Source organism: Myotis yumanensis, unplaced genomic scaffold (assembly GCF_028538775.1).
Source record: "Myotis yumanensis isolate MYYU_CA2020_CCGP unplaced genomic scaffold, mMyoYum1.0.hap1 SCAF_10, whole genome shotgun sequence".
Classification (NCBI taxonomy): Eukaryota; Metazoa; Chordata; class Mammalia; order Chiroptera; family Vespertilionidae; genus Myotis; species Myotis yumanensis.
In genome coordinates, this window is record NW_027223761.1 from 41,950,377 (window position 1) to 42,002,592 (window position 52,216).

General features: G+C 47.6%; 1 protein-coding gene across 2 annotated transcripts; it reads left to right on the forward strand.

The window, feature by feature from the left end:
- The first annotated feature begins 11,196 nt into the window (after positions 1-11,196).
- LOC139017283 (zinc finger protein 814-like) lies at positions 11,197-29,184 on the forward strand. 2 transcript variants are annotated; one of them, XM_070425471.1, is made up of 3 exons: positions 11,197-11,371; positions 21,630-21,685; positions 26,078-29,184. In XM_070425471.1, the coding sequence occupies exons 2-3, from the start codon at positions 21,670-21,672 to the stop codon at positions 28,477-28,479; spliced, it is 2,418 nt and encodes an 805-aa protein (XP_070281572.1). In that variant the 5' UTR covers positions 11,197-11,371; positions 21,630-21,669; the 3' UTR covers positions 28,480-29,184. The 2 variants fall into 2 exon arrangements, with proteins under 2 accessions (XP_070281572.1, XP_070281573.1); XM_070425472.1 differs by having other exon boundaries at positions 26,405-29,184.
- The last annotated feature ends 23,032 nt before the right edge of the window (positions 29,185-52,216 follow it).

The following is a 52,216-nucleotide window of genomic DNA, read 5'->3' on the forward strand; positions in this document are numbered from 1 at the left end:
AGCTCCTTTCACCATGAGATATAGTTTCTGAGAAGGAAAGTTTGTTGAGACTTTAAATATAGTAAGACAGTGGCTTACACAGTTCTCAGTTCCCGCAACATTGCCATGATGTACTAGTGTTGTTAGCCCATTTTATAGAACAGGAAGATAAGGCTTAGCAGAGTGAGCTAAACTGTCCCAAATCACAGGGCTAATAGTGACACAACCACAGACTGTGCTGCTCCTGGGGGCTTCTGGTTAAAGACTCTTCCTCAGTTCTGCTGCCTCATTGTCAGCCACGTCCTGCTCTGCCTGTGTCTCTGGACCTGTCCCCCTGTCTCTATGCTGTGTGAATTGTGTCCTTGTCCATTTCTCATAGGACACCTTCTCAGCTTCTTCTTGTAGTTAACAGTTTTCTGCCTCTAGAACGACTTCCCATTCTTCACTGTGTATAATGAGAGCAAGTTCTTTTCTTCTGTGGCTATTTTTTATTGCACTGTCCCCACATGGCATAAACATGAGAGCCCTCCCTCTCCCTGTCCTGGGGCCTCTGTGTGAGGTATGGAACAGTAGGAGAGGACGGCAATGGTAAGGCCCCATCTTCTCACAGACTGGCCCCCCTACAGCACAGAAACCATCTCTCTAGAAAACAGCATCACGAATCCAGCTGGACATACAAAAAGAAAGTTAACCTTTACCAGTAACCCCAGAATTTCTAGTGAGCTATTAATATGACACCATTTTCACTTGGCCGACCTCCTGATCCAGCAAAGATGGAAAGGCATGCTAATTCACAGTGTGGGCCTCGGTGTGAACCAGGTGACACACGGGTTATTCTTGGGATCATAAACTAATAAAAATCTCACTGGCTGACGGTTCAGCTTTTTAATTTTTTTAAAACAAACACACACGTTTGCATTTTACCCATCAATCCAAATTCAGCTATTCTCAAGAAATAACCAAATTGTAAAATGTACATTAAAGGATAATGATTATATCATAGTTCAGAATACAAAAGAATTGGGAAGAGCACATCAATACAAAAATATTTTCAATGGTGGATAAATTAGTTTGGGTACATCCATGTAATGGAATGCTTTCTTGCATTAGCAAACACTTGTACCTTGAACAACATAGGGGTTAGGGCACCAACCCCCATTTTGCCATAGTGGAAAATTTGAGTGTAACGTTTGATTCTCCAAAAGCTTAACTACAATCATACCTTGGTGTCCACGGGGGATTGGTTCCAGGACCACCCAGTGGATACCAAAATTCATGGTTGTTCAATCCATGGATGTGCATGATATTCATGCACTGGGGGCTGGAGTTGGTTGTCCTCAGCCTGGCCTGTGCCCTCTCTCAGTCTGGGACCCCTTGCAGTGATTCTCAACCTGTGGGTCACAAACAATGAAAATACATCCTGCATATCAGATTTACATTATGATTCACAACAGTAGTAACATTACAGCTATGAAGTAGCAACAAAAATAATTTTATGGTTGGGAGTCACCACAACATGAGGAACTGGATTAAAGGGTCACAGCATTAGGAATGTTGAGAATCACTGCTATGGGATGTCTGCCTGCCGGCTTAGGCCCTCTCCCAATTGGATATCCCTCTCACAGTCCAGGGCTCTCATAGTCTCAGGCTCTCGCAGTCCAGGACCCCTCGATCCTTCCTTCCCACCTGCAGCGGAGGCAGTAGAGGCTCACACCACTGTCATTTCGCTCACAAGCCGTGAGTCCAGCTTCTGGCTGAGCGACGCTCCCCCTGTGGGAGCACACTGACCAACAGAGGCAGCTCCTGTGTTAGGCATCTGTCCCCGGTTTTCAGTGCACATCATAGCGACCACTCATTCTGCTGTTCGGTCAATTTGCATATTGGGGTTTTATTATATAGGATGACATCGAACAGTGCCTACAGTCAGCCCTCCACATCTGCAGATCCCCAACCACAGAGAGAAAACACTGTTTTTGCTCCTCGCTTGAATCCATGAATTTTAAACATGGGGTATAGAATTGACTATGTATTTACTGAAAAAAATCCACATATGAGTGGACCCACACAATTCAAACCCAATTTTCTGTGAGAAGCTTAAAGGTATATTCAAGTCTGTGATAGCATAACCTGTTTGGCACTTTTTACTTTTTCTCTTCAGGCATGAACCATCCACAAACAAACAAAGGATATCCAAAGGAGTATCTAAAAGGTCCACTAGGAGCATGAATAGTTTTATCACAGGTAAAGCAACCATGGGGTTCTCCGTCAGTAGGTGAAGGAGGGAGGATGGCCAGGCTTAGAGTATTGCAGTAATGCAATTTGTGGAATAAATGCTTTTCATATTGGTGTGTGAGGGGGATGGCAACAGTGTATCACAGAGGTGACTTGAAACCGAATTTCATTATGGAGCTGGGGACAATGAGAATCTACACTAATAAAAGAGAAACATGGTAGTTAGCGTATGACCGCTACCCTTCCCAATTGGTAATCAGCATATCCTTATGCAGATTAACTGTCAGCCAAGTTGGCTGCCGGCGCAGCCATGCACTGAAGCGAACAGGGAGGCTTGCTTGCTCCAGTGATGGCAAACTCCAACTTTCCCCGCCTGACTTGCCGGCCTCTCAGCTGCAACTCTAAGCAACTATATTGCAAATATAGAAGCTAAACAAAACCCTAGAAACCAGCTTTCAATCAGCCGGGCTTCAGCCAGCCGGACCGCAACATTGTATCAAATACAGAAGGTAAAGGCCAGAAACCTGCTTTCAGCAGCGAGGCCTCAGAGCTAAAGCTGGCCCAGAATAGAAAAAAAGAAAAAGAAAAAAGGAGAAGTTGGGAGCTTTAGTCACCCACCAGCCTGAAAACGGCCCTCAGCCCCTCACCCAGGCTGGCCAGGCACCCCAGTGGGGACCCCCACGCTGATCCAGGACACCCTTCAGGGTAAACCAGCCGGTCCCCACCCATGCACCAGGCCTCTATTCTATATAGTAAAAGGGTAATATGCCTCCCGGCACCGGGATCAGCGGAGCAGCGAGGCTCCTGGCACCGGGATCAGCGTGACAGGGCAGCGCCCAAACCCCCTGATCGCCTTGTGGCTCTGTGAGTGACCGGGGGTGGGGCCACAACATCCCTAGCCACCCTGCTCTGTTTGTGACTGGGGAAGGCACCCCAACCCCTTGATCAGTCCTGGTCTGTGCCTGATAGGGGGGAGCTCCCCAATCCCCTGATCGCCCTGTGGCTCTCTGTGTGATAGGGGGGAGCTTCCCAATCCCCTGATCGCCCTGTGGCTCTCTGTGTGACAGGGGGGAGCTCCCCAACCCCCTGATCGCCCTGTGGCTCTGTGTGTGATGGGGCGGGGCCACAACCTCCCTATCTGCCCTGCTCTGTTCGTGACAGGGAAAGGCGCCCCAACCCCCTGATCAGTCCAGCTCTGTGCCTGATAGGGGGGAGCTCCCCAATCCCCTGATCGACTTCTGGCTCTGTGATTTGACAGGGTGCGGCCCACCAACCACCTGAGCGGCCCTGCTCTGTGTGTGACAATGGCAGCACCCCAACCCCCTGATCGGCCTTGCTCTGTGTGTGACAGGGTGTGGCGCCCCAACCTCCCCCACACGGACCCTGCTCTGTGTGTGGCAGGGTAGAGCCATAACCTCTCCATCGGCTCTGTCCTGAGTGTGACAGTGGCAGTGCCCCAACCCCCTGATTGGCCCAGCTCTGTGGGTGATAGAGGCTGGCACCCCAACCCCCCTCCACAGGCCTTGCTCTGTGTGTGACAGGGTAGAGCCATAACCTCCCCATGGGCCCTGCCCTGAGTGTGACAGGGTGCAGCGCCCCAATGCCCTGATCCGCCCTGCTCTGTGTGTGACAGGAGGCAGTGCCCCAACTCCCCTATCGGCCCTACTCTGTGAGTGACAGGGGGGAGCTCCTCAACCCCCTGGTCAGCCCTGCTCTGTGCGTGACAGGAGGGAGCACCTCAACCCCTTGATCGGCCCTGCTCTGTGCGTGACAGGGGGTGGTGCCGCAACCTCCCCATCGACCCTGCCTTGAGTATGACAGGGGTGGTGCCCCAACCCCCCAATCGGCCCTACCCTGAGCGTGACTGGGGGTGGCATAGCAACCTCCTGATCCGCCCTGCTCTGTGCATGATGGGGCGGTGCCCCAACTCCCCAATCAGCCCTGCTCTGAGCCCGACCAGGGACTGCACCTAGGGATTGGGCGTGCCCTCTGCCACTCGGGAGCAGGCCTAAGCCAGCAGGTCATTATCTCCTGAGGGGTCCCAGACTGTGAGAGGGCACAGGCCGGGCTGGTGGGCCCTGCCCCCCCGCAGAGCACAAATTTTTGTGCACCGGGCCTCTAGTGTTCTGTCTATAAAAGTCTGTACAGCACAGGGAAGGGTAATGGAGACCTTCCTCCAGGTTTGCTGCTGTTGCTGCTGCTGCCATAGTTCTTGAGCAGCAGACAAGCCTTGTTACTGCTGCTAAGGGTTATGGGCCTCTGACCAGTGCCCTGCTGAGCCAAATTGGAGCCTGTGCCCTTAGATTTGTTTTTATTTACTTCTTAAATGATTGCTTTTTTCCAGAACATTTTTTTAAGTGAAAAATTATTTGAAAATGGAAAGTAGGTTACTATAATTCACATTATTTTAAGCTCAAATATTTCATTTATAGCAAAAAGAGTTTATTATAATTGAACATTCCTGGGTTTAATAAAAAGCAAATTCATCCAGGAGCAATAAAAGAGTAATAAATTTCTTTATATGAAAATACAATTATTTTATTATAATAAAACAAGGAAAGTCTAAAATAAATGACAAGCTGGGAGAAACTATAACATGTAACATACCTGAATGTATAACATCTCTAACATACAAGAATTTTTAAAAATTGAGGGGGGAAAGTTGCAGAAACATGATGCATAAGTCAAAGACATGAACAGATGCTTCACACACACAAAAAAAGAATAAAAAATGTTCCTTAGCCGTAACCAGTTTGGTTCAGTGGGTAGAGCATGGGCCTGCGGACTCAAGGGTCCCAGGTTCAATTCCGGTGAAAGGCACGGAGTGTGCAGGAGGCAGCTGATTGATGTTTCTCTTTCATGGATGTTTCTAACTCTCTATCCTCCTTTCGTCTCTGTAAAAAATCAATAAAATATATATTTTTTAAAAAGAACAATTTCTATAAACTGATATGGAATGGCTTCCAAAATATACAGTTAAATGTAAAAGCAAAATCTGAGAAATTATGCCACCTTTTGCGAAAGAAAGGAGAAATAAGAAAATATATATCATCTATACGATTATACAAAAAGAAACTTGGGAAAGGTAACCCAGGAACTGCCGGAAGCCGGTCCATCCTTGCTGCTTGACACAGTCGCTGCAGGAAAGAAACATCTGCATAGCATATGTTTCAAGGGACCTGGCATATATAGCATACTGTTCTTAATATGTTTGCTCTCCTTAGCACCATGTGTTTTAACCAAGGTCACCTCTCCGAGAAAGGTTGTTTCCCCAGGTGGGGATTTTTCCCTGAGGTTAGGGAGGGGATACAACCCCTTAATTAAGTGCCAGGCGGGTAGTTAAACTATATAATCTTTACTCCCTGGAATGGAGATAAGAAACGCCCTAACCTTTGTAATAGAAATTGACAGGATTAAAATCCGCTGGTATAAATATAGATGTAACAGGACAGTGATCATCAGATCCTTATCACATCCTCATCAGATCCTCATCAGATCCTAACCAGAACCTAGCCAGAGAACATGGCAAAAGATCCTGGACAGAACCTGGCTACAGAACTTCACTGGAGAACCTAGACAGAACATGGCAAAAGAACCTGGATAGAACCTGGTGACTGAACCTGGAGAACCTGGCTGGAGAACCTAGCGAGAGAACATGGCACCAGAACTTGGTTGGAGATCCTGACCAGAACTTCGCTGGAGTTCCTAACCAGAACTTCGCTGGAGATCCTGACCAGAACTTCGCTGGAGATCCTGGAGTCTGATGCAAAAGCAAAGAGCCTTTATTCAAGCTCGAGCCCAGTCACTCTGCCTCTATCGACGCAGCAGCAGGATGCCAGTGAGCCCCAACTCTCAAAAGAACAAAGATTTTATACAGCTTGGGGTTTGGAGGTGGGGGCATTCTTCTAATTGGTTGGGTGAGGGCTAGGGGCTAGTGAAGCAAAGGCAAGGTGTGACTAGGTTCTGGTTACACAAAGACGTGGTGGTCAGCATACTTTTGGCCTTGGGTTAGTTCCCCTTGCATTCCCATTGGCTGACTTAAGGGAGGGCTGGGTAAGTGGCACATTCTGTGGTTTTTTTGTAGGAAGAGGGGTCAGGGACACAGCTATCAGTCCCATTCTGTCCTTTCAGTATTTGTTCCCGTTTTGTTTTGTTTTTTTTTTGTTTTGTTTTGTTTTTTTTTTTTTTTTTTTTTGCCCCACCACCCCCCCGTTTTGTTTTCTTACTTCAAAATAAGATATGTGTAGTGTGCATAGGAATTGGTTCATAGTTTTTTTTTGGGGGGGGGGGACTATAGTCCGGCCCTCCAATGGTCTGAGGGACAGTGAAATGGCCCCCTGTTTAATAAGTTTGAGGACCCCTGCCCAACCTTTTTAATGAATAAAATCAAGAATAAAAGGGGAAAACTCTAACACAGAAAACAATTGGGAGAAAATGAACCTGAAATGAATGTCAGACACAGTGAAAAGGGGAGTATGTATTGAACCAGTATTTTCCCTTTATACTCTCAGGTTCTAACGAATATTGAACTCTATGTAGTAGATTTCTTTTCCATAGCATAGTTAGCAATTATGCAAGTATATTCCATGTATTCTAGGATTAAGTAAATATATTGTAGATAATTGAAGGCTGGTTTTTCACTTTTGGAGAAGGAAATTACATATGGAAAGGGAGGGCGTGGACCTGCAGACTGAAGGGTTCTGGCTTTGATTCTGGTCAAGGGCACATGCCCAGGTTGTGGACTCCATCCCAAGGTGGGGGGCATGCAGGAGGCGGCCAATCAATGATTCTCTCTTATCATTGATGTTTCTATCTCTTTCTCCTCTCCCTCTCCAAAACGAATGAAAAAAAAAATGATTTTTTTAAGGAAAAGGAATAAAGGGAAGTGGTTGAAATGAACCTTAGCTGTTTGACTGAACCTGGAGGTATCATATGACCTTTTAATTTTTAAGATGGACACACTGAGAGTGTGGACGAAAGGGGCCCCATGCTGACCTGACAAGTTTGCATGGTGGTCTTGCAAACTCAGAGAACTATAGTAATCACAAAGGATGGAATGAAATTAAACTTTTAACTAAAAGCAGTTATGGTGGGTAGTTACATCCTAGGCAAGTATCTTCACTGACAAGGTCAACCATAACTGAGCCTGTCTGTCTTTTTGCATCTACAATAACAAATCCTTGAAATGTCTGGGTAATTTATAACTTCCCTGTGGTTGAACCCCTTGGGGCACAACCTAATGTGCCTTAGCCCCTGGACAGATACACAAATTCCTTCATTGTTATTTTTATCAAGTTAATTGTTGAGTGTTAACTATCCTACACCCATCTAAGGATCCTGCCATCCTCAGGAGCACTATCCCAATCCATTGAGATACTGCTTCCTGGCAATTGCGAATAGTTTGTCTCAAATAAAATCACAAAAATTCTTTACAGGCTTGAATGTTTTTACACTAACAGGGGATACATAGGAAAAAGAATACGAAGATGATAGATGTGTGTGACTGTGTTTCTGTGTATATAGTTATGCTAGATACATACAGTTGTGTGTGTATGTAAATATATACACACATATGTACATAATATAAATGTGTAAATATATCTAAATATACACTCATATGTATTATAACCGCATGTATACATACTGTATACATACATGCCGGGGTTCTTGTCCCAGCATTACAAAGGGTTCAGCAATCTGGAGAAAGGCTGTGTGTAGATTAAGTAGGAGTCCAAAGATGAAAGATAATTTTGAAAGGCATTGGGGTTCAGAGGAACTTCAGCTAAAGGACCTAAAGACTCCAAGTTCTTAGTTCTTTTTCCTTCTTGTCTCAGGACCCAGTGCTTTTTATTAACACAAATTGTCCTAAGGCAAGGTGGAGACATACACTTCAAAGGGTAGGGTTTACAGAAGCATTGTCAGATTGGGGAATAGCCTACAGCTGTTCAGGTGTTTGGCCAACAGGGGGCAATAACTCGTAGATTAAGATGTCCTGAGCTGGCCTCACAGGTTTGGCTCAGTGGATAGAGCTTCGGAGGACTCAAGGGTCTCGGGTTGGATTCCAGTCAAGGGCATGAACCTTGGTTGGGGGCACATCCCCAGTAGGGGGCGTGCAGGAGGCAGCTAATCAATCTCTCTCATTGATGTTTCTAACTGTCTATCCCTCTCCCTTCTTTTTTGTAAAAAATCAATAAAATCTATTTTAAAAACAATTGTTTACTGTCTGGCAGTAAACAATAATCCTATTCAGGTTTGGGTGAAGTGCCTATTAGCCATTCCAACAAATGTGATTACATATGTGACTCAGCCCTTGTTGAGCCCCCCAGTTTCATCAACCTTTTGATAAAACTCTTGTAATTATGACATTCCTGGCACATACATACGTGTATATATTTAAAGCATATGGTAAAGGCAGTGCATACACATCAGGTCCTGGGAAGGCAGAGTTTTAATTACACCCCTCTTTCCAGCTACAATAGGGCATATATTTGGCAGCACAGAAATCACCAGCACTACCAGGGTTGCCTCTCACCTTCCTACTGAGGCCTTAGATCCAGAGCAGCCAAGACTCCATGGTGCCAAGACCACAGCATGGTGTCCCCATGTCACAATTCAGGTCCGACACCTCCCTGTCTCCTCAATGACCTGCCCAACCACTCCAACTTAAAGATCTCACCTCTCCTAGAAGGTTTCTGGCTTTCCATACAAACAGAAACACTGGCAAGACCAGAGTGAACCCAACTACCTCATGGATCCTACAGCCATGGGGTGCAGGCCTACCGCAAAGCTACACACACACACACACACACACACACACACACACGCACGCTCCAGGAAGAACTGGTGCTGAGGGACAACCAGTGGCTGTGGGACTGCAGCAGCTACAAAGTGAGGACAACTCTGACAGGAATCGGCCAAGCAAAGGCAGATTCAGGCTTCCTCACCAGGAAGAGAGAAGCCACCAGAGGTCAGAAAGGTGGGTCCTCAGGCGACCTCTTTGTGGGGGAAGGGCTGGATTCTGCCCAAGAAGAGCACCACCTGCATGGAAAGGAAGTGTCTTCAAGCAAAGAACTGCACCTGACAATCCATCTTCCTCCCTGAGCTGCCACCCACCGCACTGCTGCCATCACCCTCCTAGGGGTCCTCTGGACGTGGGCATCGTCCTCCCAGCCTGGACACCAGCATGTGCCAAGCCACACCACTTGGCCTCTTGGAAGCTAATCGTAGACCAGTGATGGCGAACCTATGACACGTGTGTCAGAGGTGACACGCGAACTCATTTTTTGGTTGATTTTTCTTTGTTAAATGGCATTTAAATATATAAAATAAATATCAAAAATATAAATCTTTGTTTTACTATGGTTGCAGATATCAAAAAATTTCTATATGTGACACGGCACCAGAGTTAAGTTAGGGTTTTTCAAAATGCTGACACGCCCAGCTCAAAAGGTTCCCATCACTGCGACAATAGGACGCTGTTACCCTCTCATAGAGAAGAACGTCAGTGTGCCCAGGAAAAATTCTTCCCGGCCCTGAGTAGGAGCAGGGGTGATGGGAGGAAGGCAGGCCACCTCCCAGAAATACACCTCTCAGATTCCACAAGTCACCATTGTGGGGAGGCCCAGGGCAGCACAAGGGCACCCCCTCGTCCCCTTCAGGGGAGAACTCCCACACTGCAAAGCCCTCCTCAGCCCGAGGCCAAGCAGACCCACTGAAGGAGCAGAGGCAAGCTCAGAGTTGTCACAGAGCCTGGTTAACGTGGCCTGGGCAGCAGACTGTGGACCAAAGGGGCCACATGCTGACCTGACAAGCTCAGGGGAGGCCTGCATGGCAGTCTTCCAAACTCAGAGACCTAAAGTAACCACATTGGATGGAATGTAATTAAACTTTAAAAGCAGTTATGGTGGGCAGTTACGTCCTAGGCCTGTATCTTCACTGACAAGGTCAACCTTTACCTTAACTGAGCCTGTCTTTTTCCATCTATGATAACATACCCTTGAAATGTCTGGGTAACTTATAACTTCCCTTTTTCTGGAGCCCCTTGTGTACAACCAAATGTGCTGGGCGCCAGGACAGATACCCCAATTCCTTCATTATCATGTGAATTGTCGTGCACCCATCTAAGTATGTGTCCATCATTTTACTTTTTATCCAATCCCAGGGGTTTCCCCTGCTTTGCTTTATCCCTCCTGCTTCATCAATCAGCAATGAATTCCATGTAACCCACCTACGTCCCTCCTTTGATTGCAAATGTATAAATAAAAAGTTAACCCCTCCATTCTCGGGAGCAGTATCAATTCATTGAGGTTCTGCTTCCCGGCATGTGTGGACAGTTTGGCTCAAACTCACAAAAATTCTCTCAATGTTTTTTTCCGTTAACATTACTAACTTCACTTGCTTCTTATAGAGCCTTACATCAACTTTGTTGCTATTGTTCCACGTCCTTGTACTAAGTTAAGCCCCATTTCCTGGTACTCCATTGGACCTGGAATCGCCATTCGAGTCAGATTGGGAAGCCACGCCCTTAAGCCAATCAGAGGGGGAGGGGGTGAACCATGAGTCAGCGACATGGAGGACTGGCTTCCCCTTCGGTGTGCTCGGCTCGGCACATTTTCCTGTTGGCCTTGCACGCTTTCGGAGAAGTACCTTGGCCTTACCGAGCGATTCTCAAGTTCCCGTGGCGCCTTTTAGGAGCATTTCTAACAACAACACCCCAGACCACCAGCACTCACTGCACAGACCAGGGCTCCCTGCTCGGCCTCTGACCAGGCAGGACGGGGTAGCACCGCCCCCAGGACGTGATCCCACAACCAGGGCTTCCTTTCCGGTCCCCAGAGCCCCAGGGTCCGGCCGAGCGCCTACAGCAGCCTGGACCGCGGGGTCGGGCTTTGTCTGTAACGCGGCGGGACGAGGTAGCCCCGCCCACGAGGGCGGGCCTCCAGGACGGAGCTTCCGGTGATGGAGGCGCGCGCCCGGCTGGTGGAGTTGGTGCGCGCTGGACGCGTCCGAGCGCTGTTCACCGTCTGCGAGGCGGCCGCGGGCCCCTCAGAAGTTCAGGGCTAGACCCGTCCTCCCGGAGCCGGTCCGGAGGGAGCCCGAGGAGCGCCGGCGGCCTTTCCTTGCGGGACACAAAGGGAAACGCGAAGTGGAAGTGTGGCAGGTGAGTCTGGCGGGCCCGGGAGGCAGCTCCCCAGGCGGGCACTGGGCAACGAGGGCCGGGGAGGAAGAGAAGCAGAGAGGGAAGGGAAGGGAAGGGCCGGAGAAACAGTGTTCTGAAGACCAAGGGAAGCAAGTCTCCGCCCGAGCGGAGTGCCCCCTGGATTAAATGCCACTGCGATGCCTTGTGGAACACGAAGAACCAAATGAGGGCACTGTTATGGGTTAAAATCCGCGAGATAGACCACCGACTCAGAATTTAAATTAAAGAGCCTTTATTAAGCTGGGCAGCTTTCTAACAGCGCGTCCGTCCCCCCTGAAAGATCAGACGGAGGCCTAAAACCAGGACTACAGGCTTTATTAGAGGAGAAGCACCTGCCCCGGCTGTCTCGCAAGGGGAGAGCAGCAACATGTGCAGGGGTGGGCACGCCTTTTGAGGGGCGGAATGGGAAGGGGTGGGGGGCTTAGTGTACTCGGCGCACACTGATTGGTGGCTTACTGCATTGTCCATATAGGACAAGGGCTTAGGGTATTTGGCAGGTGTGGATTGGTGGTCCAATGTATAGTCCATATAAGGTACCTGGTTAGTCACTCAGGTATTTCTGGGCTGCAGGTTACGTCATAACCCGCCCACCGCTTGGGGGAAGGGAGGATCTATCATTCCAGCCTTTTGGTAATATTAAAAAAAATTGAGAGTCCGGGCAAGGTCAGGAGGCGAATGTCTGTCTTCTGTAGCTACTTCCTGTTCAGAGGGGACGTCGTCAGGGGCATCTACCTGGGATCTCAAAGATTCCGGCGACATAGGTGTCTCTAGGTTCTGAATTCAAGGCCAGATAGATTTCTCCCACCTTCTGGTTGGCGAAAGCCTGCATTCTGTTCTGCAAAAAACTAGTAAAACAGCACATGAGACAGGGGCAAAAGAGCAAAATTAAAAGAATAAATACCAGTGGGCCTAATAGTGGGAGGAGCCATGGAGTAAGTGAGCCAAAGATGGCATATCCCTCTTCTAGCTGGTTACGTTGTCTTTGGTCAATCCTGTCCCGGAGGGATTTAATGTGATGTTTGACAATTCCTGATTCATTTACAAAGTAGCAGCATTCTTCCCCAAGAAAGACACAGTTACCTACTTATTCAGCTGTCAAGAGATCTAAAGCAAGCCAGTTCTGTAGGGCTACTGCTGCTAAGGAGTCTACCTGCCTTTGAAGGGATTCAAGGGAATTGCTAATGATGGAGATATCTTCTGAAAATTCAGCAGACAATCTGTGGTGGAAATGAGAAGAGGAGGAAATGCCTCCTATGCCTGTCACTACTGCAGTGAGGACTCCCGTACCCACTAAGAGGGGAACAAGAGCCACCGTTTTGTGGTGAGACCTGAGAAGACCAAGAGAGGATTCGAGTTCTCCCTCTGTTCTGATAGAAAGATTGGGGGTTAGGAAGACATAAAGGCAGAGCGAGTGTGACAGGTCCTGTGGGACACAGGTGTAGTCTGTAGTCCCACAAAGGAGAAAAATACCAGGTGGAGGCCAGGCTAAGGGAGAGGGTAAATTTATAGATTGTGCACAGTAGTAAGGTGCAGGAGTAGTTGAGGTAGTGATTTGAGAGGTATTTGTTAAACAGGTAGTGTTTTCCATATTAAAGAGAGATGTTGTATAGGGTGCGTTGAGGTCTCATATAAGTGAGAGTTATGTTAGTGGTCCAATAGGTTGGGATTGGAGTGGCTATGATAAGGGTTCGAGCCAGTGACAGACAAATCCAGCAAGATGTAGAGAAGGAGGGATTGATGTTAGAGAGTAGATGGAAAGTTGTGTTGGTGAGAATGGGCAAAGAAGTAGGTTCAAGGTTTGCAGGGCGAGAGAGAATGTCCTTTAGTGAGGGAGGGATAGGTCAGGATTAACAAAGACAATTATAGTAGAATTGATGACTCCCTCAACATCCCAAGTTCGTTTCACCTGAAAACGTCAAAAACTTTCATTGGTGAACTCATTGTTAGCTGCCTGTAGGAGGATTATGGTGAGGAGACTTATAAAAGGAATTCGAAAACCTGAGCTTCTTCCAGAGTAAAAAGTCGGAGGGTTCCTTGCCAGGTAAGAGCCTGTGAGGAATGATGGGTCATCGGGTCCTGAATGGTGCCGCTGAGTCTTCTTCGGGGATGGTGGGGAACATTTGGTGAGCCTGAGAGAGGTAGGTATTGCAGTGAAAGTGGGAGGGAATGATAGCATGGGCTGTTATCCAAGGGAAAAGAAAATAGGAAGGAAAGGAGCAGTGGAAGCCGGGGACCTGGATGGTCGGATAAGAAGTAAGACACTGTGTCTCTTTTCCTTCTCATCACATACACAACCTTCATAAATTTCACACTTTCAAATTAGCCTTCACACCTTCTTTCTATGTCCTTCAAAAATGCATAACCATGCCTCAGACCGTCCATTAAATATTTCTCTTACTTTCAAGAAAGTATACATCAATGTTTCAGTATTGTTTAACCCACAATGCTCCAAAGTCTTTAAGTTAATAAAGACTTTGGAAAATTATGTATAGGTATATGAGGCCGGAGAAAATGGAGGAGGAGGAGGGAACAGGCCGCGCAGCCTGTTCCAGACCTCTAGCCGCTTGGATTTTAAAACCGCCGCATTTTTCCTAGAGATAACGATCTCAGTTTCTGATAGTAGCCGGACTGTTGAGTAAACCTGCCCAGTCAAGGAAGTTGTCTTTTGGGAAGAGTGGAGTGGGCGAGGGGAGCAGGGTAAGAAGATGCTGAGGTCAGAGTAGTTTTCAGAGCATTAAAAGGGTGAGAATGTTGGCCTTGGGATCTATGGGCTCAGTAAGGGGGTCCCTTCGCCATGTCACGTCATAGAGGAGCTTTGCAAGAAGACTACAGTTGTGAACCCGGAGGCGAGAGTACCCAGTGAGCCTGAGAAAGAAGAAAATTTCTTGTTCAGAGGAGAGGACAGTCTTAGATGAAATAAGGAGATAAGGCGTTTACAAGTCCCGGGAATGGCACAGCCTTGTGGGGTGAGACCGTGAAACTGAGGTAGGCGACTGTGGTTTGGGACAACTGGGCTTTATGAGGGAATACATGGTAGCCCTGGCCGGGCACCAAGGTAGAATGAAAAAAGAGTGAATGGGGGAATTTATTAAGATGCAGTGTAGACGTGAGGTGGCTAATGGCTGTGAGACTAATCTGTCAACCCCCATAATGCAGACTGAGGAGTGGACAAGGGTCCCAGCGAATTCGGAGAGGGCAGAATAAGTGGCCCACTGTCAATTAAAAAGGAGATCGGCTTACCTGTCGCCACAGTCCTTACCCAAGGCTCTGTCCTGGTGGTGTAAGTCTGTGGGGCCCTGTCAGGGCCTGGGCAGCTTCTTTGGTGGCCAGTCCCAGGAGGTCTGGGAGCTCCAAACTGGATTCAGAGGGTGGCTTCGCTGGACTGGCTGAGGCCTGGACCGGAGGGCCAGACTACAGTCTGATTTCCAGTGGCCGTTCCTTCCGCACCTTGGGCAGGGCCCAGGCGGGAGTCTCAGGTTTGAGCAGGACTTGGCTCACTGTCTTTCCTTGCTGCTTTTGAGGCATGGGCCCGGAGAAGGCTTAGCCCCTGACTTACCCGCAGTTGGAGGACTGGCACGTCCTTTGGGGTTCGTGAGAGCGGTGGCTAGGAGCTAGAAGCCCTCCTAATGGGCCTCAGCCTTGGCCTGATCTCGTCTTTGATTTTGGATATGGGTTTCCTCGTCTCTATTATTAAAGACCTTAAAGGTTAACGAGGTCTTCTTGAGGGTTTTGTGGAAGTTTGCTACGCATGTCGGGGAGAGTAAAGGTGGTCAGGTCAGTGGAAAAAGAAACCTGAGATGCCTCTCAATCTGTGTGAGGCTTGACATAGAGAATGGGACATTTACTCAGATTATGCCCTCAGTTCCTGCTGCCTTCCTCGGGTAGAATGAACGCGGGAATAGAAGAGGCTGTTGAGGAAGGCAGTCTTTGGGTGGCCTGAGAATGAGTGTTAGTGGGAAAAGCTGTTTTAGAGCTCACGTTCTCAGGATTTGGGCTCTCAGAGACTGGGGAGAAGATGGCTGCTGGTTAAAGGGTCTGAAGAGAAAGAGCCAAGATATTTTGAGAAATATCAATTTGAGAAAGATCAGAGAGTGAGAAGGTAATGACTACCCAGATAATAATACCCTCCCCCCTGCGACTTTCGAGCAAAGGGAACTGGCCAGCCACCTGAATTTGGGGCGGGGGGGGGGGGGGGGGGAATTGGGCAGAGAGCGCACAGGAGCAGGCAGGCAGTTAGAGGTCTCAGAGAGCGTGGGATGCAGGTTTCTACGGCAGGGCTGTAAGGGTCAGAAGACAGAGAAAGGAGCTGAGAATCAGTTTGAGAGGGCAAAGAGGACTTTGCGAGGAGGATCTGATGAGTGGAACATGAGGAGTAAAGCGAGGGATGAGAGTGGAGGGAAAAGGAAGCCTGTTCGTAGGGATTTCAAAAGCCTTCCCTGTCCGGTGGCAAAAATCTAGATCTCGGAGGATATTGGAATCAAAAGTGCTGTTTTTGGGCCACTTCGAGAGTTTATATTGTGGCCAGGTAGAGCTTCTTTGGTTTGATGTAGCCAGAAAGACCAAGGGTCGAGAGAGATTGGTGAGGAGACACCTTAAGGGTGTGTTTCAAGGGGGTTTGGACCAAGAGGTCCCTATGACCGGAGGGAAGGGCAAGTGGAAGTTGGGAAGGGAGAAAGGAGAGTCCTCCTTTTCCCTCAGCCAACCTGTAGCGAGAGAGAGAGAGAGAGAGAGAGAGAGAGAGAGAGAGAGAGAGAGAGACAAGAAAAGGTTCCAGGGTCGTCACCCTGAGACCTTTCCCGCGGAGTTGAAGAGAATTCCCGGCCAGGTACCTGGGCTTTCGTAGAACGCACGAGACGTGTAGCCGAGTAGACGGGAAACTCTGTAGGCCCTAATGCCCCTCCAGGTCACAGGGAGCTAGCAAAAAAAGGTAGGGGGGTGCGGTTTGGTAAAGTCCCTGAAGACTACCGGTAAAGGGAAGCGACGAGATCCCCATGTGTCCTGGTGCGGCAGGGTTCGAGAGGTGTCCGGAGCGGGCCAATCAACAGAACCGTACCACCGAGCAGAGCCAGAGCAGGAATCAGAAGTTTGGGCCTAGGTTTGAGGATCGTCCACGCTCCTGTTCACCTCTCCCGGGTCTTCGGCACCAAAATGAAAGATCAGACGGACGCCTAAAACCAGGACTACAGGCTTTATTAGAGGAGAAGTGCTGGAGTCCAATCCCAGCGGGTCCAGGGGTCCCCAAAGGTGTGGACGGAGTCGGCGAAGAAGGAATGACACAAAGACAGCCTTCAGTTGATCAGCAGCCTAGTCAGGACCTCTAGCCAGGATCTCCAGCCAAAGTTCTGGTCGGAGTTCTGGTTAGGAACTGATGAGGATCTGAAGAGGATCTGATGTTTATTGTCTTGTTACATTCGTATTTATACCAGCCGATTTTAATCCTGTCAATTTCTATTACAAAGGTTAGGGCGTTTCTTATCTCCATTCCAGGGAGTAAAGATTATGTAGCTTAACTACCCGCCTGGCACTTAATTAAGGGGTTGTATCCCCTCCCTAACCTCAGGGAAAGATCCCCACCTGGGGAAACAACCTTTCTCAGAGAGGTGACCTTGGTTAAAACACATGGCGCTAAGGAGAGCAAACATATTAAGAACAGTATGCTATATATGCCAGGTCCATTGAAACATATGCTGTGCAGATGTTTCTTTCCTGCAGCGACTGTGTCAAGCAGCAAGGATGGACCGGCTTCCTCAGAGAAGCACCTGCCAGGCTGTCTCGCAAGGGGAGAAGAGCAACACGTGCAGGGGTGGGCACGCCTTTTGAGGGGCAGAATGGGAAGGGGTGGGGGGGCTTATTGTACTCGGAGCACACTGATTGGTGGCTTACTGCATTGTCCATATAGGACAAGGGCTTAAGGTATTTGGCAGGTGTGGATTGGTGGTCCAATGTATAGTCCATATAAGGTACCTGGTTAGTCACTCAGGTATTTCTGGGCTGCAGGTTAAGTCATAACCCGCCCACCGGTTGGGGGAAGGGAGGATCTATCACCCCCTAGGAACCTCGCAGCTGCAGCACTGTCTAAGAGTGCAGCCAAGCTATTTTTGGCAAAAACTACAAAGCGTTAACTGGCAGGGTAAAAGTTAAGGTGGAAAACCGGGTCACACCTGGATGGAGCATATCATACCACTTTCTTTCTTTAAAACGATCAGTAATTTTTCTGTCACAGCCCCTTCCCCCAACACATTCAGTAATCTTTCCATGCCATGGTCCCTCCCCCAGCACAGGCACTGGATTTGGCTGAGAGCGGGTGTAGGTACATCGTGTCCCACTTACACTGAAGCCCGGAAAGCTTTAGATGTGGCCGTGGAAACACAGGTGATAGAGAAGAGGTACGCTTAGTGTCCTCCCCTTACCTGCTTCCAAAATCATGAATGAGTCCCTTGGAATTTCCAAAGGTTAAGTGATTAAACCAAAACAAACTCTTGGCTTTTGTATGTTACATTAGTTTAGATCCTTGGGAAGACATGTGTTTACACTGTCCTCTAGGCAAGAGCATCCAGGGATTAAGCGTAAAGATTCCAGTAAACACCCAGGGGGTCCGCATGTACACAGACTTGCTTGCAAAGACCAGGGAATAATTAGGGGCACCACCTTCGACACTCCCCTCGGTCTCCCCTAAGTCGGCATTGTGGTAAACAGGGCAGTAGGCCTCCCACACACTTCCCTTTTTTTTAAATTAAATCTTTATTGTTCAGATTACATTTGTTCCTCTTCCCCCCCCCCATAACTCCCCTCCTCCCAGTTCCCACCCCACCCTCTGCCCTCACTCCCCACCCACTGTCCTCATCCATAGGTGCACGATTTTTGTCCAGTCTCTTCCCCCATCTCCCATTCCCCTTTCCCCCCCAAGAATAGTCAGTCCATTCCCTTTCTATGTCCCTGATTCATTATAATCACCAGTTCATTCTGTACATCAGATTATTTATTCACTTGATTCTTTTTTTTTTAAATATATTTTATTGATTTTTTACAGAGAGGAAGGGAGAGAGATAGAGAGTTAGAAACATTGATGAGAGAGAAACATCGATCAGCTGCCTCCTGCACACTCCCCACTGGGGATGTGCCCGCAACCCAGGTACATGCCCTTGACCGGAATCGAACCTGGGACCTTTCAGTCCGCAGGCTGACGCTCTATCCACTGAGCCAAACCGGTTTCGGCTATTCACTTGATTCTTAGATTCACTTGTTGATAGATGCATGTTTGTTGTTCACAATTTGTATCTTTACCTTTTTCTTCTTCCTCTTCTTAAAGGATACCTTTCAGCATTTTGTATAATACTGGTTTAGTGGTGATGAACTCCTTTAGCTTTTCCTTATCTGTGAAGCTCTTTATCTGACCTTCAATTCTGAATGATAGCTTTGCTGGATAAAGTAATCTTGGTTGTAGGTTCTTGGTATTCATCACTCTGAATATTTCTTGCCACTCCCTTCTGGCCTGCATAGTTTCTGTTGAGAAATTAGCTGACAGTCATGTGGGTACTCCCTTGTAGGTAACTAACTGTTTTTTTCTTGCTGCTTTTAAGATTCTCTCTTTGTCTTTTGCTCTTGGCCATCAGCCCGCTTTGCGCACGCACCTCCACACCTTTAAATTTTCCACACTGCGCCTCCTCTGAGCCTCGGTATGCTGTTGTCTTTCCTTCTAGTTGAAGAGTCTCTCCTCAGCCAGCCTTCCTGTGGTTCCGGGTGATGTCTATTCCGTCTTTTAGTTGTATTTTTGAAATGGTTGTTTGCGGCAGCAGTCTCCAGTGTTTACCTATGCCACCATCTTGGTGGTCCTTATTCACACACACTTCCCTTTTATCACAATGTCCTCCTTACAAACTTTCCGAACAAGTCTCTTGTGCTCCCCAACATGTAAGGAAGGGGTAAGAAAACAGTCAGAAATCTGGAGTGAATGAAACCTAAACCAGTCAGTACCTTGGAGCTTTAGGACATTTGTGGATGAGCATAAAGTGCATCCAACCTCCACATCTGCGAGTGACGGTGTAGCTTATATCGTAGAGAAGCTGAATAAAATACTGAAAGCACCTGAAGGTATTAGAGAAAAATCAAGTCAGACAGAACCTGAAGGAAATTGCTGGAGAGAGTGGGAGCACCTAGGCAAGCCCCACATTTACCTGTGCTTCCCCCCAGGGCATTTACTAGCTCATAGAGCAAGGAAAAGAGACTGAGATGAAAGAGGTTGCCAGGGCTTGTGGCATTTCAGTTGGCTGGGAAGAAGGAAGTTGGAGTTCAGAGATGCCATGTGCTGGGGTCCATTCCCAGGGGTCCAGAGATTCCCAAAGGTGTGGGCGGAGTCGGTGAAGAATGTTTTACACGGAGACAGCGTTCAGAACACCCAAGCTCCCTTTAGTCTCTGTGTATCTTCCTATGCCTGGCTGAGGCCACAGGGAAAGATCCTGAGGCAAACTGAGCCTTTATTTTTATAGTCAGAGGTAAACAAGGTGGTGGTTACCAAAGTTACACTATTCTTGTGAGTTTCACTTGTTTTTGTTCTTGTTGCACTACCCTCAGCCATTAGCTTCCCAGGTAACATCTAGGGAGCCCTATAAGGTCAAGCCTAATTATGCTAAGAGGACTGTGCCCTCTAAGCTGGGACTTGTTTGTGACTTTGCCAACAGGTCAGTCAGAGGCTTTTAATCCTATATTGGCTCCCCACAGCCATGGAGTGTGAGATTTGAAATGGAAGCAGAAACCTTAGAGAAATGAGCCCAAGATTCAATGTGCAGTTTCCACTTGAGGTGTTTATCAGTTCCTAAGCCCTGCATGGTCAGGGCAACATTCCCAGCTCCTAAGTTGAAAGCAACAGTTGGTAAGCTAATCAGTTGTGCAGCCCAACCAGCTTGGCTCTGTAGTTGAGCATCGACCTGTGAACCAGGAGGTCACAGTTTGATTCTTAGTCAGGGCACATTCCTGGGTTGCGGGCTCAATCCCCAGTGTGGGGCGTGCAAAAGGCAGCTGATCAATGATTCTCTCTCATCATTGATATTTCTATCTCTCCCTCCCCTCCTTTCCTCTCTGAAATCAATACAAATATCTTATTTAATGAAGAGGGAATATGCAAAATGAACATCACAAATATTGCGGCGCCCATAATAGTGGCAGGTGTTTCTGTAACAAACTGTCTGCACCCAAGCAGAGGCTAAGCTCCCGTAATGAGAGTTAACCAGCAATCAGCAGGGACCTGAGGCTGCATCCCCCTCCTGGCGGGACTTGAAGGGGAATCTCAGGCCCTGTCTCCAACCTGGTGGGGATTGACAGGGGACCTCAAGGAGCTCCCCTCCACCCTGGCATTGGGCCAGGGAACCTCTGGCTGCACCCCCACCTGGCAGGGCTTAATGGGAGACCTCGGGCCACTCCCTCCAGCACTGGCACCATGCCAGGGAACCTCAGACCAAGCCCCCCTACCCAGCGGGGCTTGAGGGGGGACCTCAAGGCACACCCCTGGGCCAGGCCTGGGGACCTAAGGCTCCACCCCCATTTGGCATGCACTGGGAAATCTGAGACTGCCCACCCCTCCTGGCAAGGCTGGACAGGGGTGGGGCCGGCTGATCTGGGTCTTGTGCAATTTCAAGGAGCAAGCGGTGGGCTGGGATTTGACTCTGTGTCCCACAGCACACCCCATGCTGAAAAGAGGAAGATTTTCATATACATTTTACTAATTTTCTTTTATCACTGACGCTTCTATTATATAGAAAGCGCAAATAGGAATATTAAAATATTTCTACTAATTAATTCCCTTTTTAAAAAAATATATTTTATTGATTTTTTACATAGAAGAAGGGAGAGGGATAGAGAGTTAGAAACATCGATGAGAGAGATCGATCAGCTGCCTCCTGCACGCCCCCCACTGGGGATGTGCCCGCAACCAGGGCACATGCCCTTGACCGAAATTGAACCCAGGACCCTTGAGTCCGCAGGCCGACGCTCCATCCACTGAGCCAAACCTGCTCGGCTTAATACCCTATTAATGTGCTCGAATTTCCTGCACCAGGCCACTAGTATTAAAATTTAAAAAAAGATGTCACAGAGTATACAGTTGAAATCACTGCAGTGAGTAAGAGGACAAAGAAATTGACCTTTTCATGCAATAAATACATTTCCTTTGTTCTAATTTGGAAGAAGTATTCAGGTTAATATTTTTCTCTGTGCTTCTTTCAAGGTAACTGAGCTCCAGCTGCTCTTCTTCCCCAAGAAGATCCATGAGACACTCCTCAGGTGAGTTCTAGTCCATACTTCAGATTTTAGCCTCAAAAATATGTCCAGGGCCGAGTAGAGGAGTATGTAACAGTGGCCTCTGCTCCCTCCCACCTGTCAAATGACATCCCACCTAAGAAAATCACATCCTGGGCATGAAGATGTCTCAATTTCCCTGCCTGAAGCTTGCATCTCTCCAGCTGGGCTCTCCTCATCATTCTCAGATTTCTATGTTGTCACCACTTAGTTTAATGGAAATTACCATCCCCTGGAGCCGGGAGAACCGAGTTACTGCCTGAACCTACTTTTTTTTTCATCTGCAGTTTATCCAGTTACTTTCCCTGGTCCTCACAGAACTGTGCAGCTCCAGTGGCAGTTTTCCAAGATTTCCCAGGACTGAGAGGTTTCCCAGGAGGCATACTAGCATTCCAGAGCAGCCCCAGGAAAACTGGGTAGAGTCGGACCCACTCTTAATGGTGGAGTTTGTAGTCTCAGTTAGTGCACATGTGAAGTTCTTTCTTTTTTTTGTTTCCATTATATATATATTTTTTAATCTTCATTGTTCAGATTATTACAGTTGTTCCTCTTTTTTCCCCCATAGCTCCCCTCCACCCGGTTCCCACCGCACCCTCTGCCCTTACCCTCGCCACCCACTGTTCTCATCCATAGGTACATGATTTTTGTCCACTCTCTTTCTGCAATCCCCACACCCCTTCCCTCCCGCCTCCCCCAGAATAGTCAGCCCACTCCCTTTCTATGCCCCTGATTCTACTATATTCACCAGTTTATTCTGTTCATCAGATTATTTATTCACTTGATTTTTAGATTCACTTATTGATAGATGTGTATTTGTTGTTCATAATTTGTATCTTTACTTTTTTCTTCTTCCTCTTCTTAAAGGATACCTTTCAGCATTTCATATAATACTGGTTTGGTGGTGATGAACTCCTTTAGCTTTTTCTTATCTGTGAAGCTCTTTATCTGACCTTCAATTCTGAATGATAGCTTTGCTGGGTAAAGTAATCTAGGTTTTAGGTTCTTGCTATTCATCACTTTGAATATTTCTTGCCACTCCCTTCTGGCCTGCATAGTTTCTGTTGAGAAATCAGCTGATAGTCGTATGGGTATTCCCTTGTAGGTAATTGAGTCTCTTTCTCTTGCTGCTTTTAAGATTCTCTTTGACTTTTGCTCTTGGCATTTTAATTATGATGTGTCTTGGTGTGGTCCTCTTTGGGTTCCTTTTCTTTGGGGTTCTCTGCACTTCCTGGACTTGTAAATCTATTTCTTTCACCAGGTAGGGGAAGTTTTCTGTCGTTATTTCTTCCAATAGGTTTTCAATATCTTGCTTTCTCTCTTCTTCTGGCACCCCTATAATTTGGATGTTGGTACATTTGAAGATGTCCCAGAGGCTCCTTACACTGTCTTCATATTTTTGGATTCTTTTTTCTTTTTGTTTTTCCGGTTGGGTGATTTTTGCTTCTTTGTATTTCAAATCTTTGACTTGATTCTTGGGATCCTCTAGTCTGCTGTTGGAACTTTACATAATATCCTTTATTTCAGTCAGTGTATGCTTAATTTCTAGTTGATCCTTTTTCATAACCTAGAGGGTCTCACTAGATTTCCTTAGGGTCTCACTAAATTTATCGGGGTCTCACTAGATTTCTTGAGGGTCTCAATAAATTTATGGACGGTTTCTAGAAAATTCCTTGGAAACCTTAAAAGTGTGGTTTTGAACTCTATATCCTATAGTTTGCTTTCCTCCATTTCTGTCATTTGTGACCTGATTCTCTGTCTCCACATTTTTATGCTTCCCTGTGTTGACCGAGTTGCTTTCTAAGTTAGGTGTCCTAAAGGGCCCAGTGACTCAGCCTCCACAAATACCTGATGTGGACACTCTTGGTGCACCCCTTTGTGGGCTTTGTGCACAGTCTTGTTGTAGTCAAGCCTTGACTGTTGCAGGCATGGCTGGGAGAATCAGCCCTGTCTGCAGTGGGAGAACCCCCAAGCTGGAGCTACACCTCTGGGGCAGGACCCACCTCAGCGGGGCCCTGGTGCTCACTGAGTCCACCCCCTGAGTGTGTCCCCCATGGATCTGAGGAGCTGCAATCTGGATGCTCCCACGTTGACCACTGGGAACACTGGTTCTTGGATCGCTAAGGAGGTGCTAATTTATCCTCTGCCTGAGGCTACCCAGTAGGACCTATGGAGAGATTCCTCTTCTTTGTTTGGGTTTGGAGGTGCCCCGGTGAGGTCCAGCTGTGAAGCAATGAAAGCTGCTGTGGGGCTTTGGGCCTTTTTTGGATGTTCTGGGTTGCTCTGATTCAGCTGCAGTTTGTTAGGTAATTTTCAGGTTGCAAAGGGCCAGGCCTTTCATATGCAGCCTCTGCAACAGCTTGGGTGGCTTTGGGTCTCGGGATCAACAGGGCGGAGCAAGCAGCTATGGCTACTCCCCAGTCCTATCCTAAGTGGCCCCATGTCTCAGTGTCCAGGTAATCACTGCAAGCACCTCTGAGAGGAAGTCGCCCTCGAGTTCTGCCCGATGCCAGACTGTCCAGTTTCTCCACGTATGAGTCTGGGTCCCCAGAGACTCACCCAGAACTGCAGTCCAGAGCAGTCAGGAGCTTGGGACTCCCTCCCAATTGAAAAGACAACTGTGTCCTCAGCTGCCAGCCCTTTCTGCATGTGCCTCAGTATCTCTGCACTTTACTTCCACACCTCCTCTGAGTCTCAATGTGCTTTTCTCTTTCCTTCCAGTTGTAGAATTTCCAGTCAGCCAGCCTTCCTGTGCTTCTGGATGATATCCGCTTTATCTTTTAGTTGTATTTTTGAAGTGGCTATGTGAGGCCGCAATATCCAGTGTTTACATATGCTGCCATCTTGGTTTCTCCTCCCGAATTTCTTGGTGGTGATGGAACTAGCGTGCTTCCTGATGGTGGGAATGATCACCTCTGGGGAAACTGGATAAACGCCCAGGGAACTCTCTCTACTCTTTTTCTAATGTCTTGTATACGTTGAACTATTTCAAAGTAAAAAGTGTTTTGTTTTTTTAACATTATAGTGTAGGCCCTGGCCAGGTGGCTCAATTGGTTAGAGCAGCAGTTGCCAACCAGTGGTCCATGGACTACTGGTGGTCCATGAGGTCTGAAAGGTTGGCGACTGCTGGGTTAAAATGTCATCCTGTGCCCCAAAAGTAGTCTGTGGGTTCAATCCCCATATGGGGTGTGTACAGAGGGCAACCAATCAATATTTCTCTCTCACATCAATATCCCTTCCCCTTCCCCTTACCTTTACCCTTACCCTTGCCATTCCCCTTCCCTATGAAGTTCTTTCTCTTCCTGTTGAGGATGTGCCAGTGGGTGTACCCATGTACATATCCATTAGAATTTTTTTTTCAAAATTAAGTTTCTAGAGTTTTACTTTCCATATTAAGCACTACCATTTTGTGCAGACAATAAGTACAATTAGAAGGAGGCTGTTGACAATAAATGTGGGAAGGTATCTGAGGAAACAACCCCTTCAATTAAATCACTGCTTCATATAGGCCTCTCTGCTCTGGAGATGGGGAACATCTAGAGCAAGAATTCTCTCAGAGCCTTATCTTCTCTAGGTAGGACAGGAATTTGTGTCGTCACAAAATTATCTCCAGAGCCATGGTAACTGTTTCTCTTCATCTGTTGCTGAGCCTCGGGGAAGTCTTGTTGGAGTGAGCCAGTGCGCTGACAGCTCACAGCTCACAGCTGACAGATGTGGCATTAAGAGCCAGAGGAAATGGGGACATGTGGATCCATGGGCCTTCCTGAGATCTACAATTCTGGCCACTGTTGAACTCATCAATTTCAGATTTTTGCTTTTAACTAAACATGATATATTTAATTTTCATTTTTCTGAGATGGTTTTCCCTTATAGTTAGTGTTTCTTTAATGTTATGAGTGTCTTTTTTGTTACTGCTTCTTTTTTATCCATTTAAAAAATTTTAATCCTAGAAAAAAATATATTTCTCTCAAAGTTATTTTATATCTCTCTGTAGTTACTTCCATTAGAAGGTCCGTCTTCTCCAGACACCTTTTCATCTGAAATCAGTAGCAATTCACTTATATTTGTGTGCCCAAACACATGATTCTGTTTATCTCATCCAAATTATTTCAAAACCCAGGCAACAAGTGTACTTTAGGACATGGGTAACTGACCCTTTTTAAGCTACGCTTGCTGATACAAATGCTTTGCAGTGCAGTTGTTTGCCCTTTTTAAAGTCAACAGTTGGCCCTAGCTAGTTTGGCTCAGTGGAAGAGTGTTGACCTGTGCACTGAAGGTTCCCAGGTTTGACTCCTGTCAAGGGCATATGTCTGGGTATAAATACAGTCAATAATTGACTTCCAGTGTTTTCCTTGTGATGGACATTTCCTCTTCTCTCAGGATCACCTAAGTGGGTCAGAGCATCCTCAGCACTAGGTCTTGGTGGAGATGCCAGAATGAGAAGGCGCAAGAGTCATGGTCCCCACCAAACAGCCTCCCAGGTGACGAGTTCTGGGACTGGAACAGGGACCACTGTGCCCCTGGCTGCCTCCTCTCCTGCCATCCTCACCCTGTTTAACCCACCGAGGCCCCCAGCTGATTTTCCTGTGATCTTTGAGGATGTTGCTGTGCGCTTCTCTAAGGAGGAATGGTGCCTCCTTGATGAGGTTCAGAGACACCTGTTCCTCGAAGTGATGCTGGAGAACTTTGAACTCATATCCTCTCTAGGTTGTTGCTGTGGAGCAGAGGATGTGGAGGCACCTACTGAACAGCATGTTTCTGGGACAGTGTCACAGGCAAAGAACCCCAATGGAGCTGTGTCCTCCCAGAAGAGCCACCCCTGTGAGTGTTGTGGGCCAGTCCTGAGAGACATTTTCCACTTGGTTGAGCAGCAGGGAACACAACACAGCCTGAAACTATTGAAGTGTGGGGCATGTGCAAAGCAGTTTCATTTCAGCCAGAAAGCCATTGGCTGCAACCAGTCCCTTGCTCAGAAACATGGTGTCTGTAATGGACTACAGTGTTTTGTGTGCCGTGAATGTGAAAAATCTTTTACAAAAATCTCTGATCTCCATTATCATCAGAAATTGCACACAGGAGAAAGTCCATACAAGTGCAATGAATGTGGGAAATGCTATAAACAACAATCCACCCTTATTCTACACCAGCGAATTCATTCTAAAGAAAAGCGTCATGAGTGTGGCGAATGTGGGAAATTCTTTAGCCAAAGGGCAAAACTCGTGCAACACCAGAGAGTTCACACTGGAGAAAAGCCATATGAATGTGTTGAGTGTGGGAAATCCTTTAGCATACATTTTAGCCTTGTTCGACACCAGACAGTTCACACTGGAGAAAAGCCATATGAGTGTGGTGAATGTGGAAAATATTTTACTGGAATCTCTGGTCTTTATCGTCATCAGAGACTTCACACTGGAGAAAAGCCTTATAAGTGCAATGAATGTGGGAAATCTTTTGTCAGAAACTGTCAGCTGAGTTATCATCAGAAATGTCACACTGGAGAAAGGACTTATAAGTGCAGTCTCTGTGGGAAATCTTTTACCACTCGCATCGACCTCAGTTATCATCAGAGACTTCACACTGGAAAAAGGCCTTATGAGTGCAGTCAGTGTGGGAAATCTCTTACCACTAGTGATGGCCTCCGTTGTCATCAGAGACTTCACACTGGAGAAAGGCCTTATGAGTGCAGTCAGTGTGGGAAATCTTTTATCAGTAAGAATAAGCTCCATTGTCATCAGAAAATTCACACTGGAGAAAGGCCTTATAAGTGCATTGAATGTGGGAAATCTTTTGTCAGGAACTGTGAGTTGAGTTATCATCAGAAATGTCACAGTGGAGAAAGGACTTATGAGTGCAGTCAGTGTGGGAAATCTTTTACTAGTAAGGGTAGCCTCAGTTGTCATCAAAGACTTCACACTGGAGAAAGGCCGTATGAGTGCAGTCAGTGTGGGAAATCTTTTACCCGTAAGAATAAGCTCCATTGTCATCAGAGAATTCACACTGGAGAAAGGCCTTATGAGTGCAGTCAGTGTGGAAAATCTTTTGCCAGTAAGAGTAGCCTCCATTGTCATCAGAGAATTCACACTGGAGAGAGACCTTATGAGTGCAGTCAGTGCCGGAAATCTTTTGCTAGTAAGAGTAACCTCTGTCATCATCAGAAACTTCACAGTCGAGAAAGGCCTTATGAGTGCAGTCAGTGTGGGAAATCTTTTACCAGTAAGAATAAGCTCCATTGTCATCAGAGAATTCACACTGGAGAAAGGCCTTATGAGTGCAGTCAGTGTGGGAAATCTTTTACCACTAGTGATGGCCTCCATCGTCATCAGAGACTTCACACTGGAGAAAGGCCTTATTATGAGTGCAGTCAGTGTGGGAAATCTTTTACCACTAATGTTGGCCTCCGTTATCATCAGAGACTTCACACTGGAGAAAAGCCTTATGAGTGCAGTCAGTGTCATAAATCTTTTGCCACTAATGATGGCCTTCGTCATCATCGGAGAGTTCACACCGGAGAAAGGCCTTATGAGTGCAGTCAGTGTGGGAAATCTTTTACCAGTAAGGGTAACCTCAGTTATCATCAGAGAATGCACACCGGAGAAAGGCCTTATGAGTGCAGTCAGTGTGGGAAATCTTTTACCAGTAAGAATAGCCTCCATTATCATGAGGGTCTTCACACCGGGGAAAGGCCTTATGAGTGCACCAAATGTGGGAAATCATTTGCCCTGAACATTCAGTTGCATCTTCATCAGAGAGTTCACAGGAGAAACGGCTCAGGAATGCAGTGAATGTGGGAAATATTTTGCCAGAAACAGTTACTTTCGTTGTCATCAGAGACTTTACAGGTGTGCCTATACTTTTGAAAGGAATTACTTTCAAAGATCTTGCAAAGGGCCATGTATCCTAATGTCTGCATTTCCATGGGTGATGGTCACTTGGGTATAGGATAGTAGGGTTTAGGGCAAAGCATAATTACTACAGAATCACTGGCTTAATAGAGATTGTGCATAATTCTTAAAATGGAGATAGGTTTCATTTATCTTTATCAATAACTCATAATACGATGTCCAAGTCAGAGGAGAGGAGAATGTTTAACTTAAAGAAATTAGGAAGTTGTGATTTAAGCCAATTGCATATTTTTGCATTCTTCCAGCAGTGTATGACAGAGTTAATTCCTCCACATCTAGAAAAGGTTTGCTCAGTCCTTTATTTAAACCGTTTTGTAACTTTGTCATGCTATATCACTGTTCTCTGTTTGCATTTTTTCTAAGGCTTTATGGTGAGCCTTTTTTCAGATGTCCATTTGCTATCTCTATATTTGGTTAAATGTCTGAGCATATGTTCTGCCAAATCTATGAATTTTGGCAAGTTTCTTTAACAAACTGACAGTGAAACAAAAATGCAGGTTAGAATTTCACTCATTTTGTATCTTTTTTGCTTTGTAGGATAAGTGTTTTTCATATTGGAATAAAATAAAATGAACAATTGACTTAAGATAAGGATCTTATTTCATTCTTTGGATGTGAGTATCTAGTTTTCCCAGCACTGTTCATTGAAAAGAAACTATCCTTTCCCAAGTTTGTATTATTGGCTCGTTTGTTAGAGAGGAGTTGGCAGAATATGCATGGGGCTATACGACTACTTGGAGATAGGTCCTTTTTTAAAAATATATTTTTATTGATTTTTTACAGAGAGGAAGGGAGAAGGATAGGATAGAGAGTTAGAAACATCGATGAGAGAGAAACATCGAACAGCTGCCTCCTCCACACCTCTCGCCCCCCCCTCCCCCCTCGACTGGGTCTATGCCCTCAACCAAGGTACATGCCCTTGACCGGAATCGAACCTGGGACCCCCAGTCCGCAGGCCGACTCTCTATCCACTGAGCCAAACCAGCCAGGGCGAAATAGGTCATTCTTGGGGACATCACAGTCGGCTGCAGAGGTTATCAAGATGAGGCACTGAGGGGAAGGGAAAAATGAACCAACTTGGGACTGATCTTTACAGTCAGTTTAGAGCAGTGGTTCTCAACCTTCCTAGTGCCGTGATCCTTTAATACAGTTTCTCATGTTGTGGTGACCCCCAATTACATTCTTACAAATTGAACATAATTAAAGCATCGGGATTAATCACAAAAACATTATGTAATTATATATGTGTTCTGTGAAAGGGTCGTTCGACCCCCAAAGGGGTCGCGACCCAAGGTTGAGAACTGCTGCAGAGGAAGCACTGCAATGTGACAAGAGCCCTGAGTTGAAATTTGCATTAACTAGATGACCTTTCAAAGAATAGCAGCTCCTTTCACCATGAGATATAGTTTCTGAGAAGGAAAGTTTGTTGAGACTTTAAATATAGTAAGACAGTGGCTTACACAGTTCTCAGTTCCCGCAACATTGCCATGATGTACTAGTGTTGTTAGCCCATTTTATAGAACAGGAAGATAAGGCTTAGCAGAGTGAGCTAAACTGTCCCAAATCACAGGGCTAATAGTGACACAACCACAGACTGTGCTGCTCCTGGGGGCTTCTGGTTAAAGACTCTTCCTCAGTTCTGCTGCCTCATTGTCAGCCACGTCCTGCTCTGCCTGTGTCTCTGGACCTGTCCCTCTGTCTCTATGCTGTGTGAATTGTGTCCTTGTCCATTTCTCATAGGACACCTTCTCAGCTTCCTCTTGTAGTTAACAGTTTTCTGCCTCTAGAACAGGGGTGGGCAAACTTTTTGACTCGAGTGCCACAATGGGTTCTTAAACTGGACCAGAGGGCCGGAACAAAAGCATGGATGGAGTGTTTGTGTGAACTAATATAAATTCAAAGTAAACATCATTACATAAAAGGGTACGGTCTTTTATTTTTTTTAGTTTTATTCATTTCAAACGGGCCGGATCCAGCCCGGGGGCCGTAGTTTGCCCACGGCTGCTCTAGAACAACTTCCCATTCTTCACTGTGTATGATGAGAGCAAGTTCTTCTTTTCTTCTGTGGCCATTTTTCATTGCACTGTCCCCACATGGCATAAACATGAGAGCCCTCCCTCTCCCTGTCCTGGGGCCTCTGTGGGAGGTATGGGGCAGTAGGAGAGGACGGCAATGGTAAGGCCCCATCTTCTCACAGACGGGCCCCCCTGCGGCACAGAGACCATCTCTCCAGAAAACAGCATCACGAATCCAGCTGGACATACAAAAGGAAAGGTCACCTTTACCAGTAACCCCAGAATTTCTAGTAAGCCAGAGATGTGACATCATTTTCACTTGGCCCACCTCCTGATCCAGCAAAGATGGAAAGGCATGCTAATTCACAGTGTGGGCCTGGGTGTGAGCCAGGTGACACACGGGTTATTCTTGGGATCATAAACTAATAAAAACCTCACTGGCTGACAGTTCAGCTTTTTAATTTTTTTTAAAACAAAAACACGTTTGCATTTTACCCATCTATCTAAATCCAGCTATTCTCAAGAAATAACCAGACAAACTGTAAAATGTACATTAAAAGACAATGATTATATCATTGTTCAGAATACAAAAAAATTGGGAAGAGCACATCAATACAAAAATATTTTCAAAAGTGGATAAATTAGTTTGGGTACAACCATATAATGGACTGCTTGCTTGCATTACAACACAGTTGAACCTTGAGCAACAAATGGGTAGGGCACCAACCCCCCATTTTGCCATAGTGGAAAATTTGAGTGTAAGTGTTGACTCCCCAAAAGCTTAACTACAGTCATACCTTGGTGTCCACGGAGGATTGGTTCCCGGACCACCCAGTGGATACCAAAATCCATGGATGTTCAATCCATGGATGTGCATGATATTCGTGCACTGGGGGCTGGAGGTGGTTGTCGTCAGCCTGGCCTCTGCCCTCTCTCAGTCTGGGACCCCTTGCAGCGGTTCTCAACCTGTGGGTCACAAACAATGAAAATACATCCTGCATATCAGATTTACATTATGATTCACAACAGTAGTAACATTACAGCTATGAAGTAGCAACAAAAATAATTTTATGGTTGGGAGTCACCACAACATGAGGAACTGGATTAAAGGGTCACAACATTAGGTAGTTTGAGAATCACTGCTATGGGATGTCCACCTGCCGGCTTAGGCCTGCTCCCCATTGGACATCCCTCTCACAGTCCAGGGTTCTCATAGTCTCAGGCTCACAGTCCGGGACCCCTCGCTCCTTACTTCCCACCTGCAGCGGAGGCAGTAGAGGCTCACACCACTGTCATTTCGCTCGCCAGCCATGAGTCCAGCTTCTGGCTGAGCGACGCTCCCCCTGTGGGAGCGCACTGACCACCAGGGGCCAGCTCCTATGTTAGGCATCTGTCCCCGGTTTTGAGTGCACATCATAGCGACCGCTAGTTCCGCTGTTCGGTCAATTTGCATATTGGGGTTTTATTATATAGGATGACATCGAACAGTGCCTACAGTCAGCCCTCCACATCTGCAGATCCCCAACCACAGAGAGAAAACACTGTTTTTGCTCCTCGCTTGAATCCATGAATTTTAAACATGGGGTATAGAATTGACTGTGTACTTACTGAAAAAAATCCACGTATGAGTGGACCCACACAATTCAAACCCAATTTTCTGTGAGAAGCTTAAAGGTATATTCAAGTCTGTGATATCATAACCTGTTTGGCACTTTTTACTTTTTCTCTTCAGGCATGAACCATCCACAAACAAACAAAGGATATCCAAAGGAGTATCTAAAAGGTCCACTAGGAGCATGAATAGTTTTATCACAGGTAAAGCAACCATGGGGTTCTCCGTCAGTAGGTGAAGGAGGGAGGATGGCCAGGCTTAGAGAATTGCAGCAATGCAATTTGTGGAATAAATGCTTCTCATATTGGTGTGTGAGGGGGAAGGCCAAAAGTGTATCACAGGAGGGGACTTGAAACCAAACTTCATTAGGGAGCTGGGGACAATGAGAATGTTCTGTGTATAAAAGTCTGTACAGCACAGGGAAGTGTAGTGGAGACCTGAGAACTAAGTCCATCGAAGCTTCCTCCAGCTTTGCTGTTGCTGCTGCCATACTTCTTGAGCAGCGGACATGCCGTGTTACTGCTGCTAAGGGTTATGGGCCTCTGGCCAGTGCCCTGCTGAGCCATATTGGAGCCTGTGCCCTTAGGTACATGTTTTTTTTTTTTATTTGTTAAATGCTTGATTTTTTCCAGAACATTTTTTTTAAGTGAAAAAGTATTTAAAAATGGAAAGTAGGTTATTATAATTCACATTATTTTTTTTAATTTTTTTTTATAATTCACATTATTTTAAGCTCAAGTATTTTATTTATAGCAAAGAGAGTTTATTATAATTGAACATTCCTGGGTTTGATAAAAAGCAAATTCATCCAGGAGCAATAAGAGTAATAAATTTCTTTATATGAAAATAAAATTATTTTATTGTAAGAAAACAAGAAAAATCTAAAATAAATGACAAGCTGAGAGAAACTATAACATGTAACATACATGAATGTATAACATGTCTAACATACAAGAGCGTTTTAAAATTGCTGGGGGTGAAAATTGCAGAAACGAGATGCATAAGTCAAAGACATGAACTGATGATTCACACACACACAAAAAGAATAAAAAATGTTCCTTAGCCCTAAACGGTTTGGCTCAGTGGTAGAGCGTCGGCCTGCGGACTCAAGGGTCCCAGGTTTGATTCCAGATAAGGGCATGTACCTTGGTTGCGGGCACATACCCAGTAAGGAGTGTGCAGGAGGCAGCTGATCAATGTTTCTCTCTCGTCGATGTTTCTAACTCACTATCCCTCTTCCTTCCTCTTTGTAAAAAAATCAATAACATATATATTTTTAAAAAATGATCCTTAAGCCTGAAAAACTATACAACCGTTTAATGAGAAAAATGCACGTTAAAATCACACTAAGATATTTCTCACCTATCAGATTAGCAAAAATTAAAAAGTACAACACATTCTGTTGGCAAGCCTGAGGGGAACTAGGGAATCTTAGACATCGCTGGTCGGAATGCAAATTGGTATGCCAATTGTGGGAAAGCAGGCTACAACTAACAAAATGACACATGCTTTTCCCAATTTACCCTGGTCAAACGTCTCCAGTTGTACAAGAATATGTATGCCCAAAGAAATTCATTTTAGCATTGTACTTACAAAACTCTGGAATTAACCTGAATAATTGACATGGGAGAATGGCTGATTGAACAACAGTAGATCCATCCAAGGGAATACTACCCTATCAAATAATAGCGAGACATGGTAATTGAATATACCTTTTCTATGCCTCCCATTGGCTAATCAGCATGATATGCAAATTATCCACCAACAAATATCGTGGCTCATTTGCATATACCGGCTGGGAGTGAAGCAAGCCAGGCGGCGGAGGCTGGAGTAAAACAAGCCAGGAGGCGGGGCCGAAACAAGCCAGGCCTGGGGGCTGCTGGAGGCGAGGGCGAAACAAGATGGACATTTCCCGAGGGGTCCCAGACTGCAAGAAGGATCAGGCTGGGCTGAGGGACCCCTCCCCCTGAGTGCACAAATTTTTGTGCACTGGGCCTCTAGTACAGCTATAAAAAGGAGAGCCCTGAGCAGTTTGGCTCAGTGGCTAGAGTGTGGGCCTGTGGATTGAAGAGTCCCAGGTTCGATTCTGATCAGGGTATATACCTTGGTTATGAGCACATCCCCAGTAGGGGGTGTGCAGGAGGCACCTGATAGATGTTTCTCTTTCATGAATGTTTCTAACTCTATATCCCTCTCCTTTCATCTCTGTAAAAAATCAATAAAATATATATATTTTTAAAAAGAACAATATCTATAAACTGATATGGAATGGCTTCCAAAATATATAGTTAAATGTAAAAGCAAAATCTGAGAAATTATGCCACCTTTTGCGAAAGAAAGGAGAAATAAGAAAATATATATCATCTGTACGATTATATAAAAAGAAACTTGGGAAAGGTAACCCAGGAACCAATGAGATTGGTTACATCCAGGGAGTGTGTGGAAATGGGGTGAAAATAATAAGATGGTGAAAACAGGGTAGAAAAGATGGCAACCATGAGACTTGGTAGAATTTATGGTTTTGTGCAGCCCTGACTTCTAAAACCACCTTATCATTTCACATACCCAACCCCAGGGGTCCTCAAACTACGGCCCGCGGGCCACATGCAAATACAAATATTGTATTTGTTTCGTTTTGTTTTTTTACTTCAAAATAAGATATGTGCAGTGTGCATTGGAATTTATTCACAGTTTTATTTAAACTATAGTCCGGCCCTCCAACGGTCTGAGGGACAGTGAACTGGCCCCCTGTTTAATAAGTTTGAGGACCCCTGCCCAACCTTTTTAATGAATAAAATCAAGAATAAAAGGGCAAAACTGTAACATACAAAACAGTTGGGAGAAAATGAACCTGAAATGAATGTCAGACACAGTGAAAAGGGGAGTATGTTTTGAACCATTATTTTGCCTCCATACTCTCAGGTTCTAACGAATATTGAATTCTATGTAGTAGATTTTTTTTTTCCATAGCAGAGTTAACAATTATGCAAGTATATTCCATGTATTCTAGGATTAAGTAAATATATTGTAGATAATTGAAGGCTGGTTTTTCACTTTCGGAGAAGGAAATTACATATGGAAAGGGAGGGCGTGGACCTGCAGACCGAAGGGTCCTGGCTATGATTCTGGTCAAGGGCACATGCCCAGGTTGCGGGCATCCATCCCAAGGTGGGGGGCATGCAGGAGGCGGCCAATCAATGATTCTCTCTCATCATTGATGTTTCTATCTCTTTCTCCTCTCCCTCTCCAAAATGAACGAAAAAAATTTATTTTATTTTTTTTTAAGGAAAAGGAATAAAGGGAAGCGGTTGAAATGAACCTTAGGTGTTTGATTGGACCTGGAGGTATCATATGACCTGTTAGTTTTTAAGATGGATAGATAGAGAGTATGGACAAAAGGGGCCCCATGCTGACCTGACAAGTTTGCATGGTGGTCTTGCAAACTCAGAGAACTAAAGTAACCACAAAGGATGGAATGAAATTAAACTTTTAACTAAAAGCAGTTATGGTGGGTAGTTAAATCTTAGGCCAGTATCTTCACTGACAAGGTCAATCTTTACCTTAACTGAGCCTACCTGTCTTTTTGCATCTATAATAAATCCTTGAAATGTCTGGATAACTTGTAACTTCTCTTTTTCTGAACTCCTTGGGGCACAAACTAATGTGCCTGAGTCCCTGGACAGATACACAAATTCCTTCATTGTTATTTTTATCACGTTAATTGTTGAGTGTTAACTATCCTACACCCATCTAAGTATCCTGCCATTCTCAAGAGCACTATCCCAATCCATTGAGGTACTGCTTCCTGGCAATTGCGAATAGTTTGTCTCAAATAAAATCACAAAAATTCTTCACAGGCTTGAATGTTTTTTTCACCAACAGGAGATACATAGGAGAAGGTGTGAGGTCTGGGGCTGGGAAGATAGGGACTTTCCCGATCCCTCGCCCAAGAGCATCTGCCTCGTGAATAAACAGTGCATTCTGCTTTTAATTTGGACTCTGGTGCCTTTCTTCAGTTAAACCTAACAAAAGAATACGAAGATGATAGATGTGTATGATTGTGTTTGTGTGTATGTATTTATGCTAGATACATAGGTGTGTGTGTATGTAAATATATACACGTGTATGTACATAATAATATATTATACACTGTAATATACATACCGTTGTTATGGGTTGGCTCAACGAGATAGACCACCGACTCAGAATTTAAATTTAAAAGCCTTTTATTAAGCTGGCCAGCTGACCACAGCACCTATCTCCCCCTCTGGAAGATTCGGAGCATGTGGCCCCGACCAAGTGTGCAGCAAGATCTTTTATTGCCAACTACACAGTGTTAGAAAAAAAAAAAGAAAAAAAACAACTACAAAGCGGTTCATTAGCCGTTCCTGGTACTGTCAGGGTAAAAAGTTTACATAATATTTACGAGCAGGGTCAGACCTGGCTGGGTTCAATCATAACACATTGCTTTTCTAGTGAGATAATTAGCAATTTTTCTCTCCCATGGTCCCTGCCCTTGACACAATCGGTAACTTTTTCCAGGCCACAGTCCCTCCCCCCAACACATTCAGTAAGTTTCTCATGTTTCATTTCCTCCCCCAGCACGCCGTATACATACATGCCGGGTTTCTTGTCCAAGCATTACAAAGGGTTCAGCCATCTGGAGAAAGGCTGTGCATAGATTAAGTAGGAGTCCAAAGACGAAAGATAATTTTGAAAGGCATTGGGGGGTCAGAGGAACTTCAGCTAAAGGACCTAAAGATTCCAAGTTCTTAGTTCTTTTTCCTTCTTGTCTCAGGACCCCGAGCTTTTTATTAACACAAACTGTCTAAGGCAAGGTGGAGACATACACTTCAAAGGGTAGGGTTTACAGAAGCATTGTCAGATTGGGGAATAGCCTACAGCTGTTCAGGTGTTTGGCCAACAGGAGGCAATAACACATAGATTAAGATGCCCTGAGCTGTCTGGCAGTAAACAATAATCCTATTCAGGTTTGGGGGAAGTGCCTATTAGCCATTCCAACATGTGTGATTACATATGTGACTCAGTCCTTGTTGAGCCCCCCAAGTTTCATCAACCTTTTGATAAAACTCTTGTAATTATGACATGCTGGAATTGGCTCCCAGCACATACATACATGTATATATTTAAAGCATATGGTAAAGGCGGTGCACAGGTCCTGGGAAGGCAGAGTTTTAATTACACCGCTCTTTCCAGCTACAATAGGGCACATATTTGGCAGCACAGAAATCACCAGCACTACCAGGGTTGCCTCTCACCTTCCTAGTGAGGCCTTAGATCCAGAGCAGCCAAGACTCCATGGTGCCAAGACCACAGCATGGTGTCCCCATATCCCAATTCAGGTCCCACACCTCCCTGTCACCTCAATGACCTACCCAACAACTCCGACTTAAAGATCTCACCTCTCCTAGAAGGTTTCTGGCTTTCCATACAAACAGAAACACTGGCAAGACCAGAGTGAACCCAACTACCTCATGGATCTTACAGCCATGGGGGGCAGGCCTACCGCAAAGCTACACATACACACACACACGCACGCTCCAGGAAGAACTGGTGCTGTGGGACAACCAGTGGCTGTGGGACTGCAACAGCTACAAAGTGAGGACAACTCTGACAGGAATCGGCCAAGCAAAAACAGATTCAGGCTTCCTCACCAGGAAGAGAGAAGCCACCAGAGGTCAGAAAGGTGGGTCCTCAGGCGACCTCTCTGTGGGGGAAGGGCTGGATTCTGCCCAAGAAGAGCACCACCTGCACGGAAAGGAAGTGTCTTCAGGCAAAGAACTGCACCTGACAATCCATCTTCCTCCCTGAGCTGCCACCCACCGCACTGCTGCCATCACCCTCCTAGGGGTCCTCTGGACGTGGGCATCATCCTCCCAGCCTGGACACAAGCGCCTGCCGAGCCACACCGCTTGGCCTCCTGGCAGCTAACCCTAGACCAGGGGTGGGCAAACTTTTTGACTCGAGGGCCACAATGGGTTCTTAAACTGGACCGGAGGGCCGGAACAAAAGCATGGATGGAGTGTTTGTGTGAACTAATATAAATTCAAAGTAAACATCATTACATAAAAGTGTACGGTCTTTTTTTTTTTTAGTTTTATTCATTTCAAACGGGCCGGATCCGGCCCGCGGGCCATAGTTTGCCCACGGCTGCCCTAGACCATAGGACGCTGTTACCCTCTCCTAGATAGAGAAGAACGTCAGTGTGCCCAGGAAAAATTCTTCCCGGCCCTGAGTAGGAGCAGGGGTGATGGAGGAAGGCAGGCCACCTCCCAGAAATACGCCTCCCAGATTCCACAAGTCACCATTGTGGGGAGGCCCAGGGCAGCACAAGGGCACCCCCTAGCCTCCTTCAGGGGAGAACTCCCACACTGCAAAGCCCTCCTCAGCCTGAGGCCAGGCAGACCCACTGAAGGAGCAGAGGCAAGTTCAGAGTTGTCACAGAGCCTGGTTAATGTGGCCTGGGCAGCAGACTGTGGACAAAAGGGGCCACATGCTGACCTGACAAGCTCAGGGGAGGCCTGCATGGCGGTCTTGCAAACTCGGAGACCTAAAGTAACCACAAAGGGTGGTCTGAAATTAAACTTTAAAAGCAGTTATGGTGGGCAGTTACGTCCTAGGCCTGTATCTTCACTGACAAGGTCAACCTTTACCTTAACTGAGCCTATCTGTCTTTTTGCATCTATGATAACATACCTTTGAAATGTCTGGGTAACTTGTAACTTCCCTTTTTCTGGAGCCCCTTTTGTACAACCAAATGTGCTGGGCGCCACAAATTCCTTCATTTTCATGTGAATTGTCCTGCACCCACCTAAGTATGTGTCCATCATTTTACTTTTTATCCAATCCCAGGGGTTTCCCCTGCTTTGCTTTATCCCTCCTCCTTAATCTATCACCAATGATATGTCCTACCTATGTCCCTCCTTTGACTGCAATGTATAAATACAAATGTAACCCGCCATTCTCAGGAGCATTATCTCAATTCATTGAGGTTCTGCTTCTCGGCATATGTCAACAGTTTGGCTCAAGTAAACTCAAAAAAATTCTTTGCAGGTTTCAATGTTGTTGTTGTTGTTTTTGTGTGTGTGTTTGTTTTTACATTAACACTGCTGTAAGCCGCCATGAAAGATTGGCTAGTTCAGTTCTTGCAAACCTCAGTTTGCCTCTGTTGGGATCCGCAAAAACAGCAGCAGGTGTTAGATAAGTGTGGTCAGAGCGCACCTGGGTTCAGCAACCTTGCTAGTTGAGTTCTGGCTAGGAAAGAGTTCAGAGCCAGGAGTTCTCAAACTATAAGAGAACATTTGTTTAGAAAATTAAGAGATAAAATAATTAATTCATAGAAGAAATGGGCTTAGGAAACAAGTTATAGAGGCAAAGAAAGGGCCCTTGAGGAAGTGAGGCAGGTAAAGGTGAGGGGGTGGGCTGCAGGGAGGGGGAGGGAAAGGTGCGGGCGTGCTCCCTGGAGGAAGAGCACACTGGGTCCTCCCTCCTAAGGGTTTAAGGCTGGAGATTTTAGGGGAAGATCTCAATAGAACATTCAGCAGCTTTCCAGGTGTGTCCTTTCAAGGTCACGGTCTCCATGGGTTGATTGGTCTGCACCAGGGCAGGGGTGCAGCTGGTCCTGAGGCAGCCATGGTGTCCTTGTCTAGTTTTGCTGCTTTTCTGGGCCTGGAGCTGAAATACAACTGAGGCCTAGGTGTTATCTTTAGGGAAGAAAAGGTCAGGGGTGTCTAGAGTATGACTAGCGATGTGAAAAGCCAGGGGGGTCCACACTGCACGACCAGCGACAGGCTCCGGGAGGGAAGGTTACCGGTTACCCGGGGATGACAAGATTCTTGTTTTCCCAGTTTTGCCCCTTGCTGGGCATCCAGGGCTTCCCACCCTGGTGACCTGTACCTGGCACACTGTCCTTGCTCTGCTCATGTCAGTCTAACTGCCTGTAAGCGTTTCCGGTGGGGTAAGCAGGGAGCCACAGCAGGCTCCAGACCCTCCTGACCCTCTGATGCCCTTCCCAGAGGAAGAGGACTCGGGCCCCTGCCAGCTGGCCGCACACCTGCCCACCTAGACCCTGAGGAGGCGTCCTCCCCGCCCAGTCCCTGTCCCAGGGCACAAAGGCAGAGGCAGAGCAACCCATTTGGGAAATCTGCCCACCCCTGGGTGTCTATCACTTGTTCTTCAAGGGGCTTCTGAGCATCTGATGAAATGAAATACGAAAGTGCTTTGCAAACAGTAAAGCTCCCTGCAAACGCCCAGCAGGGTTTAAGGCAGTGGGTTCTCAACCTTCCTAATGCCACGACCCTTTAATACAGTTCCTCATGTTGTGGTGATCCCCAGTTTCATTGTTACAAATTGAACATAATTAAAGCATAGTGATTAATCACAAAAACAATATGTAATTATATATGTGTTTTCCGATGGTCTTAGGCGACCCCTGTGAAAGGGTCGTTCGACCCCCAAAGGAGTCGCAACCCACAGGTTGAGAACCGCTGGTTTAAGGGGAGGAAACCCAGGAAGGTGCTCAGGTGCTAGGCCAGCAAGAGACGCACTCTGGAGGATCCCCGGAGAATCCTGCTAGGGACGGTGCCACCCAGGAAGGATTCCAGGGAAATGGGCCAGTGCCAGCAACAGAGGCAGGGTTGCCTGGCAAAGACACCCAGAGCGCAGCCTGTGGTGCCAGGCAGGGCTCATTGCCAGGAACGGGCCACCGGGAGGAGATTAGCAGTGGCAGGAAGTGGCCCGGGGAAGCAGGGACTCAGCCTGCCAACCCCCCACAGAGGGTACAGGCAGAAATTGCTGCCAGCATTGGCAGGCACTGGCTCCCAGCAGGACTCAGCTCCCAGCAGTGCAGCGGGGCGCAGGACGGGAGGGCAGGAGGGAGTAGGTAATGTGGTCTGCAGTGGTAAGCTGATGGCCCCGCCTGGGGAGGAGGTACCAGCGCCTCTAGGAACCCCCGTGGGCTGAGTTTGGCACCCACAACTCTCTTCACCACAGCTGAGGATCATGGACAGTCTGTGAATGAAAAGGGGCCACATACTAAACCTGACAAGCTCAGGGGAGGCCTGCTTGGCGGCCTCACAAACACAGAAACCTAAAGTACCCACAAAGGAGGGTCTGAAATGAAAACTTTATACCTAAAAGCAGAGATCATGGCAGACAGTCACATCCTAGGCCAGTACCTTCCCTGGCAAAGGTTAATCTTTACCTGAACTGAGCCTGGCTATTGTCTTCTTATATCTACCTACCTTTGGAATGTCAGGGTCATTTCCGTTTTCCAGACCCCTCCAAGACAGGCATTGGCTCTGTGGAGACAACAAATCCACTCATTGTTATCATGTTAATTACTGACTCTTAACTGCCCTGCACCCACCTGTGTAAAAGAAACATGTGTGTATCATTTTACTTTTTATCCAACCCCACAGGTCCCGCCCCCCCTTTGCTTTCTCCCACTCCCTAATCTATCACCAATGAATTTCATGTAACCCACTTACGAATTCTCATATGTATATATATATATATATATATATATATATATATATATATACACACACACACATATATATATTTTATTGACTTCAGAGAGGAAGGGAAAGAGAGAGAGATAGAAACATCAATGATAAGACAGAATCATTGATTGGCATGCCCCACCCTAGGGGTCGAGCCTGCAACCTGGGCGTGTGCCCTAACCAGGAATCGAACCGTGACCTTCTGGTTCATAGGTCGATGCTCAACCACTGAGCCACGCCAGCCAGGCATGAATTCTCTTTGGATTGTAATGTATACAATAAGGTTTAAAACTGCCATTCTGGCCGAAACCGGTTTGGCTCAGTGGATAGAGTGTGGGCCTGCGTACTGAAAGGTCCCGGGTTCGATTCCGGTCAAGGGCATGTACCTTGGTTGCGGGCACATACCCAGTAGGAGATGTGTAGGAGGCAGCTGATCGATGTTTCTCTCTCATCGATATTTCTAACTCTCTATCTCTCTCCCTTTCTCTCTGTAAAAAATCAATAAAATATATTTTTAAAATAAATAAATAAAACTGCCATTCTGTGGAGCAGTTTCTCAATCCATTGAGGTTTTGCTTCGGGCAAGTGCTGTCAGTCTGGCTCAAGTAAACTCACAAACATTCCCTACAGATTTGAACGTTTCTTAACAGTGACAGACCTAAAGCCCGGAGCAGGAGTGACTGTCAAATATTTAACAACCGAGACAGATGGTGGCAGTGGAGGCAGAAGTTCCCACAAAGTGGCCCTGGGAGTGGCCCCTCCGCAGACATGACCTCAGGGGTCTCAGCAGCATCTGAGAGGCCAGTACATTTCCTGGGACACTGTCTTCCCACGGGGTCCAGTGGACATAGAGAGCAGGGGGCAGGGGTGGGGCAGGACACTGATGAGCTGACAGTGTGCGGGCCAATGAGCCCGGTGCCCAACCCCTGATTGTGCCCACCCAGGGTGTTTGGAGGCCATTCATTTCCAAATGGCATCTAGTGTTCAATATTTTAGTAACTGGTGCTGCCTGTCAACGTAAGAAACGTTCAAACCAGTAGAGAATTTTTGTGGGTCATGTGGTGTGGGCCTCCTGACCTTTTCTCCCTAGAACAGGGGTGGGCAACCCCTGGCATGCGTGCCAAACATGGCACGCCAGTAACTTTTGCTGGCATGCGAAACCCTCTCTTATAATCTTCCATTTACAATGTTTTTCTTAATATCGACTTTTTTATTTTTCAGATAAATTCAGTGTAGGTGCATCTTAGATAAATAAATAATTTTACATAACAAGTTATCTTTGTTAGGTTAGGTGGCTCAGGAGGCGGCGAAGGAAATAAAGAGAGTTGATCAGAAAAGGAAGGAAGGAAGGAAGGAAGGAAGGAAGGAAGGAAGGAAGGAAGGAAGGAAGGAAGGAAAGTTTATTCTGCGTCCCCGGGAAACCCACGTACCCGCAAGGACAGGGCACGTGGATTCACACCAACAGGGAGGGGGGCGCTTTTTTTATACTGTGGTTGGGTGAGGGGTGGGGACATGAGCTGAGGTATTCAGCTGAGAAAGTTTCAGCTGCAGGGGGTCAGCAAGGTATTCAGGAAGGACTCAGTATCTGTGTGGGCCTGCGTACTGAAGCCAGTATCTGTGTCTGGCATGCTGATCTGTTAGAAATGCCAGGGGGAGTCCATTATCTCGTCACACGTCTACATGTATCCGATCCTGGGCTCTCTCCGACCTAACAATCTTAAAGACCATAGGCATGGATTGATGAGAGAGGGGAAGAGCAATTTCTATGCCTCTGCCTTAACTCTCCCTGCCTTCCTAGATCCAACCAGTGTTTTGGCTTCATCCACATATGCTTGTGAATCTTTGTTCTCAGTGATGAATTTTGTGAAGTCTTGTAATAGGAGTAGCCTGACGGATGAAAGTAGTAGCTCGTGCGTATCTCTGAAGGTCACGAAATATAAACCTGATGTAAAATCTCTGTCATCAGTGATGCAGCAGCAAAAGTCCCACTGATAATATCAAACGGAGTCATAAAGTTATCTGTCGGACTATCAGTGTACATGTATACATTAAAAAATACATGTATTTTTCATCATCATATACTGTTTTTGTTGCTCGAATGAATTTTATTATTTCAAGGTTCTTCACATACGTACACCTTAAGAGATATCAAGTAGGCGTAACATGTTCTCAAAAAATTAGGCTTGGCACGCAGAACAATTTTGAGTCAGAAATTTTGCTGGTTTTGGCACGCACTCACAAAAAGGTTGCCCACCCCTGCCCTAGGATAACATCTAGGCCTCAGTTGTATTTCAGCTCCAGACCCAGAAAAGCAGCAAAACCTAGCAGACAACACCATGGCTGCTTCAGGACGAGCTTCATTGACTCCCCCCTGCTCTGATGGCAACCAATCAATCAGTGGAGACCCTGACCCTGAAAGGACACACCTGAAGAGCTGCTGAAAATTCTACTGAGATCTTCCCCTGGGGCCGCCCCTAAAATCTCCAACCTTAAACCCTCAGGAGGGAGGACCCAGCGCACTCTCCCTCCAGGGAGCACGCCCGCACCTTTCCCTCCCCACCGCCATGTCCCCTGGCTGGTCACCTTAACCTTCCTCACTTCTAAGCCCAAGGGCCTTTTCTTTGCCTCTATGACATGTTTCCTGAGCCCATTTCTTCTATGAATGACTTCTTCTACCTCTGTGATTTTCTAAATAAATGTTCTCTTATAGTCTGGGTCTTGGCTCTGAATTCTTTCCTAGTCAGAACTCAAGTACCGAGGTTGCTGAACCCAGGTCCGGTCTGACCCCACCAAACACCTGGCGCCATTCCCGCGGCTGCCAACACCTGTCTGTTCTTTGCCATCAAGTTACTTCTCATAAGAGCCCCTCTGTGTCCAACACTCTTCACCCCACCTCTCATGCTCAGGGGATCTAGTCATTTGGCACAAAGTAAATGGTGGTACGAATCTTAGAAATTGTTGAAGTAAAAACATTCAAACCTGGAAAGAATTTTTGTGAGTTTATTTGAGCTAAACTGTCTTGCTTGCAATTGCCAGGAAGCAGAATCTCAACGGATTGGGATAATGCTCCAGAGAATGGCAGTTTTCCACCTTGTTTTATACATTACATTCAAAGGAGGAGACACGAGTGGGCTACATGAAATCCATTGGTGATAGATTAGAGAGGCAGAAGGCAACGCAGGGAAACCTCTGGGATTGGATTAAAATAAAATGATAGACATACTCCTTTTACTTAGGTGAGTACCGGATAGTTAACAGTCAACAAGTAACATGATAACAACAACAATGAAGGAATTTGTGGTACCTGTCCTGCCACCCAAGGCTTTTGGTTGTGCCCTGAGAGGTCTGGAAAAAAGAGAAGTTACAAGTTACCTTGACATTTCAACAGTATGTTATGTAAATGAAAATAAAAGACAATAGGCTCAGTTAAGGTAAAGGTTGACCTTGTCAGGGAAGATACCAGCCTAGGAGGTGACTACCCACCGTACCTGCTTTTATTTTATTATTATGTTTAAAATATATTTTTACTGATTTCAGAGAGGAAGGGAGAGGGATAGAGAGATAGAAACATCAATGATGAGAGAGAATCATTGATCGGCTGCCTCCTGCCTGCCCCCAACTGAGGACAGAACCTGCAACCCGGGCATGTGCCTTTGACCGGAATCGAACCTGGGACCCTTCGGTCAGCAAGCCGATGCTCTGTCCAGAGCCAAACCAGCGAGGGCTCCACCATAACTGCTTTTAGTTAAAGTTTTAATTTCAGACCATTCTTTGTGATTACTTTAGGTCTTTGGCAGGTCTTTCATGTCGGAGACCGCCCATAACGGCATTAGCATGAAAATGCAAAAGAGACATTGGAAGGCCCAAGGACCTCGATTGCAGCAGGGCTGAATCAGCATAGAATGCTCCTGCAGTGATTGCGATGGCTCGAGGCGATTTCCTGACCTGACCATCTTTACCTTGTTTGCTAAGCTTTACTGAGCTTTACTTACTTAACTTACCGAGCTTTGGTTCTTTCTGCTCTGCCTGCATGAATTGCTAAAGGGCAAATGTGTAACCAAACTGGAAAAAAGCAGGCAAGTCCCGGACTCCCGGTGTTTCTCTCCTTGCAAGAGGCTCCACCCGGCCTCCTATACCTTAAAAACTCCTATTTCTTGTGCAGTATCTTCATCGTGCGTCGGCCCTCCTACAGGCCATCCTGAAACCCGCTGAGCAGGTCCCGGCACTTTGAGTCTGCAGGACTGCCACGCAGGCCTTCCCTGAGCTTGTCCGGTTAACATGTGGCCCCTTTCTTCCACAAAACAGACCACTTCAGCTGTGTGTGGCCAATGACAACAGAGCAGGGTCTCAGGCAGCCCCTGCCTTACAGGAAATCGCAACTTTCTGCAGAGGCACAATCCTCCTGAGTGGCTTCAGCTTTGCATCATGAGTCTTTAGTTATTAAAAGAAAATCAACGTGGTGCAATTTGTTTACACTATGACACTTTCTAAGTAAACTATTTAAAAACTTTTTATTCCACCCAAAATGGTGATAAGGTTGAACAACTGAAGCAAATCCAAGGCCCCGGTGAGCTAGAGACTGAGCAGAGAGCCAGCCTCTGACCCCTGGGTTTTTCCCTGTATCCCAGGTGGGAGCACAGCCTGCAGACCTGAAAGGGCGAGGGCTATGCCCTCCCCTCCATCTTGCCTGTATCCTCCATGTTGGGGCCACGTGTAGCCTTCTTCCGGGAAGCCCAGGCCCCTGCTGGCCCCGCCCGGGATTTTAAACTAACCAATGGCAATCAAGGGAAGTGCGCGCCGTAGATATAACCACATGCTGTGTAACAAGACCCGGCTTGTGCCTGGCCAATCGGCAGGGCCCACAATCCCCTCGCGCCACCCCCCTATTTAAGCCGGTTTTCTCCCACGGGGGAGGGACTCTGTCCTGGTCGGTGGGCCGGCCAGGAGCAGAGCTGGGTTGGCGCCCCCAATAAAAGGACCTTCTGCTTTTGCATCGAACTGGCTCCCAGTGTGGTACTTTGGGGATCTTGGAATCTGGGCATAACAGACCCAGGAGGAACCCTCCTCCCCGTCTTCTCAGCTCCTGCCAAGTGCAGATTTCCAACAAGCATTCGGCCAACTTGCCCCCTTGGGAAGCAATACAGGCTAAAGAGAGGCTCGTCTGGGGCAGACCTGAAGGCCCAACAGGGTCATTTGAAAGGGAAATGGAAAACATTCTATAAGTCATAGGATTTTGAAGAGCCAGAAGAAGTAACTTCTTGGCCAAATTTCATTTTTAGCCAAAACCTGATTCTTAGGTAATCAACCAAAGACCTTGCATGCCTTTATGCATAACCCATGGACACAGACAATAGGGTGCTGAAGGCCTGGGGCAGGGGCGGTCTGCAGGGGGTAAATGAGGGGAAAGGGGGACATATGTAATACTTTCAACAATAAAGAATTAAAAAAAACCAAAACTGACTTCTTGACTTTTCCTACATAGCAGTCAAATCTTCCCAGCCCAGCTCCAGTCAAACATGACCCCGACTAGGAGCGCGGACAGGGGGAGTAACGGGCGGAGTAACAGGCAGTGCGGGTGTTACACTGTTAGGAAGTCGTCGTCATCACTGCCATGCGATCGAGCAGTGAAGGCAGCTCGGGTTAAGGAGGTGAGGACTTGGGTAACAGGACAGGTTAGCCCTTTGCAGAAGGTAGCATTATAGCTACCTGGACCTCGGGGATACTGACACAACAAAAAGGAAAGACAGCCAGCGCTAAGTCCACCTTGGACGCCTGACGCCAAACAGAGCAGCACAGCACCGCCCTGGCCTAGTAAACCCTGAGCTCACCCTCCTGGGAGACCTGGCGCCCTTTTTTCCAGAAAGTCGAGCTGCTGGGAGAGCTGATGCTCAGCCTGAGGCCCAGGGCCAGGCCACACTGATATGGCTGACAAGTGCAAGTTCAGGGAGGAGAAAGATGAACTGGGCTTAAGGCTAGAACAGAAAATACTCATTGAGAAAAACAGACTGTGGCCAAACAAGAAAGTGGGAAAGTGTAAATCAGGCATCCAAAAGTCTTCACATGAGGCTTCTACCAACTGGGACCGTGACTTCAATCTTCCATGTTGCTCTGAAGGCAGCTGAGCGAGCAAGAAGCAGGACGGGCGCCTGACCCCGCCGGGCAGCCCTCTGCCCAGGACCCACCATGCTCCCTGATGGCACCACCCAGGCCGCTCAGAGCCAGGCCAAGGGCCAGCTGGATCCACGCGGCCCGCCCGGGCGGCTCATTCCGTGGACTCGGGCGCCCCCGCGCGGCCGCGGGCCGGCAGCGCTCCTGCCTCGGGAGCTCGCGGTCCCGGCGCCGGGTCCCGAGGCTCTGCGCTCGGCAGCGCGCTGTCTACCCGGCGGCCCACGAGGCTGCCCGCCTCCCCCGGGCCTCGTCAGCGCCTGGCGGAGCCGCTGTCGGCGAAGTCGCCGGGCTCCCCCGGGGCCCTGTCGACGGCGGCAGGCCCGGCCAAGCTAACGAGCCCCGCGAGGGCGCGGAGGCTGGAGCCCCGGCCATGGCAACCGGGTGCGCGCCGCCGCCGCCGCCTGCAGGACTGGCCTGGCCCCGCGGCCGCCCCTCCCGCCTCCCGCCACCCGAGTCACAGCCGCCTGGCTTTACACAGGGAGCTCCTCCCCCGCCCCTGCCCCGCCGCAGGTCGGAGGGGTCTCTCCCTGGCCCACCCCAGTGCGAGTGGACCTGCGGCCTCAGTGACCAGAGGGCTCCTGCCCGTCTCGGCCGGCTGTGTGGGTGCCCTGCAGCTACTCATAAAAGTGACGGGGCTTGGAAGCCACCTGCTCACCCCTCTGAGCTCCGCTTATCTGGAGGCGGATGACAAGAGGGTGGTCGTGTGGATCATCATGGCCCGTGTACTGCCCATGTACCCTTTGCCAGGAATTACGCTGAGCGCGTTCTTACACCAGTCAGGCTCATGTGGTCCTCGTGCAACACTGAAGGACTTGTCATATGGGCACCATCATTCCCATTCTACAGATGGGAAAACTGAGGCCCAGGACCAGGTGACGGGCCCAAGCTCTTTACTCCAGAGTTTTCATAAGTGTCTTCCAAGGGTCACAACCCACACAGCTGCTCCTCGGAACAAGGGATTCCTGGCCCAGTGGTTTGGGGAAGCACTGGATATTGTGTCCCCCTCTGCTTTGCGGAGGCCGTCGGCATTTATGCCTGTTAGAGTCACTCAGAAAAGAAAACTGTTTACTTTGGTTTAATTCGGTGTTTTCCAAAACTTGCTTGAAAAGGGAATCTCTTTTTTTAAAAGACACTGTTATTAGTGTGGAACTTTGTTCTACAAAATACAAGACACACTTGCCTCCTTAGTCTCAAACGAAAGAACGATGCGGCAGTCCCCCTATAAACGGAATAGAGCTTAAGAATTATAAAGGCATCGTTTTTTATTATTGCTATTGTTGTCATCATCATGTTCTTCGTTATTTTTTTATGGATCCTCTCCACGGCCTTCTGGCCACTGTAGTGCTGAATAATGACTAACATTTCCAGAGCACCTCTCTTGTGCCACCCACTATTCTAAGTGCTATGTGTGTATTAACTCATTTATACCTTACAACAGCTATTCAGGTGTTACCCCCACCTGAAAAAAAAAAATGACAGAAGATCATGATGATTAAATGAGTAATAGACGTAAAATTCTTAGACAGAAGCACTTAAAAGTCCTAGAAGTACTTGCTGGACCCATTATCCCCATTTCACAGAAGAGGAGACAAGGTACAGAAAGGCTGATCACATCTAGATCGCATTGATGTAAGTGGATTGGAACACGGACAGCCGGGGGCAGGGCCTGTGCTGGTGCCCAGTGTACACTCTGCCCCGCTGCCTGAGGAGGAGGGCGATCCCTGGCAACAACCCCCGAATTCCCCGAGAGCAGCTCCTCTCCACCTGGGGCCACCGCCCCCCATCCTGACGATACCCTCTGCCCGGTGTAAGCACTGCCACAAGCACCCTCAGGGGAGAAGAAAGGGCACAAGATCTGGGGTTAGACGACCCTGGATTGGACCCCAGCCCTGCTGTTTACTGACTGGGTGACCTTAGACAAGTAGCTTAACCATCCGTTTCCTCTTCAGTGAACAGAGAGTGTAATCTACCTCACAGGCCTGTGCGAGGATGGACTGTAATAAGGGGTATCAAGCTCTTAGCACAGGGCCCAACCCATCTTGGGCCCTCAATAAAGTATGGCCCAACACCTCCCCTCCACCCCCCATCCCCCGCCTCCGCTGGGAAGCCTTCACTGGCGCTGCCTCCCTCCAGCCCCAGGCAGGACAGGGCCCCCCTGCTGTATCCCTGGTTTATCCCCGCCTCAGCCTGCCACACCCCCCCGGCTTGAAATCATGACTATGTGTGTCTGTCTCCCCCACAACACGGAGCTCCAAAGGTGGGTCTTGTTCGCTGCTCTATCCCCAGGGCCTAGCACACCAAGCTCACACATAGTGGGAGCCCAGTTCATGTTTGCTGAAGAGATGATAGAATGAGAACAAGAGATACAGCTAATATTAATATGCAGAGTCCACTGTGTACTATACCCAGTTGTTCCAAACATTTTACATGGATTCTAACTCATTTTTTAAAAATATATTTTATTGATTTTTTTACAGAGAGGAAGGGAGAGGGATAGAGAGTTAGAAACATCGATGAGAGAGAAACATTGATCAGCTGCCTCCTGCACGCCCCCTACTGGGGATGTGCCCACAACCAAGGTACATGCCCTTGACCAGAATCGAACCCGGGACCCCTCAGTCCGCAGGCCGACGCTCTAGCCACTGAGCTAAACCGATCAGGGGGATTCCAGTTCATTTAATGCAAGAAATATATAAGGTAGGTGCTACTGTTATGAGGTAAGTGCCATTTGAGGAAACTGAGGCACAGGGATGTGCTTGGTAAATAACAGATACGGCATCTGAACCCAGCCCGCTGGCCTTGGAGCCTGCCAGCCTCGCCACAGTAAACGAGGTGAACAGAGGGCCACCTCCCTGCCCTCGCAGGGTTACTGAGGCCAAAAGATCCTAAGAGCCCTACGTGTGCACAAAAGTTTATTGTTACTAAGTTCCAGAAAAGGAGGGGATCCGGGTTCAGGGTCTGCTCCTCCCAGGCCTCCGTTTCCCCATCTGTGAAGTAAGGATTGGACTTGATAATAGCAGGGCTCTGGTAGTCTTGGTGGTGCCTGCCTGCAGACCTAGGAGGTGGGGGGCGGGGGGAAAGGTTGGGCCAAGAAAGACCTAGAAACAGGTGGGGCCAGCCAGGGGCCAGCAGAGCAGGGAGGGGCCCCACTGCTGCCTCTGTGAGCACCCCAGTCAGAGCTGGCTCTAGTTCAGCTAAGAGTAGGGACCAGGGGCCAGGCCCCAGCTAGGCTAGGGTGACACAATAATTAAGGGCAACCCTGACCATTCACAAGCAGCCGGCACTTTGCAGTGGGCATCACCTCACCTGGGCCTCCCCGCAGCCCTGTGATTGTCGGCCCTGAGAAAGAAGGCCCGGGGTCACACGGTGGGTCAGTGTCTAGACCCCACATGACCTGTCTGTTGTTGGCTGATCAATTAAAACTATAGCAAGTCATAGGCTAAAAGGTGCTCTGGCTCTTTAAGGCGGGAGCTAACAGGACCCAGATGGCACGCCTGGGCCACAGTCGGGGAGAGAAGTCGCCATTTCCACTCATTAAAAGTTTGGCCGGGCGAGCCAAGTGGGCACCTGGGGCCGGCGGCTCTCCGCGGGCTCGGGCGCAGCTGGACCCCGTGCCAGGCCCGGGCTCTGTAATTGGGCCCCAGGTGTCCTGCTGAGCCCTCGTCCCCCCCGGGGGCCTCAGGGCCACTGAGGTCCAGCTCATTACGGCCTAATTGGTGGCAAATCACTCAGCCGGCCTGGGGGATAAGCTCAGAGTGAGAAAAGTTTGAGCCTCCAAACTTCCTCCCAGGCGGCCACAACTTTCTCCGCAGGGGCCCACATTTCCCCAGCCCTGGGGGCACCGATGTTTCTCCGTCAGCGCCCAGGTTTCTCCGCGTTGCCCAAGCCCAGGGGCACCAGCCGCACGCTGCTGTCCCCGCCGGGGCTGGCGTAACCCTCAGCCACAGCTGAGGTCTGAGGCACCTCTCAGCTCCCCAGAGCCTACCAGTGCCCTCAGCCTGCAGAGGGAGGCCCGGCTCTACCCTCCGCTCCCCACCCCATCCCGGGACACCAGCTGGGACAGCAGCCCCTCCACACCCAGGGAACAGGGCCTGGGCGTTCCTGGGCCAAGCACCACATCCCTGAAGGGGAAAAGTCCTGACCATGGGCGTCCAGGGAAGTTCACAGAGCCTCCCCCGCCCCCCCCCTTTTAGCCCATTTCCCACTCTCAGCAGCCACAGGAGGGAGGGTGATGCAAAGATGATGATGGCGATAAAGGATAAACAAATGATTATCACTGCAGACCTCAGCGTCTTCTC